Source organism: Xenopus laevis, chromosome 9_10L (genome assembly GCF_017654675.1).
Source record: "Xenopus laevis strain J_2021 chromosome 9_10L, Xenopus_laevis_v10.1, whole genome shotgun sequence".
NCBI classification, from domain to species: Eukaryota; Metazoa; Chordata; class Amphibia; order Anura; family Pipidae; genus Xenopus; species Xenopus laevis.
This window is the reverse complement of record NC_054387.1, coordinates 62,787,441-62,848,388: the sequence shown is the minus strand read 5'-3', so window position 1 is coordinate 62,848,388 and position 60,948 is coordinate 62,787,441. Positions and strand designations below refer to the sequence as shown.

The 60,948-nt window shown below is 42.2% G+C and overlaps 1 protein-coding gene across 2 annotated transcripts; it reads right to left on the bottom strand.

The window, feature by feature from the left end:
• Nucleotides 1–762: 762 nt before the first annotated feature.
• Nucleotides 763–37,385, bottom strand: ihh.L (indian hedgehog L homeolog). Of its 2 annotated transcripts, XM_018235715.2 has the most exons (4): nt 36,195–37,385; nt 21,563–21,824; nt 16,729–16,900; nt 11,632–13,164 (listed from the first exon to the last, which is right to left on the bottom strand). In XM_018235715.2, exons 1-4 carry the CDS (start codon nt 36,492–36,494, stop codon nt 12,960–12,962), a joined length of 939 nt encoding a protein of 312 aa, XP_018091204.1. In that variant the 5' UTR covers nt 36,495–37,385; the 3' UTR covers nt 11,632–12,959. The 2 variants fall into 2 exon arrangements, with proteins under 2 accessions (XP_018091203.1, XP_018091204.1); XM_018235714.2 differs by lacking the exons at nt 11,632–13,164; nt 16,729–16,900 and adding an exon at nt 763–4,793 and having other exon boundaries at nt 36,195–37,382.
• Between the last annotated feature and the right edge of the window lie 23,563 nt (nt 37,386–60,948).

Genomic DNA, 60,948 nt, shown 5'->3' with positions numbered 1-60,948 from the left:
GTGACTGTGGGATAGCAGGTATAGTAGGGAAAGATGGTGCCTATAGTAGAAGTGGGGATAATAGTCTCTGGGAAGGGACTGTGACTGTGGGATAGCAGGTATAGTAGTGAGAGATGGTGTCTATAGTAGCAGTGGGATAATAGTCTTTGGGAAGGGACTGTGTTTGTGGGATAGCAGGTATAGTAGGGAGAGATGGTGTCTATAGTAGCAGTGGGGATAATAGTCTCTGGGAAGGGACTGTGGCTGTGGGATAGCAGGTATAGTAGGGAGAGATGGTGCCTATAGTAGCAGTGGGGATAATAGCCTCTGGGAAGGGACTGTGGCTGTGGGATAGCAGGTATAGTAGGGAGAGATGGTGCCTATATTAGCAGTGGGATAATAGTCTCTGGAAAGGGACTGTGGGATAGCAGGTATAGTAGGGAGAGATGGTGCCTCTAGTAGCAGTAGGGATAATAACCAGTATAGTAGGGCGATATGGTAACAGTGACCCTTTATTTCAGTGCCCAAACTGCAACCCTTCAGTGGATCTTGACATACAAGAGGAAGGCTGTTAGAGATTTTGGTAGTTGTACTGCAGGAATCAACTGAATGGCCATTGGGTAAACAGTCTATTCATATTGTAAATCTGTTTTGCATCCACCCCTATAAGATCCCAATGGACATGGAAGCAGTCAGTAGCTAACATACCACACATTTGAATAAAATGTATTTTTTAATTTCTGGTTGAAAAGAATAATGACACAAAAACATAAGAGCGCTTGATGAGTTGAAACTGAAATTTATTGGAAAACCTGAGCTACATTGTGCTTGACATTAGACTGAAATTCTGTATGAGCTTCTCTGTTGTTGATGTGCAGAACATTGCCCACCCTGTAACAGGGGTCTTTTTCAGCTTTGCCGAACTCTTTCTCTAAGGAGCACTTTCTCTGATGAAGCTGAAGAACATCACATCTTATTACCTGAACCCTTTCCCACATAGTAGAACCTGCTGAAGAGGAACCTGCAGATCATCCAACCCAACCTTTTAGTCTATACAACTCCAAAACTCAGACATCATAATGAATACATATTTTGTTTGGTTTGCTGTGAACATGTTACTGATTCAACTTGTAGTTTAGCCGTGCCTTAGCTGCCATGGTCAACAGCTGCCTGGCCACAGTCTTCTTTCTTTCCACCCATAATCCTCCAATCATGTTACACCCCAACAATATATGTTTTTGGACGACTTGAGCTAAAGTCCTGCTTTACAGCTCAGCATTTTATAAAGCCTCAAGTCTAGGGAGAGACACAACACCCTACACCCAATACCCTATTGTTCCAAGAGTATTAAGAATTCACTGCTGTGTCCCCACTACAGTCAGTTTGGCAACCTAATCCTTTTAAGAAGTCAATAAAAGGTACGGCACCTAGCAGAATGGAGTGGACCCCAATATCACAGAGTTGCAGTCTATTTACTATTCATAATAACAGGGACAATTTTCTAGATGTTCTTATAACCTATATAGAGAGAAACTACACAACTATGCCAGCATTGGTTTACAATTGCTTTTTATACAATTCAGACATCATAGCCATAGGTATAGCCTGTACAGAGAGATACCATAGAACTATGGCAGCAATGGTATTTCCCTGTACTAAGCACAATTCACAAAGAAACAGCCCTCTGTGTTTTCTCATACCTGTACAGAGATACAGTACCATATATCTATACCAGTGTAGGTATTCAATTGTAATACGTACAATTCAGCAGGAACAACCCCCTACATTTGCTCATAGCCAGTACAGAGAGATACCATACAACTATGCCACTGTAGTTACTCCCCTGCACTAAGCACAATTTAGCAGGAACAGAATAGGGGTATGGTAGCTCTTTAGTCTGCAGATTCCTCTTCCACCAAAAAGCTTTACCTCATCCTTGAGAGATTTTCTGAGAATTAACCTTAAATAAAACTCATCCTAAAAACCATCAGCTCCCATCAAGCCTTAAAGAACTGGCAGAAATAAAATAATAATAACAATTTGCTTTATAATTTTATATATTATATATCAACAAGAAACATTTTATACATCTATTGTACATATTAGCATGATAAAATAAATAGGTGGGCTGGCAGAAATATACCCTTTCCTCTGTCCATGCAGTGTCATCTTATCTGATTGCCATCTTGCAATTGCCATCAAGTGCCCACAATACTTAGTTTTTTCATAATTGTTGCCTCCAGCCATTTGGCACAAGCTGAACTGTTTTGGGTAGGTAAGAGCAGCTAGATGCAGTCATTACTAGTAAATAGCCATCCGCCATCAATTACTAATATATGTTTTCCCTGGCTTCCAGCTAATTGGCTAACTCAGGGTTGTTACCTGTGGACCAGTCACTGAGGATGCTGGGGCCTGTAGTGCACAAAAGCTGGTGGGTGAGAAATTGTATGCCCTTGTTATAATATAGTAACTAAGGACTACAAATATTTGCATACAGTAGAACCCCCATTTTACGTTTTTCAGGGGACCCGAAATTATGTAAAATCCAGGAAAATGTAAAATCAGGGAAATGTATTATGCATAAAATATAGGTGGGACTACAAAACAACAATGTAAAATGAGGGGAAGCTTAAAATCAGGGGATGTAAAATGGGGGTTCTACTGTATTTAAATTAGGTGTACCTCTTATAAGGTCCATTTATTGGACAATTAATACAAGCATGCAATGATCATGGGCAGTGTGTTCCATCAAACTAATACATTGTTCCTGCTGTTGCACATTTTCCACATGGTGCATTCTGCCACAAAGCACTGTTTATAGATGGTGGTCCCAGGGTCGGCCTGGCCTGTCAGGATTTCAGGGAACCCCTAGTGGACCCCTCTCTAGTATAATTCCAGTAAGTTTTATATTATATACACCTGAGAGCCATACTGGTTAGAAACTTTTACTGAGACTGAAAATGCACTCTTGAATGAACATTTTAAGTCAATTTACCAGTGGGTTGTGCTCAGGCCCAGATGACCCTCTACTGCACTCTATAGTAAGTTTTTTTAAGACCAGGGGCAAAGGGGTGCAACAGGTTTAGATACAATAATTATCCGTTCATTCCATTACAATAATAATAATTTAATTATACTGCATTGATCTGCTGTTTATGGGCAGAGATAATAACCCTTAGTCCCACAAGACAGACCCTCAGCTCCTGGAGAACTTTTTTAATGCCTTTACTGGTCTTGTCTAGCTATGATAATGAAAGCAAACAACTGATTGGTTGCTCTGGGTTACTAGACCTAGTCATGTTAATGCAGGTTTCTCCATGCTGCCCCTCAAGAAATTGTCTAGTAGCTGTAGGCTTTACTACACCTGCTTCTGGGGCAGCCAGACACTTATACAACCCCCTTCTTACAAGCAACAAGAGTGCTCCTCTGAAAAGAGACACTTGAGTATTATGAGTTAGCAGCACACTAAAGAAAAGCATATTTATGGAAATTATTAAATAAAATAAGAACAACAACCATGCTTAAACGGAATATGATGTGTCTGCTTTTGTCAGTACCCTTCCAACCTACAACCAGTAGACCATTGTGGGAAATAAGAGTTGAAGCCGGATCTTCTCAAGGAACCTTCATGGTCACAGCTGAAGATCGCCCATCCCACTTGGTGGCTGAGTAGTACCCACAATGATAATCTCTTTCAATTTTTTGAACATGTGTGTGGAGACAATACTCTGTCCGGGTGTTCCTGAAATGCTCCTGGAGAGCAATTGATATGAAGGTAATCATGTTCCTTGTGATGATCACACAACACTTTTAACATGTAGTGCTTCTGTTGTACCATTTTGTTGAGGTGGTGTTTCAGCTTACCAAATGTGAGAAGACTTAATTGATTAATCATTCAGAATATATTTGTTACATAGAAAGTCCAGCCTATTCTGAAGCCAAGTCCTCTGAGAAAACCGATCCAACTTTGGTCTGAGAAACAAGTTTCATTAGTTCTAATAGAAGGTCCATAGGACCAAGTCAGCAGCTACCCTTTCTATAAATCTATCTCTGTCAAAGTCAACGGACAACAAAGGCAGAAACAGTTGATATGTCCAAAGTAAGGTTCTTAGCAACATGTTCTCTTGTTTCCTGCCCATGCTAGGCTCAGCTCTCCAGCTGAACGATTCCCAAAGGATGGAACTCATTCCCATGAAGTATTAGCCTGCCCAAGTGATACAGAGCTTTGCTATACCAGTGAATGCCCATCTGCTGTGATGGTTCTGTTCCTGCCATTATCCTTAATTTGTAGAGTACCCTGAGAGGCCAATAGACCATTTGGGCTAACCTCTGTTTCTGTACCAGGGCAAAACAGGACACAACCACATCATCCACCACCAGTGTCCCATGCTGAGTTAGAGGAGCATAAGCCCCATAGTCTGTCTGCATACTCACTGACTTTACTTTAGCAGGTATCAGCCCCACCACACTTGATACCAGGATATATTGCCCTGGCCTTACACTGCTTGCAAATACTGCCTGGAAATCTGAAGCTGGTGTGGAATAATTGTCTGATACAAAAATCAGGTGTGATGGTGTTAAGGACAACTGACGGTGGGGGTCTTGAGTCTTTATAACCTGGAACACATGCTCTTCTTTGGGATTGTGGTCTAGAAAGCTCAAAAAGTCACTGTATGTTGGCCTCCCACTGTTGTCCATAGCCAGGACACGTAGGCCCGGGCGCAGGTGGGAAACGGGTATCTGCTCACCAGACTCCAACGTGGCCAGTGCTTCTCCTGGGAAACAGCCTCCGGTCTTGGCTGCGGCAGAATGTTCTGTACAAACACAGAGAGAAGTCTTAATATTTATGGTGATGGCAGCAAAGCAATAACTAAATACTGTGCAGTATATTCACCTCCCTACATGGGGAAAAGTATAGAGCCCAAGGGTTGATTTTAGGGGTACTGATGTTTTCCCCAGCTTGTGAGGACTATTTGTATTGAATTTTGATGGTTCCTGTTATAGAGATAATAGAATAAACGGCACATTTGCTTTTAAACCTTGGGGTCCCAAGCAGTGTCTTTATAAATAAGCTCCAATGTTCACTATTCTTCTTTAGACTTTTCCCCAAAAAATCAAGCATTGAAATAGTTAAAAAAAAGTTAAATAGCAACTTCATAGAATGAATGTTACCCGCTCCTGTTCTAACCCGCACTGAGTCCAAATATACTTTCTCCCGGCATGGCCCCCGTCCACAGGCCACAGGCCACAACTAAAAATTAGCAACATAAACAAGACTGAGATAGCAAATATTGGGCTGGGCTGAGGCTGCTGTCTGTGGCTAAGGGATAGGTGCCAGGTACAAGAAGGGGTACTGATTTTAAGCAAATTCTCACCAAAAAAATACATTTTCCCAAAACACTCTGGTAATTTCTAATGCAGAATAACAATTTGCGTTGAGGCTGACGGAGGCACACAGGGAGGAGTTAAGACAGAGAGAAAGCTGCCCGGCATAAGGCTGTTCAGTCCTCTGCCATCTGATGAGCAACTCGGCCAAACCCAAGCTTTCATACACTTTGATTAATAGACTCTTTAAAATTACACAGCGGGACAAGGAACTTTAAACCACAAAGTTCAAGTCTCTAGACGAGGAGCTGCCTCTCAACAGAGTCCATTGCTCTCAGCACTTGATAAGAGAATTTCACACTAGATTCTGAGTTCTGGTACTTATCCGAGACCAGCATAACAACGTTCATGTTTCAACTTCCCTTACCACATATTGCTGGATCTTAATGGGGACCCTTAGGGTCAAGGCTGCTTTTAGGGTAAAAGAAAAAAAGGCATTCATCTTATGCCTTAACATCAGAGGCAAAACGGAGGGGGGTAACAAGAGATAAAAGTACAGAGGATATATTATTATATGTAGTAAACACATTGTGTATGCCCTGTATCCCTTCCCTTCCTTACTCTAGGGGTCTTGTTGGTTATGGGACCTACTCTAGATTTCTGGGGGGAATGCTACATTGTGGAGAAGATAGGGAATTGGGTTCCAACAGAGAACCGGAACCCACTTTCAAAGCAATCAGATATACACTAGATAGTACCAAATGGTATATAGTTTTAATATAAGCCCATGGTGGATTGGCTGATGGGAACTCTCCTAGGCTGGGGCCCACTAGGGTCAGGTTCCAGCAGGAGATCTCCTTATACTCTGGTAGGTCAATCCAACCTTGTATCTTTCTATCCAGTTAAATAAATTATCTTTGCTTAGATGAGGTTTCCCAGTTTGCTTCCCTACCAGGGGTCTCCCAGCCCTGTACATGGTCCAATAAGCAAGAGCAACCAATCAAAAGTTTTCTTTCAGTATTCTAAATGTAGGAGATCAGTGAAAACTAACTGCTGATTGGTTGCTATAACCTACAAGCCTGTATTCCTGCATTTGTCTCTCTGAGTTTGTGTGGGACCCCTAAGAATACAGTCAACCCCCCAATGTTCTCTGTAAACAGCTTGGGGATTTTATATTTAGTTTGCCCTGACCGCAATAACTACCACAGAATAATATTGCTTTAAATACATATTAGGGCTGTTTTATGACAGTGTTTTATCTTTAATAACAGTGAAGGCATCTCAGGAAGGTTTGGTTATTTCAGAAGCATTCCCCTCCCTGAGCCCCCTCTGATATGTGCACCTCTGCCCCTCTAACCAATGTTTGCTTTTGCTTTATATATAGGTGATCGGGTCGTTTTGAACTTTTCCAAGGTCTTAACAGTGATTATTTTTAATATCCATCTTGTTTTGCTGGGCTGTGTGTTCTCTGTGGTCGGGGGGATGTGGGTTTAAGATGCTGCGTGTAACCACAGAGGGGAGCAGCCTGGCATCAGCCTGTCTCCTTGGGTCCTGTCCCCCCTCCCCTCTGCTCTCGGCTCCTCTCCTGGGCTAGATTGTCCTCTTCCCCTTGAGTGTCTGACCCGACCTAACCCCACCCTGACACGGTTTCCCTGGCCTGTAGGGTATAAGTGACTGCGGATATCAGCAGTACTGTGCATTTCTACCAGAGGGTCCCCCTTAATCTGTGCTAATAACCATAGTAAGGTGAGCCTTCCCCCAGGGCTGCACTGGCCTACCAGGATACTAATCCCGGTGGGCCACGCTCCTATGACAAATCCGTTATGTTCACTATAAAGCTGTTTAATACAGATACCAGATTATATCTAATGGTGTGTAGAGTGGGTCCTTGGAGGCCCAGTCCCACGCTGACCCTGACTGATAGCATTCTGCCTAATTATCACCTACAAAATATAAAAACAGCCCAACTATTGCAAAAATGAAAATCTAATATAAACCTCGGCATACTGAAATAAGAAACTTTCTAAATACAATCACTTAAAAATTCTGCATTGTTTTCTGAAATAAGCAAGTTTATATTCACTATCCCTCTCTCAGCATCTGTTTCTCTCTGTCTTCATGCAGAAGTTGGGTGTCAAATGTATGATCCAATATATTTTATAGGGGGGGCTTCCTTTCCTAGCAGATGTAATAGAGCTCACTCAAATAACTGATTCCAGTATAAACAAAATCTAACAAAATAACTGCCTTTTGCACAAATCCTGCATGTAGAGAGACAGGATTTCTGGTGATTTAAATAAATTTAGAGTGAGCTCTAATACATTTTCTATGTAAAAGGAGCCCCCCTAAAGATATATCAGTATATTTTTTTTGTAACTTAGATTTTTATTTTCATAAAATAAAAGTTGCATTTACAAGCAAGATGAAGTACAATGGTTACAATAGAAACCGCAGTAATGCTCTACATTCGAACATCTTACTGACATATCTCACATTATGTCTTAATATAAGGTATTCTGCAATCACAGATATCAGTAAATGCATAGACACATAAAGAGATAATAGCTTCATAACACAGAAAATAATAATAAAAGACAAGAAAAAGAAAAACATGAATCGGTTAAACTAAGGTTAGACCTCTTTCAATGATATGTCTTGCTTGATAGCAGAGTAGAGTATAAGGTGTTGGCACTAAGACTGATATCCCTCACGTCCCTCAAGTGCTAACAACAATCCCACCTTCTGGAGTTAAAGAAGGCGAAGGTCCCAGGGCGCCCATACCTTCAAAAACTGAGGAATTTTATTTTGCAATAATGCAATATTGTGTTCGAACCTTTTGTTACTTTCAATTCTTTGATCTATTTCTAACCAGGAGGGAAGAACGTGATTTCCACTTAGAAGCTATGGATATGCGTATTACCGTTAGTACGTGGTTGAGTAACGTCTGAGTTGGTTTAGACATCTTCTCAAAAGATTTTCCCAATAAGAAGGTTGTAATGTCCAATGGAATATTATCATGTGTCAAACAGTCCAGCAATTTCTTAACCTCCCTCCATGTTGTATACATGGGCAGTCCCAGAAAATGTGGTAAAGTGTGCCGTTAATCTGGCAACCCCTTCAGCATAGTGGTGAAACTGCGGGAAAAATTTTATGCAATCTACAGGGAGTAAGGTACCAGCACATTAATATTTTATAAATATTTTCCTTTTGTTTGACACAAGTAACACTACTTTTAGCAATACGCCAGATTGCTGAAGAGATTTCTGTAGAGATTTCATAACCAAGCATAGCTTCCCATTTCTTCATATAATTCTGCTTATAACCCTGCACATGTGTGGGATCATTTATCAATTTGTAAAATTTAGATATCAGGCGCTTTTGAGGTAAGCCTCGCAACGCCACAATTTCAAATTGAGTAGGGGCCCTCTCCTTGAATGATCTAACAAACGGATCCGAGTAATGCCTTAATTGGAAATATAAGTACCAGGGTATAATAATGTCTGGGAGATATATCGGTATATTAATCTGACACCCAACTCTTGAATGAAGACAGAATGAGGAGAAACAGATTCTGAGAATAGTGAAGATAAACATGATTATTTCAGCAACGGTACAGAATTTTTAGAAAGTTTCTTATTTCAGTATGATGAAGCTGATATTACATTTTCATTTTCGCTTTAAGTGAATATATTTGGATATAATGCCATTTTCTGTCCAAGATACCCCTGGAAGTCCATTTTAAAGGACAGTTAGTGCAAGAGCTGATTTGATGCCCTAGATATACTTAGGACTGGGCTGAATAACTTATATAGAGTCTTCCTGTGTCTGCAACTTTTTTTTTTGGGCTAAGGGGGTCCCTGGCCAGATGATAGGTATTAAAAGGGGACATAGACCAAGTCAGAAAACCACTGATCTATACTGATCAACTGTTCCTATGAGGACTATGTATCTGTACATTTATCTGTGTCTGCCCCTGAGACTGAATGATTGGCGGCTGCCAATCATTACTAGACATTTGCTGACACTGCACACATTGATGTCTGTAATTTCTAACACACTATTTTGGGCAATGGCTGGCTCAATACACTCCTGTACCTTACACACTTCTTTGCCAAGGTCTCAAAGTTTAGGGTTTCGGGTTAAGGTTTAGAGGTAAAGGTTAAAGGCTAAAAAGATCAAAGCACACAGATGACAGCCAGAGACAGAATGCTGCAAGTCCTTACAGGTTTGCCATGCCCACAATAGCTTCCCAATGCCTGAAAAATAAGCCACAGAAGGGATGCAAATACTTGACAGGGATCACTTTCTGTGTACCCAGCTAAACAGATACTTAAGAATTCTACTGCAATTGAATGGCTAAATCTGAGGGGCCACAGGACTAAATAAGACATTGCCCGATGTGGCCCTATACAATTGAGCTTTTGCTGACAAGGAGCCCATCTACTGGAAGAGGTTATTAGTCAGGGCATGGAATCAATTCCTGCTCCAAAATCAGTAGCTTAAGCAAGTCAGACTAGAAGTGACAGGGATAAACAATTCAGTGCTGTGGTGCTGGTAAGAACCCAGTATCTGTTTCTGACGCTACAAGCCCAATTACTGTCCCACTAGCCAGCCGTCAAAACTCATGCAGTCACTTATTTGGGCGAGGAGACAGGCTCTAACCTGCCAGATCCAGCTCTCTCTAGCACGTGTACTGGAAAGCTTGGACTAATCATTAACCATTAATTGCTGAATATCTAGATATGTGAAAATTGGGTTAATTTTCCTTGGCGGTTGCCCAAACATAGAAGCAGATTCTGTTAACCCTTGTTTTGCCAGGGTGGGCTCTGCAGTGCATTACACAGCCCTCCTCAGGCCGCAGAGTGCTTTGTGCTTATGGCATTCCCCCACCCTGGTATTTCAGGAACGGCTGAGAGTGTTTTAGCTGTTTTCTTTCCCTAAGTGTCAGGAACTCGGCTGGAAACAGTTCACTGCTCACTCAAAATGTTGACAGATGAAGTTGCGCCAAATTGTCAACCAGAAGGATTTGTGCCAAAACAGCAGCAAAAAATATAAAAGTGCTAGTTCTGCACATGGAGCTCAGGATACTTCAGTCTGATGCAAATAATATCAGGGTTATGCTTTTAATATCATTATTATATGACAGAAAAAAAAACACTGGCAGCCAGCAGGTATGTAAGTCACCCCCCTGGCTAGCTCTGATCAACCCCGGTAGTCTTTTTTATACCCAGGTCTCATGCTGGCTGCAGAAGAAATTTAGGGAGGCCATATTTAGAACAGGCTTTTCTCGGGGCACATTGCTATATTAGGACTGTTTAAGTTTACAGCAGTTTTTGAGCTACGATTCCCATAACTATCCAGCAACCATTGGTTGTAAATGGTAAGCTGGAAGACTACAACCTACCTGCTATCCCAAAGTCACAGTCCCTTCCCAGAGGTTATTATCCCACTGCTACTATAGACACCATCTCTCCCTACTATACCTGCTATCCCAAAGCCACAGTCCCTTCCCAGAGGTTATTATCCCACTGCTACTATAGACACCATCTCTCCCTACTATACCTGCTATCCCACAGCCACAGTCCATTCCCAGAGACTATTACTCCACTGCTACTATAGGCACCATCTCTCCCTACTATACCTGCTATCCCAAAGCCACAGTCCCTTCCCAGAGGTTATTATCCCACTGCTACTATAGACACCATCTCTCCCTACTATACCTGCTATCCCACAGCCACAGTCCATTCCCAGAGACTATTACTCCACTGCTACTATAGGCACCATCTCTCCCTACTATACCTGCTAGTGCTATCCCACATCCACAGTCCATTCCCAGCGTCTATTACTCCACTGCTACTATAGGTCTATCTCTCTTTACTATACCTGCTACTACACAGCCACAGTCCCTTCCCAGAAGCTATTATCTCACTGCTACTACAGGCACCATCTCTCCCTACTATACCTGCTATCCCACAGCCACAGTCCCTTCCCAGAGACTATTATCCCCACTACTACTATAGGCACCATCTCTCCCTAATATCCCACAGCCACAGTCCCTTCCCATAAGTATTAAAATTTTAAGGGAATGGGTGATATAATATAAATATAACCAATGTACAATGAATGTAAGTTGTTTCCCTTTAGGATGAGATATAATCAACATTTGTCCAAGGAATTACCTCTAAATATAGTGTAGGAGAGAAAGTTCTACTATCAGCAAAGAGAAGAGTTCAGCTTCATACTAATGCAAAGTGGTGGATGTATTATTTGTTATAAAGAAGGAGAATATTGAGAGACAAGCATGTTCCTATATAACATTCCCCTATTTCTCTTGCTCCCAGATACGCAACATAGCCCCCACCATCCCTATTCTATAGGGAAGAATACACACACACCAATAATGGCTTAAATCTTTTTTTATTTTAAATAGTTATTACATTTGTACAAATGCAAAATATACAATATATGAATATTATGGTACCAAATAATATAAACCAGAAACGTATATACAATTGTAGCACTGAAATATATTAGCTTCTATCTGTTTTTGTAAAAATAGCATTCTTAACATTAAGTAAGACAGCTGCATCCCCATAGACACTTTGGACATTACATTGATAAAAAGCCTGGAAATTCCCAACACCCCCTGAAATCCTTATAAACAATGATGGGGGTTGTAGTTTGCTAAGAGAAGGAGGTCCAGACCCCCCCTTTCTTATCAGACAAAAGGACATAGCAATAGGTTTATATTATTATTATTTCATATGATGATTAAGCACCACATAGACTGACTGGGAGGCTGCTGCTTGGTCTGTGCCCCATTTCCTACATAAAGAGTAAGGGAAATGCCTGGATGCCCAGTCCAGTCAGCAAAAATAAACAGCAGGTGGCACTGTTGCTTCAAATGCATAATATTATCAGTGTAAAAACTGCTAATATCTTGAAAACTAGAAAATATAATAATTCATGTAATGCTGAGAACACTGAGAATCTTTTGCCTAATGAAAGAACATTCTAGGCAACTTCCCAAGATACATTCATTCACTGGTATGTAAATGTAATTGCTGTTGAAAGCAGAATTTGTGTGCCCCTTTCTATTTTCTGGTTCTGATTATTAAAACAATGTCTTCTGCTACATTGTCTCAGAAGTCAGAACCAACAGGGCAGATAATATAAACAGCCCGACAAATACAGCTTTCAGTAGCTATTACATGTTCAAATCATTCTTATGAATGCAGTTAGTAGATTGCTCTCTCACACTTGTAGTAATATATTCTAATTGGATTCATAGATTCTAACATTTCTTTCCATAAGTGAATTGATTCCATAGGTGAAGCTCTTTTTAGTCGGTTTTGCCAAGTATAACTGAATTAAAATAGGCAAAGCTCACCTTAACAGACGAAGCTCCTCATATACAATTCTTGTTATTCTCCCCCTCAGTCAAATTACAATAAATAACCAGAGAACTATATTGTATATATTGGCATACTCCAATCTGCATTCCTCTATTGTAAGGCAAGAAATACCAGTTTTTAACCAAATCACCCAAATACACTTTTTAGCTCCCTTTCATTGCTTATTTTCCTTCATCCCCTTTACTTGGAAGGTCCAGCCCCCAAGTGTTCCTACTCTCTATTCACATGATGCCTTCAGTCTCAGTTCTTTTTATCTGTTTTCCACTCCTTCCTGACATCTCTCCTGTCATTCAGACTTTGTTTTTTCCCTGTTTTTTTCCTTTTTCTGATTTTATGCTCCTCCCCCTCCCTCCCTTTCCCATCTTTTTCACTCTTCTTTCGTCCCTTCTTTTTCTTCTTCTTCAATTTCCAACCCGCAGATCCCAGTTCATCCGTAACTGGCACCCTAACAAAAAAACCAAAACAAATTTGTTAAAACTGCCTGACTTTTGGGCAAAGAACTAATGGAATCTGTCCTACCATGTCAAATGTAACAGGGCAAGAGTAGAAAGAGCCATCAAAGTGTGGTGCTTTATTCCTGTTGCAGGCAGGGGGTGGGACTTGCACCCAACAGAAAAGACTCACAAGTAACCCAAATATAGTGTAAAGCTTGATGGAGTAGGAGTAAAAAAAGCTTTTAGTTGGAACCAAGCTATACACCCAAAGAATCAGAGCTCTGTACTTGGGTAAACACTGGCATGAGTGGGACTGGACTCAGATAGGGGAGTATGGTCCTTTAGTGTTAGAATTAAAGTTCCCTTAAAGGAACAATAACACCAACAAATTAAAATGCAATGAAAATATAATGTTGTGTTCCCCTGCACTGGTAAAACTGACTGGCATGTTTGCTTAAGAAACACTACTATAGTTAATATAAATATGCTGCTGTGTAGCCATGGGGACAACCATTCAAGCCACAGGTTACATAGCAGATACCAAATGCACTCTGCAGAATCCCATTGTATTCCATTACAGAGCTTATCAGATATCTACTAAGTGATCTGTGCCTATTCTCTTTTTTTTCCAGCTGAATGGCTGCCCCCATGGCTACACAGCAGTTTGTTTATATTAGGAATGCACTGAATCCAGGATTCGGTTCAGGATTTTTCAGCAGGATTGGGTTTATCCTTGTGTGGCCGAACTAAATCCGAATCCTAATCTAGGTGTGGGAAGGGAAATCACGTGACGTGAAGTAAAACATTCTTTTTCCACTTTTTCCTTTCCCACCTCTAATTTGCATATGCAATTTAGGATTAGGATTTCGTTCGGTATTCGGCCGAATCTTTCACAAAGGATCAGGGATTTGGCCGAATCCCAAATAGTGTTTCTAGTTTATATAAACTATAGTAGTCTTTCTAAATCAAACACATAACTTTTACCAGTGCAGGACAACAGTAGATTATATTTGAATTACTTTAAAGCACTTACATTTTTTGATGTTACTTTTCCTTTAAGGAAAAGCTTCTTAGAAGCAAAATGGGACAATTATTGTTCCAATCATCACACAGGGTGGAATGACCACTTATTCTGGTTCAAGGTTTCCCTGCTTTCAGCTGCACCAACAGGTCCATATTAAACCATAGTAGTGAGTGGGTTGGCTAGAGAGCCTCTTTAATACCCCTACTCAGTTGTCAATATCATTGTGAATGGTTATTCATTAAGGCAATAAATCACAGTACAATACTAACTGTAGCAGCCAATAATGACTTTACATAGAGGAACTGATCACTGTTTGTCACAGCTTTGGGTGCTATAGCCTAGAGCAGGGGTCCCCAACCTTTTTTACCCAGGGGCAACTTTCAGATGCAAAAAGAGTTGGGGAGCAACACAAGCATGAAATATTTTCCTGGGTAGTGCAAAATAAGGGCTGTGATTGGCCACTTAGTAATCCCTATGTGGACTGTCAGCCTACAGGGGGCTCTGTTTGGCAGTACACCTGTTTTTTATGCAACCAAAACTTGCCTCCATGCCGGGAACTAAAATAATCACCTGCTTTTGAGCAGTGTCGGACTGGCCGAAAAAAAACCCGGTCGGAAAAAAACCCGGTGGGCCCTGCCAGCCCAGGCCTGGTCCTAGATTGGCACTCCAATGGAAAAAAAAGTTGTGCGGCGCTATATGCTCCCGTTTGCGCATGTGCGCGGTGGGCCTGACGTTCGCGCATGCGCGAGGTGGGCCTGTCGTTCACACACGCGCACGAGGGCCCCCGAGGTTCAGAACTCGGTGGGCCCCCAACTGCTCTAGTCCAACCCTGCTTTTGAGGCCATTGGGAGCAATATGTTCCTCACAAGCCACTGGTTGGGAATCACTAGCCTAGAGAAACACAAATGTACCTACAGTAATCCATTTCATGGAGCTATGAACACTAGAGGGAGCATTTGCTCCATCACACTACCTTACAATACTTTCTTGACCCACAGAGCACAATGCAATGGGAAAACTGCAGCAGAGTCAAGGCCCGCCTCCACCCCATCCTTGGAAGGAGAGCAGCCCAGGAGCAGGAAGTACAGAGAATCAGGGTTCTGTACCTCAGTAAGTTCTGGGTGGGAGCTTCTGCCCTTTTACAAGGAGGAGTACCAATATACATGCATTTCAGTTTTACTCTCTCTAGTTCGATTTTCCATTAGAAAGAGAAGCTGATTTTCTAACCCCTACCCCTAGCAACCAATTAGCAGTTTATTTTAGCAGTTTATCAGACTACTACAGGTTTCAAAATGAAAGCAGTGCTCTGACTGGTTGCCACAGGTAACTGTCCCACTGCAATAATTAAGAATTTCAGGAATCTCCCACCACTGGTGACCTTTATTGGCATTGCCATGGTGTAAACAGTGTCTCAGGATGATATTGTGCAAGAGCCTTGCTTGGCTGAACTAACAGTGCATTGGTCTATGGAGGCACACCCGCTGGGCGCCTTTTTCAGGTGAGCACATGCCTTACTATTCCCAGAGGTAATTATTGCTCAATTAAAGTTTAACCCAGCAGACAAAGAAAATCTTGCTTTTTGATCGCCCTTCAACTTGGGGAGCCGTCCCCTGGGGGCAAATTTCTGCTAAAGATCTACTCTGCACCTGACTTGAGTATTAGCCTCCTGCCAAGTGCAGGCATGAGATCTTCCCAGGCAGATAAGGACTGCACTAGAGTAGCCGGGCCCTCCGTGTGCTGGATAGATTCCATAAGGGGGGGGTGGTCTGGGTCAGTGACCAATGACTTTAGCTGCTGTACATAAGGCAAAGAATACACAAAAAGCCATAAAGGGCATTACTGTAACTGAGAGTTCCTATTACATAGTGGAAATAACACAAACTATGCATCTGTTTTACCTGCAGACATTTGTAAGGGCATTGTTGCTCTGTAAAGGCAAGCAGTTGACGAGTCTCACAATATTTGCCAATGAATCAGAATGTAGCACCCTGCAGCCCTCTATATGATGGCATAAATAAAGGTCTTTGAGCTTCAGCGCAAAATGTGGGCCCCACATTTGCACCTTTCCCCCCTTGCCATCAGCTTGCCACCTTGACTGCCTCTAGACTTTCCATTGCTGTTTTCTTCTCAGTGCGGTAGAACACTAAAAGGGTTGGTTTTTACTACAAAGTGGGTGGGGATTTAAGCAGGCAATGGGTGTGTCTGGACATAACTGGTGGAGTTTTGCCCTTACAGTCACTTGACAGTTGAGGCATTCATTATATACATCAACTAAAAGGCACCATCTAATGGCTAGACACTGTGTTGTCTAATGATGAAGAATGCCTTAGTCATTTAGGCAATCTGGCAGCTCCCACTCACATCTCATCTATTTTTGGTGCAGGGCCCTTCAACTTTTGAATGGGTCGTAATAGTGACAGTAGGCATTACTTAGGCTATGAAGCCTGGCCATTCCTGAGGAGTTTTTGTTCAACGACAATTGGTAGGCTGAAGGTTGGATTTATGTAATTCTTTAGCCCTGCTCCCTGCTCTGGCTCTGCCCCTATCTCACCTCATATAGTTATCCATGTGCTCATAACCCAGCTCCCCCTGTGCATCTGCAGCTCCCTGCTTCTTCCAGTCTGTGTATGAATCCTGTGCTTCCTCCAACTTCTTCCTATGGGACGAGGGTTTCCAGGCCGAATTCTGTGGGGTGGATGGGGGATACCCTTTGAACAAGGCATCTGCAGAGAAAAAAACCAGGAGAGCGATAAGCCCCCTCAGCCAGTGAGCTTCCCTGACAATATGTAATAGCAATAAAACCAAAAGTACTTACCAAGGCAGTGGGCTGTTCCTCCACCATGTGCCCCCTGTAGGTTCATCATTAGAGACAAACTACAGGGAACAGCAGGTACTGATAATTCTACAATCCAGAGATGTGTTATACTATGGGGCGGGGTGGGGCTCTAGACGCATTTTGTTACTGTTCCTTATTGTATATATGTTCTAAGATTTTGATTGGCTGCAGGTTATTTCAGGCCCCAACCACTTTAGAAGAAAGCGATAGTATCAAGCACTCACACTGCTAATTAAATGAAACAACTTCTTAGGGCTAGTCCACACGGGGAGATAGCCACGCGTTTGCGGTCGCGGCGACAAAGCGCTGCGCCAGTCGCCGCGACCGGCGCAGGCGACAGTTTTGTATGGGCGCCTATGTAAAAACGCCTGTGCTAACCACACGAGGCGATGCGCTTTTCAACAGTCGCCTGAAAATGCCTCGCCAGGCGCCCATACAAAACTGTCGCCTGCGCCGGTCGCGGCGACTGGCGCGGCGCTTTGTCGCCGCGACCGCAAACGCGTGGCTATCTCCCCGTGTGGAATAGCCCTTAGAGGGACAACAACAAATATGTTAATATACTCTATATATGTGTGTGTGTGTTGTACTGTTAGTTCTTGGCCACTGGTCAGTGTGAGGGATGTATTAAGCCTGTGCACAAACTCACCATCTACTTGGACAATTAAACAAATGGGCTGAGCAGACGCAGTCTAAAGCTGGCCATAGATGCAAAGATCCGATCGTTCGAATCCTCGAACGATCGGACTTCCCCATCTCCCGACCTGCCACTAACCGTTCAGATCAAATAAAGTAGTAAAAGAACAGATCAACCGATGTTCTGCTCCTGACAGCAACCGTACGAAAGTTATGTCCTACAAAGCTGGTGACAGTCTCCCACTGAAAATCGTCCGATTGGCAATACATGCAGAGAAATTATCAGCAGCCGACTGAAATTTTTTAACCTGGCTGATCGACCAAACAACCAATCTCTGTGAGACGAAAAATGTCGGGACTCTCCACACACGGTCTGAAAATCATACTAACCGAGGATTCGTACGATCGGATATTTGCGTCTATGGCCAGCTTTACCCTGCTGAAATAATGTGAATATAAACCTAAATATAAAATTTTTCTGAACAGAAAATGTTGGCTTCTGCGACATGGTCTCAAAAGAACTGGATTCTGCTTAATATCAGTAAATATACAGTAAATGAACGTGTTTGAGGGGGTTTTACATCCTCTTTAAGAAGATAAGTTTTAACTAACCAGATTGAAAAATTGTCAATCATAATTATGAGTACACGGTGACTTATTTGAATGCTTAGACATGGCTTACAGCGCGACTAATTAAGGGGCAGTGAAGGAAAAGCTGTATTGCAAAATGGATTTTGTTATTTGTCATGTGGCCCCTGAGGATCACTGTGGCCAGGTTCACAACAGAAGTGCGGAAAACTTGGGTGCGGATTTTGAGCCTATGAGTGCCCACCTTTGGCATGAAACGCGTCAGGCTTAAGCATGTCCTAATAAAGATTTTCTACTTTTTATACATCATTTGGGCTACTCTTTTCACGTAACAATAAATCTCTCCCGTTTTTTGTTTTTGCTTGGATTTTGCCATAAACCACCTTAATCTGTATTATTTCCAGCAACAAACGTATTCTTTGTTCTTAATCCACCGATCTTGTAACGGGCTTGTTCTTGGTATGCAAAAGAACCTCCGACTTGCTGTATTTAGTGGCTTAGAATCCTTGAGCGTCGAGTGTGAACAGCAAATTCTCTGGCAAGGAATGTGTTGTAAAGGGTGGTAATACAATGTGCAATAGATTGTCAGAGACACAGGCCGTGTGGTACATCACTGCCTCCTGAATTCAAGGAAATTCATTATCCTTCCTGTTTGCATGGACTGCACAAGTAATAGCTACTTATTAACTGGCACCAAACAATCAGCAATACAAAGGCTGACACGGGTTGCTAAAAACAGGTGCAGAATGAAAAATTTTTCCACATTGCCTCCTGCCTGGGGGTTGCACTCAAATGGAGGTGCAGTGCTGCCTATGATGGTGGGTGGCACATGGATGTCCCCATGGATGCCCAATAGCTCCACCTTTTTTTAAATAGTTTTACAATGTACAGTTTGTAATGGGATGACAGTGGCAAGGTCAGTGTCCTGGCACAATGCACTGGGTTTCCTGAGGTCTGAAAATTGTCATGAAATATTAATCAGATTGGGCAGCGGTGAGACTAGATGTTATGAGAGATGAGAGGATCTTTAAAATCACTTTAAAGGGCCACAATATCTTTTCTAATACCCTCTGTATTCTTCAAATGGAAGGGAATGTATATTTCTTTGCTTTCCCCCAGCTTCTGTGCAGGTGGAACTGACTCCCCGGGCAGTTTTAGCCTTGACTAAATATAACCAAACATAGAGGGATCCACTAGTTTTTGTCAGGTTTTCAGCCTGCCTGATTGACATCTGGACAATTTTTGGCTAGAGCCGTACTGACACCCCATACACAAGGCCAATAAGTTGCCGACTTGGTCTGGAGGGACTGAGGCCATCTTTTATTAGCCTGTGTATGTCCACTGTATAAAACTGACCTTCATTAGGGCCAACCTACCTAAGGGTAGGGTTCAGGGGCCAGCAGCACAGGGTATGTGAATAGCTGTACAATAAAAAATCTATAGCAGCAGTAATACCTTCGATTACAAAGAAATACAGCACATGTATTCACCAGCACGGGGTGAAATTGAGCAGGAACAAACCCATAATTTTGCTCATAGTCTGTACAGAAAGATACCATAGAACTATACCAGCACAGGTATTCCTCTATACTAAGCACAATTCAGCAGGAACAGCCCCCTAAGTTTGATCATAGCCAGGACAGAAATACCATAATACTATACCAGCATAGATATTCTTCTGTAATAAGCACAATTCAGCAGGTACAGACTCTTTTTTTGTTCACAGCCTGAACAGAGAATAACATAAAACAATGCCTCAATTGCAGGTTGAAGCTGTGGGGTGGGATCCCGCATTGCATGATTGCAAAGGGCACCTCAGTGAATGGCCACAACATGTTATATGTATCACATAAAAATTATATATTTGTTGGCTAGTACAGACACTTACACTGCTTACATCTTCTGTACGACCCTTCTGAACTGAGCAGGATTTTGTTTTGATACAACAGGAGTTCCTGGATCATTTGAGCAGGGTGCCCCCTACCCCATAGCAACGATACTCTTATATATATGTAAATATGGTCCAATAATCTGTTAGGAATGAGTATTACTTGTCTTCTCATCATAGAGTCCTATGTGTTTGTTTAAAATATCATCCCTAATATGTGGGAAATGTTACCTCTGCCCTGGCTGGTTCCTTCTGACTCCCATGTAAATGAATTCCCTTCATACACACTAACTCGGCCGCCCTTATCTATTTTACACGTGGCATAATTTAAATCTCTTCCACTGCACACACTGTCGGACCCCAGGAGGAATCTACAACTAGAGATACACTGTACATAGATCACTGGGTGCACCAAATCTGCTGGAGAAATAGATCAGCCTCTCCATAGGATTTGGTTTCTGCCCCAACTGTGAGCCATGTTTTATAATCCACATATGATCCCAAAGCAGCATGCAGTGACTGACCACAAAGCACACAGTAAGGTGAAGGGCCACAAAGTGCACCTCACTTTAGTATATGTCATTTTGGTCTCACCTTGTTTATTGCAGTTGTACTGCATAAATGACTCACAATTAACAAGGAATGCAAGTAGCTTATCATGTTCCACAGACATAACTGGCATTGTGGTGTAAACTATAGTGCTATATTATCATGTATCTTAATTTTCCTGTCACATTACCCAAAATCTGCATTTCTTCCCCTGAGAGACTGATTCCCATGATTCTGCGCCAGTATGCTGTAGTTCTATAGCACTGCAGGGTTCAGAGCTTTCTAAATGACATGTCTCAACCATATTAACAATGTATTATTGCAGAAATAAAAGCTAGCCATGCTTACCTTGTTGTTATGGTTGAGATGTATAGTTCAGCCATGTCTAGATAAGCAGATTAGATACATGGGACTTGTTTTTTATCAACAGAGATATTAACAAATGTATTACTGTGATTATCTCACACTATGCATATATAATAATTGTTGCAGTTTTGTTGTGTTTTGTTCACATACTGTGTCATCATGGACATGATGTCACACTGACATCATCAATGCTTTTCCCCTCCACTAGGGGTTTAACAGAGTTGTGTTTGTGTAACAGCTGAAACTTTGGCTTTGCATTAAAATCATCTCTTTTAACAAGATAAGTGTGGATTTCTTTCAATACATGGACATCTGCTGAGCATGACGTGCACCCAGACACAATGCTTCTGATACACATGAGTGCCAGCATTCTTTTGCACATATCCATATACAAATATATACAATTGTAGCAAGCATTTTACTGAATCACAGCGAGTAACATAAATGGTAATATAAATGGTAACATGGCACAACCATGTGCATATAACAGTCTCCATGTTTATTAGGTAGTCATACAGTTCTTACCTGACTTCACTGAGCAATGGATATGGGCTTTGGACTCATAGTAGACCCAGTCAAATCCAGCTTCCACTGCCAGCCTAGCTAGCATCCCGTACTTATTGCGATCACGATCTGATGTAGTGATGTCGACAGCACGTCCCTCATAGTGCAAGGATTCTTCTAAATGGTGGCCATCCTCATCCCAACCTTCGGTCACTCTCAGTTTAACCCCAGGCCACTGGTTCATGACAGAAATAGCCAAGGAATTCAAACGGTCCTTGCAGCGCTGCAGGGAAGAGAGGCAAGGAGAAACCATGTGATTTGTACTTATACAAACATATGCTCATAACACTACTACATTTTCTAAGCATGCAACGAAGGTGTCGTCACTGCTGCTCAGATTCTGGGTTCTGAGTTTGATTTCAACTTGAGCACAATTTGTAAGGAGATGTTGTATGGACATGGGGACATCATACAGACTCCTTATAGATAGTAGCCTGGCTGGAGTAAACCTAGGACCCCAGTGCTGCAAATACTGGGGGGGGGGGGGCGCTGTCGAGTTGGGTGAGCTCAACTTGCCATGTAATAACTTCCAAGTGACACATGCTGAATAAAGGGTGCTAACAGTCTAGTTTGCCCTGACACTATTTGGCCTTAAAAGGAAAAATGTTACATAAATGACTGGCCGCTTTCCAAACAGCCAATCACAATGGGCCTGCTACCTGTCATTCTGCCCTCCATCATGAATTCTATACTAAAGTGAACAGCTGAAGGAGATGAGCCAATTGCTGGCGATTATGTATGTGTTAAAAGCTAAAACAGAAGAAAATCGCTATGTTTTTTGTGTGCAGTGTGTTATTTATCAGTGACGTGGCCAGGCCCTATTGTTTGCAAGGGTCAGAGCAGTCAGCCATGCCCAGACCCCTGTTAAAACAGCTCTGTCCAGGAGTGTTTTATTGCATATAGAGGGGATTCAGACCATTTCTGTGCATGCTGATCCTCTTTCTTCTCTCTCTCCCTCCTCTTTTAGTGATTCTCCTCCAAGAAGCTGCTACCAACTGGATTACACTATATGTATTTAACATCTCTCCTGGGATGGCAGGTCTGCCAACACTGGCCAGTCTGGGGGATGATTCCTGCCCTTACACAGCACAACTTATAAAATATTAATTCCAAAATTAATGTTTTATTTTATGCGCTGACTTTACAGCCCAAAAGGAACAGATGAAAGCATGGCGGGACCCTCGGTCGCTGTTCTTTTAAAGGCTTAGTGAAGCTACACAATATTCCTTTTAGATGGACTCATTTTGACTAATGATACATTTTCCCCTCCACTGGTGAATTATGGTTATTATTCAAGTCAATGGGATACACACTGGGTCTCACACACAGACTAGGGTCACTTGTATCAGGAACCAATGACACTGCCTCTATGTTTTGGGTGTGAGTACAGCAGTGCTGCCATACTACCAGGGTGCAGCCTCTACTAACTGCTTGGTCTGACACTATAAACCCACTACACTATGGAGATTCTAATGCTGTGATTTGCTACAGGTTGGTGAATGTTTAAAATCTGTGATTGGCTACTGATTGTTGATCTTTACAGCTAAAGCTGGCCATAGACGCACAGATCCTATCGTACGAATCGAGGATTGATAAGATTTTCGGATCGTGTGTGGAGAGTGCCGACATCTTTCGTCAGGCGGAGATCAGTCGTTTGGTCGATCCAAAGGTTTGATTTTGACCAGACCGATCCCGCCGGAGCCCATTGCACATCGTAATCGGATCGTTCAGTCATACGGCCGAACGTTCAGATTACCCCCGATATAGATCCGCTCGTTTGGGGATGTCGCCAAACGAGCGGATCTTTGCGTCTATGGCCAACTTTAAGCTGAACATTGGTTGGGCTAATGAAACAAATTGATTTTTGCACATATTGCTTAGCTTTTCCAATAGAATGAATAAGGAATATAAGGAATATGCACGGTGCCACTCTCTGTACAGGCAATGGAAAACCTAGGAAGTTTATTTGTAAAGTGCCATTTATAGAACTGTTTAGCTGACCCCCGCAGTACTGTCATTCCATATCCAATGCTGCTAGACCACACCCACTTTATGGCTTTTTCTAATGGGGTCATAACACTATATTGAGCCATAGTACCACTATTAGGAATAACAAAGACATCCCTCAGTGGGGGGCCGCGCCAACAAGTAGAATGGGCCCCAGAGACAATTATAGGCAATGTTAAAACTGCAAACTGACTTACTTATATCTTAATGGAAAATTGGGACAACAGGGACAAATGTAAAAGAAATGTGCATTCCAGGGACAAAGGCAAAACAAGTGTGCATTTAGCTTTTAATAATTCTGTTAATCTAAAATCACTCATACACAAATAAAGGAATAGTGGTCCTTAAAAAAGGACAGTATTTGGATTTCAGTTGGATGCAGGGAGCTGCAGTGTAACAAGTGCTGGAGGTAAAGAAGTCTGGGGGGGGTGCATATAAATCAGGTATGATCAACCTGCAACCCTCCCTATTGCTGAACTACAACTCCCATAGTGCCCCAGTAGCCTTCTGTCAGTGGAATACTGGGTGAAGATTACTAACATTCTTCCTCTCCATGTGAGCAAACACAATCTAACCGTAGTTATGGCACAGCCCGGGGAGTCACAAACAATCGCCCATCTCAGGTGGCAATGACATCCATCGCCCGCTCAGCTGCGTGTGTTTAATAACTGTTAAGAATGTATTAATTGCCCGGCTGAGGAACTGCTTGGGGCAGAGCAATAAATACATTCCTCCAGGTACATTGACTCCAAAGAAGGAGGGACCAGCACCACAGGTAAAAGCACAACTTTATATCCTGATTGCATATCTGCATGAACTGCTTGTAAAGGGGTAGTTCACATTTTAGTTAATGCTTTTTATGATGTAGACAGTGATATTCTGCCTTCATTTAATTTTTTTTCAAGATTTGAGTCATCTTTGTTAAGCAGTTTCCCATATAAGGATTTCTGCTGCAATCTGGTTGGTAGGGCCCAATTGTTGCTGGAGTCAGTGACCCCACCAATAACCACATAGCATTTAACTTGCAAACTGGACAGAGGCTGAGAAATAATGATAAAACAATAAATATTAAGACCAACTGAACAGTTGCTGAGAACAAGACATTCTACCATACTAACAGTTAACTTAAAAATGAACTAGCCCTTTAACCCTATCCAAGTCTCACCTGATTGGCCAATTCAGATTAACAAGAAAAGAGAATGCATCAACTCCCAGCATGCCCCAGACAATCTAAGGAAAACAATATCGCACCTGTCATAACCTGTGTTATATAAACACAAATATGTAATGAAGTACAGTCCTGGGTACACAATGAGCTATACTCCCATACTGTACTGTAATATACGGCCACTCCTACCAATATGTGCAAAATACAGATATACAGAAAAGGAATACATATTTCACAATAATGTACTGTCTATAGAACAGAGAGTGCGCAGGAGGAAATAAGGAGACAAGTCCCATAAATAGGGAGTGAATTGTAGGCAAAGGTGAGAACAACCTTAGTGCAACACACAGTCTTATCTGGAAATAGCCAAAGTGCAGGAGTGCAAAGCAAACACAGCTGCTAGAAGAATGGCATTCTGTGATACGATAAGATCTCTGATAGGTGCTCTGCCCACCTTAAACTGCCAGAAGCCTCTCTGCCTCAGGAGACTCTTGGACTTGGCACTTATACATTTCTCATTTCGCTGTACTATGTTTATGGAATGATTATTCCTAGTGCCCTGCCCACTCCAACATCAAGCACTTTGGACACAAGTTGTCAGTCACTGATTAAAATAAAGTTCTTTTTTTTCAGCACTGACAGCAGTATCTGTTTCTTACTATTCTCTTCATTGATTGTCCTGACTGTCCTCCAGCCAAGAATCAATTTCTATGGTGTATGCACATTCTGTCATTTAAAGACCACAGAAGAAGTACAAGGCATTGTGAAAACTGAAGCCTTGGCTGAGAAGAGATAATTTCTACTATGCTGTTTCTGTAGTCAGGAAAGCAGTGAAGAGAATAGCAAAGGGCACATGCCACTAATCATTGAAAATGTTTAATTAGTCAAAATTGGAAAGTTGTTTATCAGTTTTTACTATTTAATACAGATACACCACAGTATATCTCTCTGTCTGTTATTAGTCAGTTCACTGCCCCACTGGGTCCCTGTAAATCCTGAGACCCCCCCCACCACCATCTGCCTACTATACCTGCTATCCCACAGTCACAGCCCCTTCCCAGAGACTATTATCCCCACTGCTACTATAGGCACCATATCTCCCTACTATACCTGCTGTCCCACAGCCACAGTCCCTTCCCAGAGGCTATTATCCCCACTGCTACTATAGGCACCATCCACTCTACTATACCTGCTATCCCACAGCCACAGTCCCTTCCCAGAGACTATTATCCCACTGCTACTATAGGCACCATCTCTCCCTACTATACCTGCTGTCCCACAGCCACAGTGCCTTCCAAGAGACTATTATCCCGTATTGCTACTATAGGCACCATCTCTCCCTACTATATCTGAAATGCCACAGTCGCTTCCCAGAGGCTATTGTCCCACTGTTACTATAGGCACCATCTCTCCCTTCTATACCTGTAATCCCACAGCCACAGTCCCTTCCAAGGGGCTATTATCCCACTGCTACTATAGGCACCATAGTTCCCTAGAGGTGGATAATATAGAATAAAGATTTGAAATATCACAGGAATGTTTTATACCATGAATATTTCTGAATAAGACAAAGCTATTTTGCACAGAAGCCCAAATAAACACCATTTAAAAATACAATAATATGGTGATCAAATTGTTCTATAGAGTATATTTCCCCTTTAATTATTAGCCATTATTATATGAGTTGCAATGATGACTGGCATAGTAGTGGTTAATGTTTTAACTCCTCTGATCCTCTTGTCTCAGTGCTGAGTGAGGATACTGGAATGCTGCTGTAATGTTTGCTCTATATCTGAAGGTGAGGTCCTGCCTCATAAACATCTCCACGTAGATACAGAGCAACCTTTTCCATCAATCAAACCTTGCGTAGGTTCAAAAGTCCAACTGTATCAGTAAGCAGTTCTTATGCTAAAAGTACAGGATTCATCGACACAATGAATAGTGTAACATGTACAGGCTTTAGTAATGATCTGTTTGTGCACAGGTCACAGCTGTACAGGATCCAACATGGGCCCTTCACATAGTAAGTCCTGCAACTCAGGAGTCAAAGACAGAAAGAGAGTGGAGTAACAGGTCTAGTGTGTAGCAGAGGACACAAGGCAGCAAGATGGGTGAAGTAGGGTAAGATAGGGAATATAGAATAAAATGGGGACAGTAGGGAAAGATGGAGACAGTACAACAATATGGCAAGTGTATATAAAGATGATAATAGTAGGACAAGATGGAGACAGTAGGGTAGGATGAAGACAGTCGAACATACTATATGGCAAGATAGAGACAGAACACCACTATGGCTGGAGTAGAACTTGGTGGTGACAGTAGGGCAAGATAGTGATAATAGGACAAAATACAAACAGAAGGACAAGATTACATGAGCACATAAGATGATAACAGCAAGGAAAGATGAAGTCAGTAGGACTGGATGGATACAGTAGAGCAATATGGCTAGGGTAGAACATACAGTAGAACAATATGGCTACGGTAGAACTTGATGGTGTCAGTAGGGCAAGATAATGAAAATTGAGCACAGTGGATACAGTAGCAAAAGATGGCCCAATCTGCAGCCCTTTACTTTTAATTCAAAAGCAGCTGTAGCATCACAGGCCAGGCTGCAAATAGGCACTCCCTGTATGAAGAGTTATTATGAGTTATGCCCCAATGTTGTCCTGCTGCTTTCATCTTATCCTTCTGTCATCGTCTTGCTCTGTTACTGCTATGTTGTCCTACCATGGCCATATTTTCCTATAGTCTAAACATGCCGTAATACATCTACAGTTCATCATCTTTTGACCTACAATTGTTGGGCCTCACCAGGCTGGGACTGGCAGTCTGTGGGTTCTGGCAAATGCTAGAGGGGCTGCTATCAGGTGCCATAGAAAGTCACTATTTAGTAGGCTGGTGGGGGCTGTTTGGGCCTCTGTGTGGGCTGATTGGGCCTCTGTGTACCTAAAATGCCAGGGCCTATTTTAATTCTTAGTCCAGACCTGGCCCCCCCATGTGTGGAGCTCTAACTGGACCTTCTAAATGGAGCTCCAGCTTCCACTAGCCGGCAACCAAACTACTAGTGTTGCCGCCACCCATATAACTGGCTGGGGGAAATTCTAGTGGATGTAGTTGCATAGTGACTCTAGTTCCAAATACATATATTCCCTTTTTTCAGTTCTTCTCTAAAAAGTACAGTGCTTTATTCCAGGTTATGTGATAAGAACATTACACAGCAGGCAAGTCTCTACCTTCCCTTCCCTTGACCTTATGCACAAATAAACCTGCTTTACTCTCCAGGAGGTCACACCAGCTCACCAGGGAAATACCAATGAACTATTATAATGTCATTATCATTCTTAAGAAATCTGTTAGTAACCTGCTTGGGAAATAATTTCACATGAAGCAATCCTGTCTGAAAACCAATATAGAAAGTGGGGGTGGTAATTTAAAGGCAACACAAAGAAGTGATCTGCGTTGCTTTTTTACTTTCAATTTTCATGCCATTTTTAAATGTAGTATCTTAGATAAATTTTAAATTCCAATTCCAAACCAATAAGGCCTATAAAACACAAAATACAGACCAACTGCAAGTTGTCAGATGACCTGACCTCAAGGGACCCCCCCCCCCCCAGGGTGGATGTTATCAGTGTCTCATCTGACACCACACAAACACACACCTTGCACTCCTTTTTGCATCCTGCCTTCCAGTTTGTAAATAGCTCCTTATGTGTTTGCTGCATCCCTATATTACACAAAGAAGTCCACATTGCTTTTGAGCAGACTGGTGACCATAATAATCCCTTGGCTGGCCACATCTAGTCCAGGGGAATCAAGTTGCATCTAAAGGAAAACATCCCTTTTATTGAGAAGAATAGAGAATAGCTGTTGATTCTGTTTAATGAAACAGTATAATTGTAAGCCTATATATTGCTTTTATACATGTGCTACTATTGCTAAACTAGAAACAGACACAGGAGATAAACAGATTGACAGCTGGAATTTTTTATGGTTTTATTATTATTAGCAGCTAAAACATTTCACCTTTATGAATACTTTTGAATGGAACATGCCTGTCATTGTGTTTGCAGACTAAAAATAATATTTGCATCCACAGAGCGACAGAGTATAGTATGTCTTACGTTTAACTGAATCCCATTTAAAACAGTCAGTTATGCTTATATCCATTCCCACAGATTACATAGCTCAATGTTTGATATCTATACTGTTGGGTGTTAGGTCAAGTAAGAGTCGGAGAGTATCCATCTGTGCTACTTGTGTGCAAGAGAGCAGGCACTGTTCATAAATCATATTATCTTTTAGCTCGGAGCACTGTCCACAGCCAATGTGTAAGCCTGTAACCCCAAAGAAAAGAAAAGGGGTTATTATGTGTAGGGTTATTGGTAAACTATACAACTTTCCTATCCAATGTGTCAGTTAATGAGTTGAATCCACCGAACAGCACTCAACATCTGACCCCCTAGGGTGGGAAAGTTGAATAGTTTATCAGTAACCTTACATTCTACTCTAATCTGTTCTTTTGGATTATCAGGATTTTTTAAATATTTAGGGGTGCTTGAGCTCTAAATATGCACTTGGATACAAGGGCAAAGGAGAAAAATGTGGAAATATCCATATTGCATCAGAAGGAAGGAAGGGAAACAGGTGATGGTTGACTGACTCAGTCTCAATAATGCCTCCTGATAGCTAAACAATGCTACGTTATGTTTTCTGTGCAATAATGTGACTGGAAGTGGCTCTCAGTTTGGGTCCCGCTGGTGTGATACTTGTTATCGTCACAGCTCCTATTATGATCAGATTGGCCCACAGGAGAGTTTACATGGAATGTGTCACCACGAGGAGATTAGTCTTAAATCCCTCAGAGCTGTAAGTGTGCATCATCATCACCACCATGATAAGTAAGGTATGGTATGATTACTATCATACAGGGCCACCAATCAGAAAGTCATATAGTTTGCTTTTTTTTTGTATATCTGCTCTCTGGTGCCATACCTTCCCTCAGCTACTCGTCAGACAATCAAGCCTCCCTTTTCCCAAGGACAGATAACTTTATACTCCTCAAAAGATTGAGCTAATGTTTGCCTCAATAAATGGGTTAACCAACTCATTGCATTGGTGGCCCAGTTCAAATGATCTATATACCACAGTGTGTGTGATGGTGCACATGGCACCACCGCCTGTGACCACATTGATTTCTGCCGCACTACTTTGTATATACTCAGTTCTCTGTATAACTCAGCTTGCAGCCTTATGCCTTTATATGGTCACAGAACCAATCTGTGACTTCTAATATCTTTATAATTTACAGTAGGGGGTACATTATCCCTTATAATACACATGTGATACTCAGAGTTTCCAGTATAACTCAGCCTGAAACATTGTGCCTTTATATGGTCCCATAACTCCACAGTGACTTTTAATATCCTTATAATTTACACTGGGGGGTACAATATCCCTTACAATACATGAGTGCTACTCAAAGTTCCCTGTAAACATCCTGCAGCCAGGGTGCCTTTATATGGTCACAGAGCTCCTCAGTGACTTTTAATATCCTTATAATTTACAGTAGGGGATACATTATACCTTAAAATACACACGTGATACTCAGAGTTCCCTGTATAACATCCTGCAGCCTTGTGCCTTTATATGGTCACAGAGCTTCTCTGTGACTTCTAATATGCTTATAATTTACAGTAGAGGGTACATTATCCTTTATAATACATGAGTGATACTCAAGAGTTCTCTGTATAAATCAGCCTGCAGCATTGTGCTTTTATATGGACACAGAACCCCTCAATGACTTCTAATATACTTATTATTTACTGTAGGGGGTACATTATCCCTTATAATACATAAGTTATACTCATAGTTCTCTGTATACTCAGCCTGCAGCCTTGCAACTTTATATGGTCACAGAACCCCTCAGTGACTTATATTATCCTTATAATTGACTGTAGGTACCTTAACTGTTCTACGTTTTACAACCATGGATAACATAAATCATTTTTCAAATACACAATGTTGTAAACCCAAAAAGAATGGAAATGCACATAGCCAAGTCATCCCAGGAAAATGAAGACATTGAGCCTGCACCAAAAAGCAAAGCACACAGTATCCTAACAGGAGGATTCTGTCTGCACCTGAAACAAATGAAGCCAGCCATTGAAGGGAGAAGGGCAAGGGAGATGCAAGGAAGGAAAATATCATAGAAGCAGAAAAAGTAAATAATAATAAATATATTTCAAAGTACTCTGAGTCACACAATCAATGAGCAATGTTTCTCTAACCTTTTTACAAGCCATTTTACATAATAATAATGGAGTTTGTGCTCCTATACGTTCAGCTACAAATTAGTCAGACTCGCTGACCACATCAGAGCGATGCAACTAAGGCACAGCCTCCCCACACAATCATTCCTGCGTCTCTCTGTCATTTCTTTCTGCGTTACATGCATTAATTACATGTTGCTGGGATGCTACAGCCACAAGAATAATAGATACATTTTGTCCCATTAGCTGCATTAAATGTGTGTTTGGGTTTGGGTGTGAGCAATGCCCTGTGCGCCGTACACTAATATAAACATCACAAAAGCAGGTCAGGCAATCAGGCAAGTGTGGTGAACATCATTCACAAGTCTGATTAAAGGACATTTAAAGGGTAGTATAAATACTAAAAGGGCTCCCCCACATTTTTGTGTGGGGGAACCCTCCTTGTAGCCTCACACAGTCCAACACCAGGCCTAAAGGGATGTGTGCATAAGAACACATTTGCTTTCCTCTCAGACAATTGCTATGTGTTCTTGCCCATAATATTACTACTTGCTGTTAGATACATCCTATCGCTTTAATGGGAAATAGCATGGGTCACCCAATACTGATAGCTAGCACCCATTTCGCAATAGGAGTGACAAGTGAGCCATGTTGAATGGTTCCATAAGGAGCTTTCTGTTGCTTGGCTCTAGGGTGTCTAAAGAAGTAGCCCGCTCCAAGACACTGTACATTATCTAGAAGGGAGTGATATGAAGTCTGAAAAGTGTGCTTCAATTAAGATCTGGAGCTTTTGCAGCAATGCCATATTCTAGGGATATTAGTAGAGGTTTCTGTCCTAGCTTTTCTTACATGCTCCACCTAGTGGCAGAATGCAATATCTATTAGGGAAATTGAAGGACTCAAAAAAACATATACAATATAATATTCTCTAAAACATCATCACATTTTCATTATAACCCAACCTGAATGCTGTGTTATAAAGATAGCTAGAATCTCAGCCATAAAGCAGGGCAGTACTGCTGCTATAAAGGAAAGGAAGAACACAACTATCAGATTACACTTCCCTAACACTTCCCTTAGAATGCTTTAACTTGGAGTTGAAAAAATTGTTTTTTTCACCATTTATTGTTATACTTGTAACAGATTCATGATAGCATGAAAAAACAGCTTAAAAAACTTTTGTGTAACTTTCCCATGAGGTTATTGTTGTTTTTGAAGAAGAGAGATCGGGGCATTTCTTTTGGACTCTGCAAAGTGTCAGATAAATATTTCACATGCCTCTCTGAATATAACAGCTTCTGAGCCCCCTCCAAAATATACACACACCTCTCTACTAGTGAGACACAAGGGCCCGGCCGCTCCCCTGGCTCTCATTCCAGCAGCAAAACATTCAGAAATGTATCAGGAATTCTGCCGTCCAGCGGGGCCACTTGCTGTAACCAACGGCAGAGCAGAATGTTTGGGAGTAGAATATGGTGGGCATATGCCCTGGGTCTCCCAGGGGCCCCTTAAGAAGGAAGGCTGATAAAAAGAATAAAAAGAACATACGTATATTGACAAGTGCTATAGAGGTGAACATTAGCGATAAGTATTGTTTTAGTCAGAATCAGAGCAAACATTTTAAGGTTGGCAAGGTCTATATTTCTGTGACAGTCTCCATGCCTGCTGGTTTTGACCCATTAGGAAGAAACTAACAAATTAACTGCTACGCAAGTGCAAGTGAAGTGGAACGCATGTAGGTACCCACCCTGGGGTATGAGAGACCTCAGTGGAGTAACAACAGTGGTAGCAGACTCAGTGGTGCTTTTGCTGTCCCTCTTGTACTCCAGAAGCAACCTATGTACTGCCCCCTCATACTGAGACTTGTAACACTGCCCGAGCCTCAACTTTAACCTCACTGTTTCAACTTTAAAGCTTCCAACATCCTTAGCCAGCCATAAGGGTGCATAAGAATTACTCTAACCTAGGGCCATTTTTCATATGGGCAGAGTGGGAGATTTCCAAGAGCAACTAGTATGAGACAATGACAATGAAATAAAAATAATGAATGACTTTACTTGCTTATGATAAATATTGTTTCTTATTGGTTAAAGTAATTCCCCTGTTTGCCTCCAGAGTAGGTTCTACTGTATCTTAGAAATGCCTGATTGGTTTAAGTGGATTCTGGTAGCTATTCTGCACATTCACGTGTCCTTTGTAAGCATATTCCTAAACCTGAATGCTTCCCTCTGTGAGAAGATACAGTATTTATATTGCATTTTGTCTCCCTATACAATCGAAAAGGGCAGTCGTCTTGTTTTATCTAAAAAATGTTAATGCAGCTCTTTGGCTGTTTTAAACTACAATTCATATTATCCCTTAACAGCCGTGAGAAGTGTTTTTTTTTTACCTGCATTTTAGTTGTTACATCTCCTTTTATTCTAGGATAGTTGGATTAACTTCCCCTTTTAGAATTTGTAGTGTACATCAGGGAAGCCCATTCTCCCATGATGTAGTATTTGTAGGTTTTGCGTCAGTCCTCATTATTATCAAGGAATGCTGGGGGTCGTAGCTTAACAAAAAAGTTGGACTTCAGTCATTTATCCACCCCTCAAATTAGTCCCCCCTACAATCCAGCACCTCATCATGGTCATTGCTAACAAGAGGCCCCAAACTGAACCAAAATAATCAAATATGTCATTTTGTTTTTTCCTCTTTATGAGCAAGTGGCTCCATTCTGCCTGTTGGGTTTCAAGGGGACAGGAAAAACCTATTCAGGATAATTGTTCTGTTTCTAATTGGAAAAAGACCCAGATCTGAGATATCAAATTTAAAAATCCCCATTTAATTCTGTAGCATTCTGTCACAGTGGCACAGATCCTACAGTGTCTGATCCCCATTGTAAGCAGCAGTCCTGCCCTGCTTTATGGCTGAGATTCTAGCTATGTGTATAAAACAGCATCCTTTCACAGTGGCACAGATCCTATCTGATACATCATTGTAAGCAGCAGTCCTGTCCTGCTTTATGGCTGACATTCTAGCTATCTGTATAACTGAGCATTATATCACAGTGACACAGATCCTACCTGATACCCACTGTAAGCAGAAGTTCTGCCCTGCTTTATGGCTGAGTTTCTAACTACAGCAATTATCTGCAGCAGTAACAAAAACTGCTCATGGTTACAATTAATTTAGAAGAAAACAGAAGTCTAAAAGGGGAAATACTGAGATTTGATAATGAGTTTGATGACAGAGATGTTATTTGTAAAGCCATAAGTAAAGGTCTACATCAGCACCACACGCTGTGCAAAGCTAACACCACCCCCCAAAAAAGCAGCCAATATTATATGAACCCATTATTTTACTGGTCGATAAGTAACTTGTTTGTACAGTGAAAATGATGCGACTAGAGAGGGGACCAGGACAGTGATATGCCATGTGAAATGGTGCAATGATGAAATGGGCAGGCAAAGGGGTGATATATATATTTAAAATGTTTACCTTCCTTTTCATTCAGACAAATTTTAATATAGGGCTGCCTTGCACTTAAAAAAATTGCTGCAAACCAGCAACTGCCTTTGCTTTAGCTATTCCAGCTTTAAACATTGTAAGTATTGTGTAACATAAGTGTACATTTAATAAAATATGTATTAAGTGTATGTAGTATGTATGTGCAACACAAGGATACTTTTTATCCACTGTTCTACACTTGCCAGAGCTCTTTATAAAATCACAATGAACATGTGAGCAATCGGCAGCCAATCAGACCAGCAGGACCCTGGGTCTTAGTGCATGATAAAAATGAAACACATACATGGGAAATAGTTTTAGCTTTGCAAATACTGATACTAAACCATTTTCCCTTCAATTCAAAATAATAATCTGTGAATCAGGACAATCCCACACTCATGTGTCTCCTTGTAGAACTTAAAATATTAGGGAAATCTTTTAAATGAAACAACAAAAAGAACCAGCCTGACATACTCAAATGACTTAAGGTGAAAATAGACCAAATATATAAAGATTTGCATAATGAAAACAAATGTAATTCTAATCAACTTTACAATATAAATTCAATATTTAATGAATTAATTGCCAATAAAAGCAGTAGGTCCCCACCCCAGGGTAATCTCTGCACTGCTGGATCTGACTACATGTACCATTAAAACACACAGTAGTCTGCTGTCCTCTCCAATTCCCACAATACCTTGCACACTTCCACCATTCTCCTTCTTTACAGTTCTGTGGGAACTGGAGTCTTGAATGGAGGGTAATTGTCTACTACTACACCTATGTATCAACGGTACATGTAGTCAAGACCAGCAGTGCAGTAAAGGACAAATAGATACAGCTTTCAGTAGCACATAAGGGCACACTAACAAACTTTTTAAATATGTTTTAGATGTGTCAGAATTGTGCCTCTCATTTGGAACAGTTTTTTTCTACTTCATGTTATTCAGAGTCATTGGATGAATCCAATGATATCCTTTAAATGCATTAAAGAGAATACAAACCCAAAAGGCTGGCCAATGAACATAATGCAATTTCTATGCAACTTCCCAATATACATTAATTCCTTATTTTCACAGGATTTATTGTAATGTGTAAATGCAATTGCTGCCAAAAACAGTCTCTCTCTCTGTGCCTTTCTGCTTCCCTGGTTGAGTCTTGTAACAATGTAGCAGAAGTCAGCTCTCCTCCAGTCAAGGCATCTTTTATTCAGCTGGCTCCTGCTTCTTTCCAGTGCTCAAGACTATGAGCTTCATTCCAAATCATGCCTGTTTCTCCCATTACCTGCACTGGTGTCTTGCAATTGTCACACCTGTCTCCCAGTTTCCACACTTTAGTTTCCAATATCCTCAGCCTTGCCATGTCCTTACCTCTGCCCCTCACCTGTACATTCCCCTGCCCTCACTTGTCTCGCTTATTTCTCTCACTCCCCTCACGTGTCTCATAATGATCTGCGCCTCACAACTCTCTCACCAGTGCCCCCAGTAGCCTCACATGTGTCTCCCAGTCCCTTCCCAATACTTCCCATTGCCTCCAGTTGTGTCTCTCAGTCCCCTCCTATTTACGTCCCTCTACCTGCGAGCCCCAGAGTCCACACAAATCGCTAATACACACGCTATTGTCACATGTAATGAGCCGCCAGGACCTGGCCTCTCACCTGGGTCATGAGCCGGTCTGCCCCCGTTTTCTCCTCGTCCTTGAATGTAATGTCCGGGTTGTAGTTGGGGGTGAGTTCCTTGAAGCGTTCTGAGTTGCGGGAGATCTTCCCTTCGTACCTGCCGCTGGCCCCCAGGGTCTTCTCGGGTACATTCGGGCTGAACTGCTTGTAGGAGAGCGGGCTGAGCTTGGTCGGTCTGCGCCTCCTGCCGACCACCCTTCCAGGTCCGCAACCCCGCACCGCCCCGCTCAGGAGCAGCGCAGCGGCGCAGAGAAGCAGCACAACCCTGGGCAACTGCATGGGGCGGCTGGGGCTCCCTGGGCTGCTGATCAGGACAGCTCCATCCGCCGCCCGACACCTCCTCAAGCCCAGCCAGGGGGGACTAAAGCACTCAGGGGACTTGTGTCACTCGGAGCCCCCGGGATATGTGTCTATGCCCCGAGATGGTGTCACTGCGCCCCGGGGACAGGTGTCTGCCACTGGATACAGTCCCTCTGCGCTACTGGCTCTGAGTTGTGTCTCTCCTGGGCAGAGGCTGTGATATCACTGCGCTCCCGCGAATAGAGGTCTGAGTCCGCGGCTGGTGCCACTGTGCCCGGTTGGTATTGGCTAATGCTCTAGGTTCGGTATCTGTTTCCTGGAAGTCTTCCTTTGTAGCCCCGGGCAGGAGGTCACTAGTCCGATTCGGACACTCTGAGCTCCGGGGGATAAGATGGATGTGTATCCTGGTCACCTCGCTCCCCAGATAAGCGGCAGTGGAATGTCCGGCACTTGGACTCTGGCTCTTTCAGCGCTTCTGTATCCCGGACTGCTGTCACTCTGCGGCCGGTCTCAGGGGGTGTAGCCCAGGCTTGTTCTCGGTGCCTCCCAGCGGAGGGCGCAGGTGTCAGGTGCTCCCGGCACAGATCGCTGTATTTGCGGCTCCCGGCTGATCCCTCTCTGTCACTCCTGGCGCTGAGCCGCCGGTGCTTTTCAGTCCCCGCGCTGTGTAAGGGAGCAGCCGCTGCTTGTGCCCAGGAGCCGCCACTGTCCGGCTGCAATAAATAGGAAAGGCGGTTTGTTTTGGCACATGGACCGCAGATGGGAGGGGCGGCCTTACACAGGGGTCTGTGGAGCTGACACTCACTCACTCACCCGCTCACGCCCACTCCATGGCACCGCTGTCACTGACACTGTCCCAACCTCTAGTCATGCCTGGGAACAGGGGCTGTCCCTAATGTGTGCTCCTCTCTCCTGCTCACTCCCCTCTCTGTCCTGGGTATAATAGCTGTGGCATAGCAGGTATAGTAGGGAGAGATGGTGCCTATAGTAACAGTGGGATAATAGCCTCGGGGAAGGGACTGTGGTTGTGGGATAGCAGGTATAGTAGGGAGAGATGGTGCCTATATTAGCAGTGGGGATAATAGTCTCTGGGAAGGGACTGTGGCTGTGGGATAGCAGGTATAGTAGGGAGAGATGGTGCCTATAGTAGCAGTGGGGATAATAGTCTCTGGGAACAAGGGACTGTGGCTGTGGGATAGCAGGTATAGTAGGGAGAGATGGTGCCTATAGTAACAATGGTATAAGTGTATCTGGGAAGGGACAGTGGCTGTGGGATAGGAGGTATAGTAGGGAAAGCAAAAACCCTTTGATTTAACATTAGTTTGCAGTTATCTGTGTAGTTATTCCAAATATTATTTTTTATATCTAGTTATACTTATTGGGATATAAATTGTATAGTACTGGCAGAACAATTTGCACTACTGTGGGTAACAAATAGCAGCAGGAGATAACCTATAACTGTACTTTAGTCACACAGATGAAAAGTGAGTGATAATAATAAGTCGACATGAGATATTCTGAGATCTTCCTTGTGGGACATTTAATTTCAAATTACCAGCATACTCAGCCAAATCAATTACATCAGGCAGGGCTTTCCTAGTCACATAGTTTCACTGTTTGTATTTGTACAGTGTCCCCAGTGGGACATATCTATTAAGACTAGGCAGTGCTCACTAGTCTTAGATCAGCAGATCATTCCTCCTGTACAGATACTAGAATATTATGGAGATATTCCCCACTAGAGATATCAATGAGCAGCTCTGTAATCTAGGCCACAAATCCTATTGAAACTCTAAACCTGATAGATAATGTGCCATCAATGATTCAGCCCTTGGTATCTGAGTTAATTCCCAAAGTAACATTTATCTCCGGTTTTAGGGCATTTCACAGGAGGATATTTAATTTAAAGTAGGACAGTGAGGGTATTTGCCCTGGGACCCATCACGGATTATCTCTCATTAGCAGATCTGGCCTGGATATAATAACCCTAGCACAGAACTATAACTCCCATCACCCCACTGTCACCAGAACTGGGAATTCTACCACAGATAGGCTGCTGAATATAATCAAGATGGTATGTCAGTGGAAAAGTTTAAAGAGCTTCTCTATCCACAAATTTTCATGAGATTGTAAGAGAAGTGAAATGAGGATCCTGCTGGGGCCGGCCGCACCCTTGTCTTACCCTGCGGCCCCAACCCTGCTGTTCCCTGGACTTGTCCCACGCCCCCTGCCTTCCCTTCAGATACAATCCCTGCATTATGGCACCTGCTAACCACAAGCGCTGTGAGAATCCATTAAAAAGGAGCTTGAAGCCAAATAAACACAGGGTTAAAATAACCGTTTGCCAGTCTATATGCTAGGGACAGCATACCATGCATGGAAAGTTATTGTCTCTATAGTTATTAACAGTATTTGCTCATGGGAGTTCCAACACACTGAGAAAAGCATTTTATTTCTTAATAGGGAATAATGTACTCCCTGTTGTAAATTATAAGGCTATTAGAAGTCATTTAGGAGCTCTGTGACCATATAAAGGTACAAGGCTGGAGGCTGAGTTATACAGGGAACCCTGAGTATCACTTATGTATTAAGGTATAATATACCCCTACTGTAAATTATAAGGACATTAGAAGTCAATGAGGGGTTCTGTGACTATATAAAGGCACAAGGCTGCAGGCTGAGTTATACAGGGAACTCTTAGTATCACTCATGTATTATAAGGTTAAGATATCATGTATCCAGTGATTCAATGCATCATTAATAAAATGCCAATATTTCATTTTAATAAGGACAAGGGCTACCGGAAAGACCATTTCAGGCGATATTGCCAGCAAAACTGAAGAGTAGCTGCCTGCTTGGCCCTGCAAACACTGGGACCGATAAACCTGGCCGATCAATTTTCTGACAGATGGCTGAAAAATCGTAAGATGTACGATCGTTCAAATCCCACTAACGGCACGATAATTTGACGGATTGGTCGGACTGCACTGAAATCGGTCGTTCACCAAAGAAGAATTGTCGCGTCTATGGGGACCTTAAGGGTTAAATGACCTGACTCAAGCTATTTCTCACTCCATGTGGACAAGATGAAGAAGTAATTGTTTATAGGGATGCACTGAATCCTCTATTTTGGGATTCAGCCGAAGTCTTGTGATTTTAAGCAGGGATGCACCGAATCCAGGATTCAATTGCAGATCCTAATCTACATATCCCTCCATCCTCCAAGTTGGCCCACACCTTTTAGCATAGGGAGGGTTTGAGATGAAGTAGTTCTAAAAATGACCAACTACAGACACACAACGACCGAAGTTGAAAAAAGACCCTTCGCGTCCATCAAGTTCAACCTTTAACTCATATTTTTACTCGTTCGTATGTCAGCAGAAATCTCCCTAGGCCTGTCATCCCTCCATACAGTGTTAGAAGAGTGTTAACCCCCAGTAACCTTGCTGTCTGACCCACGCGTTTCACCTCCTGTGTTGCAGCACATTGACCCCAGTTAAGTGGCATGTACTATAATTGGCTGTTTTTGTTGAGTGAAAATGGAATGAGTCTGAAAATAGGTGCACTTAGAGCAGGGTGGGAAAGGTGTGAATAAGCAGCATGAAGTTTGGCCTCTCTGTGCCCAGGCAGATCCTTCCTCCACCTCCCCCTTATCAGTGCTGTATCGCCCATAGACACAACATACCATGGGACTCTGGCCCTATGGGATAAAGGTTACAGCTGCTCACCAAACAGGCGCTGGGGATACTGGTTGAAATTTAACCACAACTTGCTCTGGTCCCTATTGTTTTGATATGAGGCCCAATATTTCCACAACAGGATTAAATGATCTGATTAACTCAGTTGAACAACAATGCTGGGCAGGGATGGGCTTCCCCTAGACTTGCCAGCGTGCACAAAAAAATAGTAAAACACCCTGGTCTGTATGGAGTGAAGGCAGCACAACCTGTTAACTGTTTAGATGCCAGAAGCAGTGTCCAATGGGCTATTGAGCCATTCAAAGGAAACTGCTGTGCTTGGCATTTCTCTGGCACCCATAACAGCCTAAAAACTCCAACTCCCAGAAGGAACAGTAGAAATTATGCATTCAGTTCTAAGTTTCTGGTCAGCCATTTGATTTTCTCCATGCTTTTGTTTAAATGGTGATGCATGGCATGGATCAGCTGATTATGGCACTGAAGTAAAAATATCTCCCTATTATAAGCTTCCCTTTATTGTCCCTTAGATAGATACAGGATAAGGGTATGTGTATTCATGTGTATGGGTAGGAACCACCATATATTTACCTTAGATAGAACATTCATTCTCTGGCAGCGCCAAGTATTATTGATGCCCAAGCCAAACACTAATTTTCCTGTTGCTCAATCTTCTGCTGAAACTCTACTAATCTGGTCCTCACACCAAATCCATGCACCGTCGTCTTCTCTGCTGCTGGACTGGACAAAGAAAAGCAGTCATTGGTACATAATGGCAATGCCCATATCTGAACCCCTTACACATTTTAAAGGGGTTGTCCACCTTTGAGTTAACTTTTAGAATGATGTAGAGAGTGATATTCTGAGACAATTTGCATTGGTTTTAATTTTTTATTATTTGTCGTTTTCTACTTTTTTGGCTTTTCGTTCAGCAGCTCTCGAGTTAGCAGTTTCAGCAATCTGGTTGCTAGGATCCAAATGAACCTAACAACCATTCAATCATTTAAATAAGAGACTGGAATATGAATAGGAGAGGGCCTGCATAGAAAGATGAGAGATAAAAAGTAGCAGTAACAATACATTTGTAGCCTTTCAGAGCATTTGTTTTTTAAGATGGGGTCAGTGACCCCATTTGAAAGTTGGAAAGAGTCAGAAGAGGAATGTAAATAATTCAAAAACTATAAAAAATGAAGACTGATTGAAAAGTTGCTTAACATTAACATACTAAAAGTTAACTTAAAGGTGAATACCCCTTTAAGACCTGAAATCCATACACAGAAAAACAGGAGGGGCTACATACCTCCCAACATTTGAAAAGAGGGACAAAAACTTGTGCTGACTTTTTGGCCATGCCCATTTTATGGCCAAACCTCCTAATTACCATGTCCACTTTACAAAATTGGCATGTTATGAAAGTGTGAACACATTTCTGGGAGTTTTAGTGCAATGTTTTATGTGTTATACCAGTTTTGCTAATGAAAGTAAATTGCCCTGAGAGCTGCTAGTCTCCCAAGAGACCTGCTTATCTTAAATAATTACAATTGTTTCTTTGCTTATCTTAAATTGTTACAAAAGTATCCAAGTGCAGCTGCTGAGTGTTCTGGGCTTTCTGCCAAAAAGCCTCAATTTAATTAAGTTTCAAAATCTTTTTCTGGCATCAGTTCAAGAGATCAAAGATAGTCGGGACATTTCAGTAAGAAATCCAGGGCAAGCTGTCAAAATCGGGACTATCCTGCAGAAAACGGGACAGTTGGGAGGTATGGGGCTATATACAGCAAATGTGCCATAAGAGGCAATACTTCCCCTTTAATTTGCAATACTATATATAGGTGTTTTAGTGTGTTCCAAATACATTTCTAGCTGGTTGAAAATATTGACTTAATGTTCAGAATTTCAAAAGACCTGCTTCCAGGAACGGGTGCCTGGTGCCACAGGAGATCAGACTGATTGGGATCTATAAAGCCTTTAACCCTTTGGCTGGCCTAAATTGACCATGAATGAGCTGGAGGAACTTGTAACTTGTTGACTTTCAATACTAATATCCCCTACGTCTTGAAGATTGAATATTTCAAGATACTGTTAACATTGAACATTGTAATATAAAAGAGATGAAAAAAAAGTAGTATATTTATACAGAAATGCAAACAGGTAGTTATTTACAAATATACTGCAACACAAAAAAATGGGAACAATGTACCCCCTAGTATAACTATAAGGTATTTATTGATCATAAAAAGGCAATGGTACTTGTCAGTTATTTATAACATATAACATGAGAGATACTTAGAGTGCCCTGTATAACGGCCTGCAGCCTTGTGCCTTTATATGGTCACAAAACCCCTCAGTAACTTCTAATATCCTTATAATTTACAATAGGGGTATATTATCCCTTATAATAAATGAGTGATACTCAGAGTTCCCTGTATAATTCAGCCTGCAGCCTTGTGCCTATATGGTCACAGAACCCCTCAGTTATAATAGCCTTGTAATTTATAGTAGGAGGTACATTATCCCCATTGAAATATGATTTTGTGTTCCACAATTTGGGCCGTCACTGAGTTCAAATCAGAATGGATTTTTTGGAAGAATAACTGGATAATTATGAAACAAATGGCAGTAAAGGCAGCCTACTACTAACATTGCTACACACACTGGGTTTCCATGTGTGGGGAGGAGCTGCAATACTCTCTTACCCTTTATATGTAAACCCTCACCTTTCCAAACATTTCCCTTCCTCTTTTACAATTAAAGCAGAAGAATGTAAATTATTCCATGAGATAATATAGACACAAAGCACAAGACTGATGAAGAAAGAATTGTATACAACACGGAATTTTCACTTTCTAAAAAATATGTTAACCACCACTCTTCCCACAAAAAAAAAATTCAGGAGTAAAAAGGAAAGTCATAGAAAAAGTAGTAATGTGGCCTGGAGTGATGAGTCAGATAGCGGTGGCGGCAGGGTTCCAGGGCTGCAGGAAGCGTTGCGGGCTGTGATAACCTCCTATCTCTCCTCTATCTCTGAGAGTGCATTGGCAGTGCATGGCACACAGATCCTGTCCAAGCTACTACTGACTCTCTTACATTACTTCCTCTTCTACTTCACAATGCTGTCCTTGCCAAATGGGCTCACAACTAATTGCTTTGTGGCCTGGGCCCCGTGTCATGTGCACAGATAGTAGGAATTCATATTAGCAAAGACTGTAACCACCACAAGCATTTAGTTCATTCTGTAATAGTAAAAGTCAGCTGCCCCAATAAGCTCCCCTAGGCATTATATATATAATGTACCCTGTAAAAGGATGTCATAGGAAACTGCTACAAAATAACACTATTCTTCCAGGTGACAGTATAGATAATAGAATAGAATGTATACTCTTTAGTAAATGAGACCCTATCATGGTAGGCAAAGATAGTCTTTGGGGTTTATACCTATGCTAGAAAATGATCAGGAATCTGGATAACAAACAGTGAAGAAGAGAGGTCTCTACTGGCCACAGAAAAAAAAAGATAAAGTAAAAAAAAAGATGAAATCAATATGGCAGCTTAGACTGTAAAATGACCATAGCCAACAGCAGCCCCAGTCTGCTAGTCTGAACCTTCGACACAGTCAGGAACAGCCACCTCAGTCTCTCTGGTTAGACCAGGGTCAGGGACGTGGGGCCCCAGGCCAGTGGTGTTATTTTAGCCCCACGGGCAATGTGGCAAAACACAGCCAGGCCTGATCACCATGTATGCCCCTAGCTTGAATGTCATTCAGTAGGTGCAAGGTGCCAGGAAGCCCTGTACTTAATGCCATAGAAGTCTAAGAGCACAGTGCTCTCTATTGTACAATGGAATTTTTTTGGTGCAATGCTCAGTAAAAGTGTCGTAAATTTGCACCCCATAGGGCTTTTGCACTGGTGCCCATGGGATTAATAAATAAAACATTTCATGTTGGCATCAAGAAATTATCCAAATGTACAACATAAAGAAGAGTGGTGTGGCCAGATTTAAGGTCCCCTTTATTCAACAGGGCATGCTGCTGGTCTTGCAGGGTAGCAAAGGGTTAAGGTGGAATTGGTATATAAATAACTTATTATAAGGTGTGGTTTAACCCTAATAAAACCCTCCTTGACCTCTGGATTCTGGTGCTTCTGTTCTGTACACACACCAGTGTCCTATGCACGATACCCAGTGCACGCTAGCCCAGCTGTCTCCGATAAAGGAGGAGGGAGAGTGCCCTAATGAGGGGGAAAGCCGGAAAAATGGGGACACCAGGTCCCGCCAGCAGCGAGACTGACTCTCCATAAGCCTTGTTCATTCACTGCCCTTGTTATCCCCATTCTAAAAATACTCCCTAACCAATCAAAGAAACCTTTAAACCAGCTCGGCTCCCCCAAAACCACTAGATAAAAAAAAAGTGACAAATTAGCAGGGTGGGGCAGCCATGGGAGATGGGGGGGTAACTCCTGGGCCATATTATTGGAATACTGTGTGAGCCAAAGAGAAATCCAGCAAAGCCACTATTTACAACCAAAGGCCAACGTTCCTGTTAGTCTGAAGTTTAAAGTGGCCTGCCAAAAATAACATCCTAACCGCGGGGTTAATGCCTCGCTCAAAGGCTCTCTCTTTGTTTCTGGCTCTCAGGGGTTAACAGCTGGATCCTCTAGGAATTGTATCACTCAGTTGGCACATGGCACGGAGTGGAAGGGGCTATGGATTCTGGATTCCCATTCAGTTCTCCAGAGGCCAACGGAACTGAACTTTATTTTACCTTTCCATAAGGGATCCATCGGCCTACTGACATCCCCCCCCCCAAATGCAGCCAGAAGGAGCTTCAGTGGCATTATGTAAAACTGGTGCAGCTATAGGGCACACTAGGGACCCCCATTTAACATCATTAGAGGTGCGTATGTGTATGAATTGCACTACACTCAGTCCAACAGCAAGTTGACCAGAGTCAGTATTATCAGCCCTGAGGATCAAATGTTTATGGAACTTAAATTATATATGTTACAGATTCTCCAGTCAGCATTCAGTCCACCATACCACCCTATCAGACATGTGCAGGCCTCTAGGATACAGCTGGTGTATTAGTGATACACGGATCAGCGAAAAAAAAACCTAAGGGATATGCAGGTCAGGCCCAACCAAAAGTCCCAGCAGCGGGTAGCATGGTGCATATATCATTATGATTATATACATATCATTCTGGTGGCATGAGTTGGGTAAGGGTAGGTTAGGGTCAGTGTGGGTCAAATATTTTTTAATCCATGCATCATATGGTATGATTTATCTGCTAGATTACTTTATTTAGTTCATTTCCTTGTAGGTGCAGTCATTTCCTCTGTCCAGTAGAGGGATCTCCTACTCTGTCACAGTGCTCCCTCTGTTCATAGCGGACCTCTTTCATAAAGCCCCACCCCTGATGAAAAGTGGGAGGACTTTGGTTCTACAACTAGGAAGTAAAGTAAAGTGGAGAGCTGTATAGCAGTAAGTACTGCAAGCAGGTACTTGTTAAAGCACAGGGGGTTTCTGATGGGATAAATGCCTACGGGTTAATAGTTTGCCTACACATTACTGTTTCAACAACTTGGCAGATACACTAATAACCCAAACCCTGCTTCTCCCCGAAAGTGAATTTCATAATAAATAATTGGAAACACAAATAAAACCACACTGATACAGTTATTATGTGTATGTTATTATGTGTAAAGATGTCAAACATATGGATTGTTATAATATTGTTGTGGGCTAGGCTCGGCGGCCCAGTGCTGGAGGACTGTCCACGGCCTGGTTGTGGGCCGCGGCCTAGTCGTTGGGTACCCCTGGGCTAGAGGGCAAATCCCTGGCATATCAGGAGAGCTGCGGCTGTAGTCTCGAGGTTCCTTTCTAAAACTCGCCACAGTAAGACTAAAAGCACCCCTCAAGTTGCCCCCCCAAAGGAAACAACTGCCCAGCATTACGACTGCCAACTCAACCTCACAGGGGATCATGTATATACAATCATAGCATAAGAATGGTATCCAACCCATTTTTGAACTTAAGAAATGTATCCCCAACTCCTACAGTAGGGACATTCCTAACCCAACTGCTTTACAGTAAAGAAACTTTTCCTGTGCTGATGGTGAAACTTTTCCTTTCCTCCCTTCTTTATGTCTTTTGATCAGTAGATCATTCCTAGAGATGAGATGCTCAGACAAATATTTGTTTCAAATTTCAGTGTAATTATACATGTTACTCCTGTCATCTTTATGGCTATTATCCATTATAATATGCTTTCTCTATAGTCCCCATATAGCTTCCTATATCTTTATACACATTTCAGTTAAAGGGGAAATCCATTGTATTTCTACACTGGCTCCTCTATGGCTTTGTTGTTTATAGAAATTATCCATAACATGTGTAGCAAAGATAATACAAAAATAATTTATCATGATAAGTGTGTATTATATAAAGGTAAGAGATTAAAAGCTATACTGACACAGGCGTGCGCACCCATTATTAGTGCAGCAGCACTATACATATATACAACACATGTGCCTGGAGAGGCAGGGGCAGGAGTCCTCATGGGAACAGTCCGACCAGAGGCTCCAAAATGATGTAAACAGTTCCTTTGCAGCCTTCTTTTTGGGTTTGGATTCTGCAGCTGGGGGCAGACGAGTCAGAAAGGGGACAGAAGATTGAGGCACCTGCAAAATAAAGATATTTGTTCGTCTAATTATAACATGCCAAGGAATTGCTTTTGATTGGAAGCCAGATACTAGTGATGTGCAACCTGCACCTGAACCTGCCCACAACCAACACAAACCTGCCTGCACCTGCCTTCTCCCCTCCATTTATAGACCATAGCCGATCCGCCCACTGATGAAGTCACAAAACGGGCAGGGCAGGGCACGTGTGTGCCTATAAAACTGAAAACCCCGAACCCACAGGTATCAGGCCAACATGTACATCACTACCAGATACAACATATAATTCTCTGCCAATTTACCATATTCCTTACCCAGTTATGGATTGCAGTAGTAACTACAATAACAATAAGGTACCCACAGACTACCAGGGTGGATAATACATCAGCTGTATGATTTATTATATACAGGTATAGGACCTGTTATTCAGAATGCTCGGGATCTGGGGTTTTCTGGATAACGTATCTTTCCATAATTTGGATCTTCATACCTTAAGTCTACTAGAAAATCATGTAAACATTAAATCAACCCAATAGGCTGGTTTTCATTCCAGTAAGGTTTAATTATCTGTTAGTTTGTATAAAGTACAAGGTACTGTTTTATTATTACAGAGAAAAGGGAATCATTTTTAAAATTTGGATTATTTAAATAAAATGGAGTCTATGGGAGACAGCCTTTCAGTAATTCTGAGCCCATACCTGTACTTCATACATTAAATGATTTGTTAGCGAGTCCACTCAGCCTAGCAATTTTTTCCTGCAGCAAATAACAAGGCTCTAGGGGGGCCCATTGGGTGCCTAATTAAGGAGCACGTGCAATATCTATATATATTGGTATCAACTTCTTGACATTGTAGGGAGCCGTAAAATAAATAAGCTGTGGGGCCCAGTAATATCTAGTAACGCCACTGGTTAGATACCCATACATAGGTAATGACAGTGTTGGGTAGGGCTGGTACCGTTCAAGAACAACCAAAATACCCTTAATCTGCCAATTGTTCCAGTTCGCACGCCGAGTGGCTGCAAGTTTTTCCAGCTTCCCTCTCATCCCGTCTTTCACCTGAGCACGGTGACCTGACGAAGGTGGAGGCAGTCACAGGACAGTAGTGGGCAAGGGATCAAAGAATCGTTTGGGTCGGAGTGTTCCGTGGTGTACTCTGTTGCTGATCAGCAATGCAAACAGCTGACTCCGCACAGATTAATACCTTTAAACGGGCAGCGCCCATGCACAAGCATAATTCCTAGCCATTCTGTCCTTCAGTGCAGCAGTCTATAAAAGAAGATGCACTTATTCGGTTTTAAGCTACAACTCCCAAAACCCTTTGACTCATGCTGAGAGTTGGAATGCAAGAACAACCAAATAACTAATAACCCCATGGCAGTGTCCTGCACTTCCTAGTAATCACTTACACCCTGTTGGTGCACTAGCAGGTCTGCTTTGCATTTAATCCTTTAAGTGCAACAAATAATATAATCTACACCACTGACACTGAAGAACCAGAGTGCAAGCCCTATAGTTTCTATGTTTTCAGGTTATATGAAGCTCTGTGGCCTAGTGACACATGGTTGGTGGGAATTGAGACTTGCCAGGGCAGACACCCAAGGGGTTAAGCCTCTCCTCTCAGTAATAGAAAGTATTTATTCTTTGTGTGCAGATTGTTACATTAAGCAATGTATCTGAGTTTAATATGTATGGGGAGATACCAAGCTCCACTCAAGGTCACAGGAAGCGGCTCGGAGCCCAGGGCCGCCGTGTGAAGTCTAAATGCGTTTGGTCACATGAAATTCTAAACAGTAAATTAGCGATTGGAAAAACAATGCGAGAAGCTGATACAGGACCAAGAGGCTTAAAGGCAGCATGATAAGCCCCAAACTGAAAGCACCAACTTGTTCTTTATTCTGTGACTTGACTCTGTACCAGCCATGGGCATCTGGTGGACTATCAGACCTTCAACTCCCAGCAGCCCTTCAGTTGTTGGGGCGGATGTATTCCATTTTATAATACATATGTTTCAGTGAGTCATATGACACAAATGACACAACTAAGCACCAATTATAACTGTCCACAAAGCTAAATATTGTTTATAAGGGCTATATATTAGAGGTTGTGCTTTGCTTTTGTGCATAATCCCTAAAATTCCTAATCTTAGCACCAAAAAACAACACAATTTTTCCTGTATCCAAAGAACTCAGTATGTTCAGGCATCTGTACTCACCTGATAAGGTTCTGGACCTGCTCCTCCCTCTTATCTCTCTTGTGTTGGTTCAGTCTTCCCAAATGAAATGCTGGTGTTCTGTCTACTGGACTCAGCCATGGGGGGAAGGCTTGCACCGCCTCCGTCATCTGGAAGAAATTAACATTTTCAGTATAGGATAAATTACAACTTTAACTACAGCAATATTCTGTCTCCTAGTGGTCAACAAAGAACACCTGTTGCCATTATTGGCTTCATATAGGAGGCGTCATTCAGTACAAGTCATTTCAAGCAAGTAACTTGACATAACAGTAGTATAGGGTGCCTTCACATACGTCGCTGTAAAATGACAACTGAGTAATATAAACAACCAATTCAATTTGTATTGTTTGCTGTTGTGATTGGGGAAGCCTGGAGGGGAAGAGAAGAAGGGGGCAAACTTATTTGATGTGGCTCACAGGTTAAAAAGTTTGGGGACCTCTGGTTTACTCATATAAGTTAAATAATATAATGGAACAGATGGAGTGTCAAGTAATTTCTATGTGGATCATGGAGCTAATTAAGACTGCATTATGGAATTCCAGGATGTCATTCCATATATCAGGGGTGAGGTATGTTTCTCAACCATTTTTCATAAAGTTTATACAGTAATGGTTCTCCGGGTTTGTTAAGTAGGGAGCAGAATTGGGAAACTGGCTTGGATAGATTTGATTCAAAGACTATTCCTTAAGTCTCCGTGGGAGGTATCTATTCTATACTGGCCAAAATTGTGCTTTAAGAGTGTGGCAAGGTTGAAGGAATCTGAATAACATATTGTTAGGTAAGTTGAATTTTTCTTTAAAGGAACAGTTCAGTGTAAAAATAAAAACTGGGTAAACAGATAGAAAATACAATGTTTCTAATATAGTTAGTTAGCCAAATATGCAATATATAAAGGCTGGAGTGAACACTACTTCCTGCTTTTCAGCTCTCTAACTCTGAGTTAGTCAACAACTTTAAGAGGGGCTACGTGGGACATAAATGTTCAGTGAGCTTGCAATTGATCCTTCTTAGCATTCAGGTCAGACTCAAAAAAATCGATTCACTCAGTTTTTATTTCTATACTGAACAATTCTTTTAAGGGCATAAAAGGTAAGTATTTCTCCTTTTTCAGTAATCTGTCCCAGATATGTAATATTATATTTGGCCCATAGTTGAGGGTCAGTAATGGTCAATAGCTGGTGCTGACAAGGATTGTGCCAGGGAGGTGTGCAACCAGAGTATATACTTACTTTCTTCCCTTCTTCCTTGGGATGTGTTGGTGCCTTAGGTGCTATAACAGCTTTGTACAGACGATGGAGTCGCTCACTGAATCCTGGAGTCTTACAAGACTTATTCACACCCTGGCCTTTCTGTAATATAGAAACCAAAGGAACATATTATACTGAGATTGATAAATCCAGGGAGTGACTGAGGACTGTGAGTAAGCAATATCTATAAATCAGTCTCAGAATCCTAAGGGCTTGATTGGAACAGCAATAGAAGTTAGAGGCCCTTCAGCTGTTACTAAACACCAAATCCTGACAGTTTCAGCTGCCAGTGAGATCCACATATTTGCAGCAGTCAGCACTTCTCTCAGTGGATTGCTCCCATTAAACCCCACATGGGTGTTAACAAGGTGCTCTACCAGAAGCCCCCATAGAGGGCACATTGCCTGCATGTCTTCTTTACTGGGTGCTGGCACTGCATAATACATTCCTTTTGTGGAGTTCTTTTGTTTTATGAAGCTGGCACTGACCCAGGCTGGATTCAGCTCTAATATAATGTATTTCAACCCCATCACTATGTATCCTGAGATTCCTGAGACATAACTGTGACTTTTACAAGGGGAGAGAACAAATTGGAGGCAGCATATAAATCAGCCTTTATAAAATGTCAGGAACATTAAATACATGGAGTGCTTGTCTTTATAGGAAGTTGAGTGTGTACTGCACCAGGGACTGGCACAGACACAAGCAGGGCCTTTATAGTAGCAACAGCTGTACTAAGGATTATGGGAAATTGGAGTTCACCTGCCCTGACATAATAGTCTTCCTCCAGTGAGAGAAGAGCCAAGTTCTTTGTTACACTTATTAAGCAGATTTTTATTTCTATTGGCTCCTGAGGACAGTTCCTGGTAATAAAATACATGCAGGGCCAGTACCTAAATATTCACTTATATTGACATTCCAGTACTATGTATCCATTGCAGACAGTCTCAGTATTCTGTCACAGTGGCACAGATCCTACCTGATACCCATTTTAAGCAGCAGTCCTGCCCTGCTTCTCGACGATATCCCTGTGCCCCCACAATGCTCTTTTCAGAATCTCTATTTTAAAAATAAAATCAATTCCATTCCAATGCATAGTACATACCCGAATTGCAGAGCTGTCCAACATGTTGCTGAACTACAACTATAATCTACTAAAGGCTGTCAGGTACTTTTACAACTAGAGAACTACAAGCAAAATCATAAATAATGAGGCCACTTAATGTCATTAGTATTTTGGCCTGTGCCAATGTTTCACAGTGGCTGCATGATAACCAGGGACAATATGACTATTCAAATATCCTCTATGGATTCCTAGATTCCCATTGCTCACTTTCTCACAGCAGTTCTCCCTTTGATCTCACCCAAGGTGCAGTTGCAGACGGGATTTCCTTTGTTATTGAATGTCAAGTGCAGTCCTTGATGTGTTTCTCTAATTTACTACCTGGGCACTTTGCCCACCCAGTTGTGTATATGCCAGGGCAAGACACAAGCAGAATGCGGAGTATATAGAAAGTGCAATATACACCCAAACCTTTCTTATTCCAAGCGTATCTCACTATTCCCCAAGCAGAAAACTAACTAAACATGTTATAAGGTACCTTGAAAAATAAAAGTGACCTATACTGCACCTTGAATGTCCTTAAAGGAATAGTAACACCAAAAAATGAAAGTACTTTAAAGTAATGAAATATAATATACTGTTGCCCTGCACTGGTAAAACCATTCAAGACCGAAAAAAGGAGAAAAGGCACAGGTTACACAACAGATTATACAGCAGATAAGAGATTCTACATATCTTATCTGTTATCTACTATATGTCCTGTGCTTGAATGGCTGCCCCCATGGAAACACATCAGTTTGTTTACATAAACTATACTAGTGTTTCTGAATCAAACACGTCAGTTTTACCAGCGCAAGGTAACTCTACATTATTTATTAATGACTTAAAAAACTTTTTTATTCTTCTTCTTCTTCTTCATTAGTTATATTGCTATTTATTCCCTCACCTATTCGTTCCCACAGTCTCTCTTCTAATCCACCCACTGGTTTCTAGGGAAAGTGATCCTAACATCCAGATATCATCTTAAAGGAGAAGGAAAGGTTAAAACTAAGTAAGCCTTATCAGAAAGGTCCATCTAAATATACCAGCAAACCCCCAAAGTAGTGCTTCTCTGAGTCCTCTGTCAAAAGAAACAGCAAATTTCTTTCCTTCTATTGTGTACACATGGGCTTCTGTATCAGACTTCCTGCCTTCAGCTTAAACCTCATTGCCCTGGGCAAGAGCATGCTCAGTTTGCTCCTCTCCCCCCACCCCTCCCTTCTCTACTGTAATCTGAGCCCAGAGCAGGGAGAGACTCAGGCAGGAAGTGATGTCACACCACATTAATACTGCAGCTCCTATCCTAAACAAACAGAGAGTTTCTAGAGCTTTTTACTCAGGTATGGTAAAACATTCTATAGAATAAATATAGCATTCTAGCTTGCACTATTGCAGCTAATCTATTGGCAATAAAATGCCTCCGTAGCTTTCCTTCTCCTTTAAATTCTTAAATTTTCTTAATATACCACTGTCTACATTAAAAAAAAGTTTTACAGTTCACTTCCCAGCCCTGGCCATATTGTTACACAGTACAAGAAGGTCATAGGATGGAAATCCCTGTTCTTTGAAGACACCTTTCTTGCTCTCACCTAGTTGGGTGGAAACAAAGTTATGTGGTGATCTTTAGCACCCATTGCAGTCATGTGTTCTCATCTGACTGGTGACCTAGTTCAGTGCTAACCCTGCTTACTGCTCACAAATATATAACAGTGTGCTGGTAATGCCCCCAGAGGTTAACAGACCCTCGGCTATTAAGTGACTGGCATTGTGCGACGGAGGCTTGGGTTAGAGCTTCCATGTGTAACATTGATTGTTCTGCCTCACACTCGTGCCCCTATTTAGGCAGAACTCAGACAAAGGCTGTTGTTCCTTGAGGCTCCTCCTGAAGGATTACATATTAATTCCTGCAAGGGTACAAGCTACTCAGACGGCCAAGAATGCAGGGAGTGCTAAGTGGACTTTAATCTTGCCCTGTGTTTTCTTCACTGCTGGAGAAGCCTTTAAAATACTATGTGCTCATGTCTTACTTACCTTTAACTGTTAGTACCTCTGGGCATTGCCATATGCCGTATCAATATATGCTGTTTAAGAGGTGTCAATATATTGATTCAGCATGAAAGAGATTTTATGGCTGTTTATTTTTTCCTTTCCAACTCAGGAGAGGGTTGAACAAGGTGTGGCTGCTAGGGCTGAACTTGCTTTGAAGTGGCCGCTGCAAATAACACCATTCATAGGGTGCTGGGAGTAGACTCCCAGGCACAGCAACAGATGCAAGGAGAAAACAACTGAACCACAATGGTTTGCTAGAAAATCCACAATGTAGTGCTAAAATAAAAGGGGGGAGTGACACCACAAAAGTAGCATTAAAGGGAAAATGGGTCTCTGGTTGAAATAGGGCACACTTTTTCATAGGAACCAGTCATTGGAAAAATCTAATGCCCACATATTACTCAGCTTCTGTTTCCTCTGATGCCCATAATGGGGCTTAACCCACAGTAAGAGGTTCTTCCAAATGCACTAATCTCTACTGGCCCATGGGGAAAAAGAGAGAAGAAATCTGATAAAGCAAGAGATTGCTCAAATGGCCAAAGCTCTCAAGTCTATTTGTGCAAATCAGATGTTCTTCCCTAACATTAGGGGGAAAGGGTGATTTACCAGATTTAATTTTGGGGTCCAGTGACCCATAGAAGCACTAAGCGCAGTGGACGTCAAACATGCTGTGTTCCATAAATCTTGGCCTAGATTGGCCTTAGAGTGTCTCCCATCCATTGATTTGAGCCAGCCACACAGTTTGGGGGTCTTCAATCTAAGCACATGTATTGCAGTGCAAACAATATTTATACATAATGTGTGGCCCTTTAGAGCAATCAGGGGCCACATATGGGATCCTGAACATCTTGAAAGTTGCAGGTCACCAATTTTAAATAAATATGCTTGGCCTGACAGGAATTGTTGGGTCAGATTAGGATAAGAATTGTGCTTTGGGTATGCAGCACCCAATTTTCTCACACACATTAATTCCCTTGTGAATAAACTCCCTGTTACAGGAATGATCCTGTGAAGCAAGAACACCCCCTGCTGGTCCCTCCATATAACCATAATGTCCATCTCCTCCTCCTAATAAGGGGCATGTTCATGTAAAGCATACCTTTACTGGGCTTGTAACGATGGTATTTGATTTGCCATATACTCTGTGGTTTGTAAATCTTAAAGGGGAACTCCGGCTTCCAAACCAAAATTTGATAAAGAGGCCACATAACACAGAAACCCCTAATATACCCATCATTGTTACCTGTTTCCTCAAAAACTATGAATATATGACATTTTCTATGCTGACATAGAGCTGGTTTACAGTTCTTCTGTTTGTGCATCATTTGAAATCCTGGCAGGGAAGGAGGGACTAAACACTGATGTTACAAATTGTAACAACTTCTCCACAGCTTAGAGACAGCATGCAGGAACTACATAACCCACAATGCTTTGCACTGTGATGTTCTGTTCCTTATTGAAATCATGTGTGCAGGGAATTGTGGGGTTTGGAGGATGCAGGCTAAGGACTGCTGGCTGTTGATACAAAGTAACAATAGTGAGCCAGCTAAACAAAGTAGTCAGACAGACCAGCAGGAGAACAGGGGACTAGTCTTAGGGTACTGTCAAAAACCATTAAAAATCATGAAAAGTCTGCATATTTTTTAATTGATGTATATTGCAAAGTTGCTTGGAATCTTGTTTACTTTAGAAAAAAAAAAAACGTAAGTTATGTTTTTGTGGAGTTCTCCTTTACTGGCCATAGACGCAAAGATAAAGTTGTATGAATCTTCATTTTGTACGATTTTCAGACCGTGTAGATCTTCCCGACATTTTTCGTGCCGTGGCACAGGTTAGAAGATTTATATCGGCTAACAATAATATCTCTGCATGTACTGCTTATCTGACAATATCAATGGGTGAGCTCACCACTATTTGTTGGACATAACTTTCCTAAGATTGCGGTCTGTCAATTAATGGCCAGAACATTGTCTGATTTGTTCTATTTATTTTAGTGGCAGGGTGGGAGATTGATATGAATGATCGTCTATGGCCAGCTTTAGGGGGATGTTCCTACTGAACTGTGCTTAGTAATGGGGACTACTGTAAGTTATAAAGTATCTATGAGTAAAGTTTCCCTTTAAATGTCCAACATTTATCATCATATACTGTACCTCTGGAGGGGGGGGTAATTGAGTTGATATATTGAAATAAATGCCCACACACAATCAGAGTAATATTCTGGGTAAAAAGAGAAGCACAGGGATTCTAGATGCTGCACATTTATACTGTAGGTCTGATATCCCTACTTGCCAACTGTACAGGGTATAATAACATTGGCTGCACCTGGCTCCCTCTCAGGCTGCTATTTGCTGAAATGCCCTATGAAGCGGTTGGAGGAGAGCACAGGAGATGCTGTGGAAGAGGCAGCAGTGAGTGAGCCAAGCACTGGCACAGATGCCAGCCAAACTGTGTGTGAGTAGAAGAGCTGTGTAGCCAATGACACAACCAACATATTTGGCCAGATCTAATAATGGCATAAAATTTATAAATATCCAAAACAAAAACAAATCATATTAAGGATATAAAGCTGTCTGCTGCCCTAATGCTCACATCCTCCTTAGCTGTGCGGTAGCCACGAGTAGCACATGCGTTTAGATCACAGGCCAGCTGGACTAACCCCACACTAGATTAGGTTCGGATATTCTGTTTATGGGGTTTTCTTCATGTCCCAATGTGTGATCTGCCAGCTGTGGTTGTACTACAACTCTCAGTTACCCATTTTACGACTTTAGTCTGTGTGAGCTGAAGTCGGAAAACTTTACCCACCAAACCCTACCCACCAAGGCTAAGTTAAGCCGTGATAAAACTGTAATTAACTGGGACTACTGAAATTCCCAAGAACTTGCCTAACGAAACTTATAAAAAGCAAGGCTGCCAGTGTGGATGATGGTTTAGGGTAAAAATATACATCTATAACTAAATTACAGCACTTGCAAAGCAGAAAATGCCTTCTTAGTCCATCAAGCAAACACAGCTAATTAACATAATGTAACTGTGAAACGATATGAGAGAAATTATATAGCAGAGATCTGTGATATCACTGTACAGTTTACACATATTTATGGACATGAAGCGTGTCAACTCTGCCCTGATAACCATTTCTATTTGACCGGCAGGGAGTTACGTGCTAAATGGGTGAGTTACTTTGATAGGAACAAGCACCAATCCCTCCACCTAAGAAAACGCTCAGGCGGAAGCTGAGAAATTGTCTGAAATCTGTGCGGGCAGGAACAAAACACATGACTGTATTGGACTTTGCTCCTGTGATAATGACACTGCTGGGGAACCAGGTAATCTCCTATTAAAAATATAACATGTTAATAATCTGTTAAAATCACCCTTATATACAGAGCCTGATGATATGCCAGTTCTAATTAGTGCTTAGTCATGTCATGTCACACACCTCAATTATATCAAAAGTCACCTTGGAGTTCCATGATTTGTCTGTAGCTTTAAATGGTAATGCAATCCCTACATAACTGCTAATATGCTTTACAGTAGGTAGGGGTACATATATATACAGCTCTTATAATACATTAGTACTACTCAGATAGCAGGTATAGTAGGGAGAGATGGTGTCTATAGTAACAGTGGGATAATAGTCTCTGAGAAGGGACTGTGGAATAGCAGGTATAGTAGGGAGAGATGGTGCCTATAGTAATAGTGGTATAAATGTATCTGGGAAGGGACTGTGGCTGTGGGATAGCAGGTATAGTAGGGAGAGATGGTGCCTATAGTAGCAGTGGGATAATAGTCTCTGGGAAGGGACTGTGGCTGTGGGATAGCAGGTATAGTAGGGAGAGATGGTGCCTATAGTAGCAGTGGGATAATAGCCTCTGAGAAGGGACTGTGGCTGTGGAATAGCAGGTATAGTAGGGAGAGATGGTGCCTATAGTAATAGTGGTATAAATGTATCTGGGAAGGGACTGTGGCTGTGGGATAGCAGGTATAGTAGGGAGAGATGGTGCCTATAGTAGCAGTGGGATAATAGTCTCTGGGAAGGGACTGTGGCTGTGGGATAGCAGGTATAGTAGGGAGAGATGGTGCCTATAGTAGCAGTGGGATAATAGTCTCTGAGAAGGGACTGTGGCTGTGGGATAGCAGGTATAGTAGGGAGAGATGGTGCCTATATTAGCAGTGGAATAATAGTCTCTGGGAAGGGACTGTGGGATAGCAGGTATAGTAGGAGAGATGGTGCCTATAGTAACAGTGGGATAATAGTCTCTGGGAAGGGACTGTGGCTGTGGAATAGCAGGTATAGTAGGGAGATATGGTGCCTATAGTAACAGTGGGATAATAGTCTCTGGGAAGGGACTGTGGCTGTGGAATAGCAGGTATAGTAGGAGAGATGGTGCCTATAGTAACAGTGGGATAATAGTCTCTGGGAAGGGACTGTGGCTGAGGGATAGCAGGTATAGTAGGGAGAGATGGTGCCTATAGTAGCAGTGGGATAATAGCCTCTGGGAAGGGACTGTAGCCATGAGAGAACAGGTATAGTAGGGAGATGTCTATAGTAGCAGTGGGATAATAGCCTCTGGGAAGGGACTGTAGCTGTGGGATAGCAGGTATAGTAGGGAGAGATGGTGCCTATATTAGCAGTGGAATAATAGTCTCTGGGAAGGGATTGTGGGATAGCAGGTATAGTAGGAGAGATATGGTGCCTATAGTAACAGTGGGATAATAGTCTCTGGGAAGGGACTGTGGCTGTGGAATAGCAGGTATAGTAGGAGAGATGGTGCCTATAGTAACAGTGGGATAATAGTCTCTGGGAAGGGACTGTGGCTGAGGGATAGCAGGTATAGTAGGGAGAGATGGTGCCTACTGTATAGTAGCAGTGGGATAATAGCCTCTGGGAAGGGACTGTAGCTGTGGGATAGCAGGTATAGTAGGGAGAGATGGTGCCTAAGTAGCAGAGGGATAATAGCCTCTGGGAAGAGACTGTGGCTTTGGGACAAAAAGTATAGCAAGGAGAGAGGGTGCCTTAAAAAATCTATTTTGCCCCTATTGCCCCTCCAAAAATAATGTGGATTTCAGAGGGGACACAGCCTACAGCACAAAACAAGATTCCACCTCTTGTAATTTAGAGATTCTAAGTCACTTTACTGGATTTTACTTGAACCCCCAAGAAAACCCTCCAAATGGCCCCATGACCTGCATCACAAACTCTCCTTTCTTTCGGCAGGGTGTCGTTCCTGGCGTACAGCAATAAAGCCAGCGGCGATGAAGGAATCTTTCAGTAGCTACATGTTTATCTTCCTTGTGGGAGTGCCCATGTTAGGCCGTGCCTGGCATAAGACCATATAATGCCATATGCAAAGTGTACAGAGAGAAGTATTTTGTGCCAAGGGACTCTGACACTGACAGATTTGGCCAGCATTTCCATGTGAGCCCCTCAGATTCGAAGGAACAGGAAGTCAGTGACATTACTGGCATCGCCCACTACTGGAAGAAAAGCTATTAAGTACCAGGCCCATAAATTTCCCATATTGTATGTGTCTCAATGTTCCCTGGTACCGTCCAGCAGCACCACCTTTCTGCATTGGTGTTTCTAGGATTTTAGGGAGAAGTCATAAAGCACTGATGGAAAAATAAAAATGTATTGCTATTATTAAATAAAATAATTCACTAATGCCGATTCCTATACAGGGATCCAAGCAATATGGCAGAAGGATGGCCTCAAAGAACTTTCTAGCTAGGTCTTTCCGCTATGCTAAACCTCTCCCAGTGGCAGCTCTGTGCTGCTGGCCGGGCACTGTGCATCTGACAAGCAAGGTGAAACTCGTCAGGGCTGCTGAATAAACAGTAACAGGAGCCTCTCTAAGCATACAGGCCTGTGCAGTAGTGATGCCAGCAATCAGATGCTGGTAAATAGGTCAGAGGCATGGCAGGAGAGAGAGCGCCCCTCTCTAGAGTGCACGAACCCCACATCACAACAGAGGGATTGAAAGTCCTCACCTTAAAATATGCTGCTTCCTGAATGCCGGAGAAACTTACATTTCTGTCTCCAGGTCTCTGTACTGACTGAGGGACTGTGGCTTAGTAAAGTTTGGAGCCATTCCCATTGGTCAGGAATGACATGAAACATCTGGGGCCTAAGTCGAAAGTAGACGGGGAAGGCACAAGCAAAAGCTACTGCTAACAGCGGAATTGTTGTAAGGCGCCTTAGCGTGTGCTTGGTCATATATGAGTGACATTCAAAATCAACCTTTACAGATTTATGTTGCCCCACCTCACCCCCAAACTGCTCTAATCACAGAACCAATGAAAATGCTCTCTATTACAGGGGATCCCCACCCAAAAGCTGAAATGAAAGAAAGTATTGGCTACTGAAACCAATGTTTGTTTATCCCTTACGTGGTTGGTTCTCCTCCGAGTCTGCTATTCTGGATTCTGCAACATTGTTTTGGGAACCAGCACATAGAATATAAAAAGCCAGACAGATGCAGCTTCAAAACAGAACTTTCATACTCCCCCTCTGCCTGCAGTTGCTGTCCTGTGGGGCTCCAGACTGAGCAGGGTCCAGGCAAGTTCTCTAGGCAACATTAAGTTGTCACAATCAATGGTCATTTCAAATTAATTTGTGGTGTAATATAGACAGGACAGTTGCGCCTGGGATTTAATTTTTCATGTGTTTTTGGGAAATACACTCCAACACAACACATATTTCATCATGTGAAACTACATATTTTTGGATGATCCAATAAAATCATCTACTTATCGTTACATCGGTGGGGTACAAACCATTGTAAAATTTCAGATTTTTACAACAGCCATTCGGACAGGTCAAGGACACATGTAGTGTTAGCTCTGCTGCTCTCAGCGTATTTTTTTTCAGGCTGAGAGACACTCCGATGTCTGCCTGAAAATGCCTACTTTCATGTATTTGTGCCGACCTCCGCTCTGCTGCATGTGACTGCATGCAAATGAATCATATTGAAATCAATGGAGAAGAGGCACGGAGTGGATCTGCTTCTCTCAGCCTAAAAAACATGCAGACTGAGAGCAGGAGAGCCAACACTCCATCTGTCCTTGGCCTTAAACATTTGAGTTGTGAAACAAACTCTTGAAATCAGTCAGTGGCTGGAACGGTCAGATAATCATTGTTACATTAACTTATAATGCGAATGGCTTTATTTTGAAGGGTTGAGCGAAATGCATAAGTAATAGGGATGCACTGAATCCACTATTTGGGATTTGGCCGAATCCCCGAATCCTTGGTGAAAGATTCGGGAGGATACCGAACCGAATCCCTTCTTTTGTGATGTAAAGTCACGTGATTTCCCTACCCGCCCCTGATTTACAAATGCAAATTAGGATTTGGATTGGCCAGGCACAAGGATTTGCGGAATCTGAATCCTGCTGAAAAAGGTTGAATCCTGGTTTCAGTC

Coding starts and splice junctions, on each gene's coding strand:
- ihh.L (XM_018235714.2), bottom strand. CDS start 36,494: ATGCAGTTGCCCAGGGTTGTGCTGCTTCTCTGCGCCGCTGCGCTGCTC. Junction 21,825..36,194: donor CAGACCGGCTCATGACCCAG/GTGAGAGGCCAG, acceptor TCTTCCCTGCAG/CGCTGCAAGGACCGTTTGAA. Junction 4,794..21,562: donor CCATTGCTCAGTGAAGTCAG/GTAAGAACTGTA, acceptor GTGTTTGTACAG/AACATTCTGCCGCAGCCAAG.